At 39.2% G+C, this 72,089-nt stretch overlaps 2 non-coding genes across 2 annotated transcripts; both read right to left on the bottom strand.

Annotated features, from left to right (window-relative positions):
• Nucleotides 1–37,346: 37,346 nt before the first annotated feature.
• On the bottom strand, nt 37,347–37,450 carry LOC112774953 (small nucleolar RNA R71). Its single transcript, XR_003189406.1, has one exon. It is a non-coding gene; the product is annotated as a small nucleolar RNA R71 (small nucleolar RNA).
• A 10,800-nt stretch (nt 37,451–48,250) lies between these two features.
• LOC112774355 (small nucleolar RNA R71) lies at nt 48,251–48,358 on the bottom strand. The gene has a single exon (XR_003188848.1). It is a non-coding gene; the product is annotated as a small nucleolar RNA R71 (small nucleolar RNA).
• Between the last annotated feature and the right edge of the window lie 23,731 nt (nt 48,359–72,089).

The following is a 72,089-nucleotide window of genomic DNA, read 5'->3' as shown; positions in this document are numbered from 1 at the left end:
TGAAATCCTTATTTTTCTTTTTTCAATTAATTTTCGAAAAATCCAAAAAAAAAAATTTTTAAAAATCATAAAACCAAAAATAATTTTGTGTTTCTTGTTTGAGTCTAGTGTCAAGTCATAAGTTTGGTGTCAATTGCATGTTTCTATGTTTCTTGCATTTTTCGAAAATTCATGCATGTGTTCTTCATGATCTTCAAGTTGTTCTTGATGAATCCTCTTGTTTGATCTTCATATTTTCTTGTTGTGTGTTGCATCTTGTTTTTCATATGCATTTTTGCATTCATAGTGTCTAAAAATTAAAAATTTCTAAGTTTGGTGTCTTGCATGTTTTCTTTTCTTGAAAATTTTTCAAAAATAAGTTCTTGATGTTCATCTTGACATTCAAAGTGTTCTTGGTGTTTATCTTGACATTCATAGTGTTCTTGCATGCATCATGTGTTTTGATTCATAACTTTCATGCATTGAGTCTTTTTGATGTTCTTCTCTTTCTTCATTAAAAATTCAAAAGTAAAAAAAATCTTTCCCTTTTTCTTCTCATAAAATTCGAAAATTTGAGTTGACTTTTTCAAAAATTTTTAAAATCTAATTGTTTCTTATGAGTCAAATCAAATTTTCAATTTAAAAATTCTATCTTTTTCAAATCTTTTTCAAAAATCAAATCTTTTTCACTTTTCTTTCATAATTTTTGAAAATTTCAAATTAATTTTCAAAAATATTTTTCATAATTTCAAAATCTTTACTAACAATAAATGTGATTGATTCAAAAATTTTATAAGTTTGTTACTTGCCTATTAAGAAAGGTTCAATCTTTAAATTTTAAATCATATATTTTTGTTTCTTGTTAGTCAAGTAATCAAACTTTAATTTTCAAAATCAAATCTTTTTAAAAATTTCTTTTTCAAAATAAGTCTCAATCACATCTTTTTCAAAATCTTTTCTAATTCCTTTTCTAACTTCTTATCTTTTTAAAATTCGATTTTCAAATCTTTTTCAATTAACCACTTGACTTTTTGTTTGATTTTAAAAGTTTACTATATCAATCATATCTTTTTCAAAACTACCTAACTAATTCTCTCTCGAATTTTCGAAAATCACCTTCCTCTTTTCAAAATTCTTCTAATTAACTAATAGTTTCAAATTTTAATTTTAATTTATTTCTTCTTTTAATTTTCGAAAATCACTAACCTTTTTTTTTCAAAAATAATTTTTGAAAATTCTTCTCTCTCATCTCCTTCTATTTACTTATTTATTTACTAACACTCCTCTTCATCTAAGAATTCGAACCTACTCCTCACCCTTGTGTTTGGATTCTCCTTCTTCTATTCTTTTCTTCTTCTACTCACATAAGGAATCTCTATACTGTGACATAGAGGATTCTATATTTTCTTTTGTTCTCTTCTTTTTCATATGAGCAGGAACAAGGATAAGAACATTCTTGTTGAGGCTGATCCTGAACCTGAAAGGACTCTAAAGAGGAAGCTAAGGGAAGTTAAAGCACAACTCTCTGGAGAAAATCTGACAGAAATTGTCGAAAAAGAGGAAAACATGGCCGAAAATAATAACAATGCAAGGAAGATGCTTGGTGACTTTACTGCACCAAATTCCAATTTACATGGAAGAAGCATCTCAATCCCTGCCATTGGAGCAAACAATTTTGAGCTTAAACCTCAATTAGTTTCTCTGATGCAACAGAACTGCAAGTTTTATGGACTTCCATCTGAAGATCCTTTTCAGTTCTTAACTGAATTCTTGCAGATCTGTGATACTGTTAAGACCAATGGGGTTGATCCCAAGGTCTACAGGCTTATGCTTTTCCCATTTGCTGTAAGAGACAGAGCTAGAGTGTGGTTGGACTCTCAACCAAAAGATAGCCTGAACTCTTGGGATAAGCTGGTCACGGCTTTCTTAGCCAAGTTCTTTCCTCCTCAAAAGCTTAGTAAGCTTAGAGTGGATGTTCAAACCTTCAGACAAAAGGAAGGTGAATCCCTCTATGAAGCTTGGGAGAGATACAAGGAACTGACAGAAAGGTGTCTTTCTGACAAGCTTTCAGAATGGACCATCTTGGATATATTCTATGATGGTCTGTCTGAGCTATCAAAGATGTCACTGGACCATTCTGCAGGTGGATCCATTCACCTAAAGAAAACGCCTGCAGAAGCTCAAGAACTCATTGACATGGTTGCTAATAACCAGTTTATGTACACTTCTGAGAGGAATCCTGTAAGTAATGGGACGCCTTAGAGGAAGGGAGTTCTTGAAATTGATGCTCTAAATGCCATATTGGCTCAGAACAAAATATTGACTCAACAAGTTAATATGATCTCTCAGAGTCTAAATGGATTGAAGGAATCATCCAACAGTACTAAAGAGGCATCTTCTGAAGAAGAAGCTTATGATCCTGAGAACCCTGCAATAGCAGAGGTGAATTACATGGGTGAACCCTATGGAAACACCTATAATTCCTCATGGAGAAATCATCCAAATTTTTCATGGAAGGATCAACAAAAGCCTCAACAAGGCTTTAATAATGGTGGAAGAAGCAGGTTTAACAATAGCAAACCTTTTCCATCATCCACTCAGCAACAGACAGAGAATTCTGAGCAGAATTCATCTAGCTTAGCAAATATAGTCTCTGATCTATCTAAGGCCACTCTAAGTTTCATGAATGAAACAAGGTCCTCCATTAGAAATTTGGAGGCACAAGTGGGCCAGCTGAGTAAAAGGGTCACTGAAACTCCTCCTAGTACTCTCCCAAGCAATACAGAAGAAAATCCAAAGAGAGAGTGCAAGGCCATTGATTTAACCATCATGGCCGAACCTACAAGGGAGGGGGAGGACGTGAATCCTAGTGAGGAAGACCTCCTGGGACGTTCAGTGAACAATAAGGAGTTTTCCTTTGAGGAACCAAAGGAATCTGAGGCTCATCTAGAGACCATAGAGATTTCATTGAACCTCCTTATGCCCTTCATGAGCTCTGATGAGTATTCTTCTTGTGAAGAGAATGAGGATGTTACTGAAGAGCAAGTTGCCAAGTACCTTGGTGCAATTATGAAGCTGAATGCCAATTTATTTGGTAATGAGACTTGGGGAGATGAACCTCCCCTGTTCACCAATGAACTAAATGCATTGGATCAACTGAGATTGCCTCAGAAGAAACAGGATCCTGGAAAGTTCTTAATACCTTGTACCATAGGCACCATGACCTTTGAAAAGGCTCTGTGTGACCTTGGGTCAGGGATAAGCCTCATGCCACTCTCTGTAATAGAGAAATTGGGAATCTTTGAGGTGCAAGCTGCTAGAATCTCATTAGAGATGGCAGACAACTCAAGAAAACAGGCTTATGGACAAGTAGAGAACGTACTAGTAAAGGTTGAAGGCCTTTACATCCCTGCTGATTTCATAATCCTAGATACTGGGAAGGATGAGGATGAATCCATCATCCTTGGAAGACCCTTCCTAGCCACAGCAAGAGCTGTGATTGATGTGGACAGAGGAGAATTGATCCTTCAACTGAATGAGGACAACCTTGTGTTTAAAACTTAAGGATCTCCCTCTGTAACCATGGAGAGGAAGCATGAAAAGCTTCTCTCACTGCAGAGTCAACCAGAGCCCCTACAGTCAAACTCTAAATTTGGTTTTGGGAGGCCACAACCAAAGTCTAAGTTTGGTGTTGGGAGGTTCCAACAATGCTCTGAACATCTGTCAAAGCTCCATGAGAGCTCACTGTCAAGCTATTGACAATAAAGAAGCGCTTGTTGGGAGGCAACCCAATGTTATTTAATTTTATTTTTATTGTTATTTTGTGTTTTATTAGGTTGATGATCATGTGAAGTCTCAAAAAACTACTGAAAAATCAAAAACAGAATGAAAAATAGAATAAAAAACAGCACACCCTGGAGGAGAGACTTACTGGCGTTTAAACGCCAGTAAGGAGCATCTGGCTGGCGTTTAACGCCAGAACAGAGCATGAAACTGGCGTTAAATGCCAGAAACAAGCAGCAGTCTGGCGTTTAAACGCCAGGATTGCACCCAGAGGAAAGCTGGCGTTAAACATCAGAAACAAGCATAAAATTGGCGTTTAACGCCATAAACAAGCTACAATTGGGCGTTAAACACCCAAAACAAGCATGGAAGTGGCGTTTAACGCCAAAAAAATGCTGCAGTCTGGCGTTAAACACCAGGATTGCATAGCAAGGGCATTTTATACGCCTAATTGGAGCAGGGATGTTAAGTCCTTGACCTCACTTGATCTGTGGACCCCACAGGATCCCCACATTTTCTTCTCTCCTCTTCACACCTTTTCATGACTCTCTTCCCCAAATACCCTTCACCAATAACCTCAATCACTCTTTCCCATCACACCCTTACCACTCACATCCATCTTCTCTTTCCCATAAACCCCACATACCTCCAAATTCAAAATCACTTTCCCACCCAAACCCACCCTAAATGACCGAACCCTAACCCTTCCCCCTCCACTATATAAACCCCTCATTCCTTCTTCATTTTCACACAACACAACCCTCTCTTCTTCCCCTTGGCCGAAACCACCTCTCTCTCCCTCTCCTCCATTTCTCTCCTTCTTCTACTTCTTTCTTTCTTCTTTTGCTCGGGGACGGGAAAACATTTTAAGTTTGGTGTGGTAAAAGCATAGCTTTTTGTTTTTCCATAACCATTAATGGCACCTAAGGCCAGAGAAACCTCAAGAAAGAGGAAAGGGAAGGCAATTGCTTCCACCTCTGAGTCATGGGAGATGGAGAGATTCATCTCAAAGGTCCATCAAGACCACTTCTATGAAGTTGTGGCCAATAAGAAAGTGATCCCTGAGGTTCCTTTCAAGCTAAAAAAGAATGAGTATCCGGAGATCCGACTTGAGATCCAAAGAAGAGGTTGGGAAGTTCTCACCAACCCCATTCAACAAGTCGGGATCCTAATGGTTCAAGAGTTCTATACAAAAGCATGGATCACTAGGAACCATGATCAAAGTGTGAACCTGAATCCAAAGCATTGGCTTACCATGGTTTGGGGAAAATACTTAGATTTTAGTCCAGAAAATGTGAGGCTGGCGTTCAACTTGCCAATGATGGAAGAGAACGCATGCCCCTACACTAGAAGAGTCAATTTTGATCAAAGGTTGGACCAAGTCCTTATGGACATATGTGTGGAAGGAGCTCAATGGAAAATTGACTCAAGGGGCAAGCCGGTTTAACTAAGAAGGCTTGACCTCAAACCAGTGGTTAGGGGATGGCTAGAGTTCATCCAACGCTCAATCATTCCTACTAGCAACCGGTCTGAAGTTACTCTAGACCGGGCCATCATGATCCATAATATCATGATTGGAGAGGAGGTAGAAGTTCATGAGATTATACCTCAAGAACTCTACAAGGTGGCTGACAAGTCCTCCACTTTGGCAAGGTTAGCCTTTCCTCACCTCATTTGCCACCTTTGCAATTCGGCTGGGATTGACATAGAGGGAGACATCCTCATTGAAGAGGATAAGCCCATCACTAAGAAAAGGATGGACCTCAACATGAGCATGAGGAGATTCCTCACCATGAAATCCCTGAGATGCCTCAAGGGATGCATTTTCCTCCATGAAATTAGAGAAGATCAAAGAGCTATGAGGGAGGAGCAAGAAAGACAAGGAAGAGACATAGAGGAGCTCAAGAGCACCATTGGTTCTTCAAGAAGAGGAAGACGCCACCCTCACTAAGGTGGACTCATTCCTTAATCTCCTTGTCTATTTATTTTACTATTTTTCGATTTTTGGGCTTTATGTTATTTATATATGTGTCTTATTACATGATCATTAGTGTCTAAGTGTCTATGCCTTAAAGTTATGAATATGAATCCATCACCTCTCTTAAATGAAAAATGTTTTAATTACAAAAGAATAAGAAATACATGGTTTCGAATTCATCCTTGAAACTAGTTTAATTATTTTGATGTGGTGACAATACTTTTTGTTTTCTGAATGAATGCTTGAATAGTGCATATGTCTTTTGAAGTTGTTGTTTATGAATGTTAAATATGTTGGCTCTTGAAAGAATGATGAATAGGAGACATGTTATTTGATGATCTGAAAAATCATAAGAATGATTCTTGAAGCAAGAAAAAGCAGTGAATACAAAGCTTGCAGAAAAAAAAATGCGAAAAAAAAAGGAAAAAATGGCGAAAATAAAAGAAAAAGAAAGCAAGCAAAAAAAAAAAAAGCCAAAAGCTCTTTAAACCAAAAGGCAAGAGCAAAAAGCCAATAGCCCTAAAAACCAAAAGGCAAGGGTAATAGAAAGGATCCAAGGCTTTGAGCATCAGTGGATAGGAGGGCCTAAAGGAATAAAATCCTGGCCTAAGCGGCTAAACCAAGTTGTCCCTAACCATGTGCTTGTGGCGTGAAGGTGTCAAGCCAAAAGCTTAAGACTGAGCGGTTAAAGTCAAGGTCCAAAGCAAAAGAAGAGTGTGCTTAAGAACCCTGGACACCTCTAATTGGGGACTGTAGCAAAGCTGAGTCACAATCTGAAAAGGTTCACCCAGTTATGTGTCTGTGGCATTTATGTATCCGGTGGTAATACTAGAAAACAAAGTGCTTAGGGCCACGGCCAAGACTCATAAAGTAGCTGTGTTCAAGAATCAACATTCTGAACTAGGAGAATCAATAACACTATCTGAATTCTAAGTTCCTATAGATGCCAATCATTCTGAACTTCAATGGATAAAGTGAGATGCCAAAACTATTCAAGAGGCAAAAAGCTACAAGTTCCGCTCATCTGATTGGAGCTAAGTTTCATTGATAGTTTGGAATTTATAGTATATTCTCTTCTTTTTATCCTATTTGATTTCAGTTGCTTGGGGACAAGCAACAATTTAAGTTTGGTGTTGTGATGAGCGGATAATTTATACGCTTTTTGGCATTGTTTTTACATAGTTTTCAGTATAATTTAGTTAGTTTTTAGTATATTTTTATTAGTTTTTAATTAAAATTCACATTTCTGGACTTTACTATGAGTTTGTGTGTTTTTCTGTGATTTCAGGTATTTTCTGGCTGAAATTGAGGGACCTGAGCAAAAATCAGATTCAGAGGTTGAAGAAGGACTGCAGATGCTATTGGATTCTGACATCCCTGCACTCAAAGTAGATTTTCTGGAGCTACAGAACTTCAAATGGCGCGCTCTGAATTACGTTGGAAAGTAGACATCCAGGGCTTTCCAGAAATAGATAATACTCCATACTTTGCCCGAGTTTAGATCACGCAAACTGGCATTGAACGCCAATTCCATGCTGCATTCTGGAGTCAAACGCCAGAAACAAGTTGCAAAGTGGAGTTAAACGCCAGAAACACGTTACAAACTGGCGTTCAACTCCAAGAATGACCTCTCCACGTGAAAGCTTCATGTTCAGCCCAAGCACACACCAAGTGGGCCCCGGAAGTGGATTTCTGCATCATTTACTCATTTCTATAAACCCTAGTAACTAGTTTAGTATAAATAGAAATTTTTATCATTGTATTAGTAGTCTTGGTTACTCCGGTTCCCCTCTGGGGCCGAGACCAATGAACTCCATTATCACTTATGTATTTTCAACGGTAGAGTTTCTACACACCATAGATTAAGGTGTGGAGCTCTGTCGTTCCTCATGAATTAATACAAAGTACTACTGTTTTTCTATTCAATTCAAGCTTATTCCTTCTCTAAGATATCCATTCGCACCCAAGAACATGATGAATGTGATGATTATGTGACGCTCATCATCATTCTCACCTATGAACGCGTGCCTAACAAACACTTCCATTCTACATGCAAATAAGCTAGAATGAGTATCTCTTAGATATCTAATACAGAGGACCGAGTCCGAGATATTAGAATCTTCATCGTATAAGTTAGAACCCATGGATGGCCATTCCTGAGATCTGAAAAGTCTAAACCTTGTCTGTGGTATTCCGAGTAGGATCTGGGAAGGGATGGCTGTGACGAGCTTCAAATTCGCGAGTGCTGGGCGTAGTGACAGACGCAAAAGGATAGTAAATCCTATTCCAGTATGATCGAGAACCGACAGATGATTAGCCATGCATTGACAGCGCATTTGACCATTTTCACAGAGAGGATGGGATGTAGCCATTGACAACAGTGATGCCCTACATACAGCTTGCCATGGAAGGGAGTCAACGTACATCCTCCACTTCCCATTCTGCTTTTTAACCAGCACTACATTTGCCAGCCAGACCAGGTACTTGACTTCTCTGATGAACCCGGCTTCTAGCAGGGCTTGTACTTACTCTTCGACCGCTTGAGCTCGTTCTGGTCCGAGCTTCCCTCTCCTTTGTTGGACAGGTCGGGATCCTAGGTAAATAGCTAACATGTGCGACATAAGTTTGGGATCTATCCCAGGCATGTCGGAGGCTTTCCAAGCAAAGAGGTCAGAGTTTTTTCGTAGGAGTTTTACAAGTTTCTGTTTCTGATATTCTGATAGATTAGCTCCTATGTTGGCAGTTTTTCCGACCTCTTGTCCAATCTGGATTTCTTCCGTTTTTCCCCTGGTTGTGGTCGTGGTTCTTCTCTTACTCAAACTCTGCCGAGTTCAATTGTATTGACTTCCTTGCCTTTACCCCTTAGGTTTAGGCTCTCGTTGTAGCATTTTCTTGCCAGCTTCTAGTCTCCCCTAATGGTAGCAATCCCTTTCTGTGTTGGGAACTTCATGTAAAGGTGAAGGGTGGAAACGACTGCTCCCAGTCGATTTAACGTCGTCTGACCTATCAGGGCATTATAAGTGGAGGCTACATCGACAACAATGAAGTCAATGCTTAAAGTCTTAGACTTCAACCCCCTTTCCAAAAGTTGTGTGTAGGGAGATGAAGTCTAGATGTGTGATAGGAGCATCTCCTAACCCGAAGAGTGTATTCGGGTAGGCTTTTAGCTCCTTTTCATCTAGCCCCAGCTTATCAAATGCCGTCTTGAATAATATGTCGGCTGAGCTCTCTTGATCTACCAGGGTTTTGTGTAGATGAGCATTGGCGAGGATCATTGTAATTACTACCAGGTCATCATGCCCAGGTATGATTCCTTGTCCATCCTCTTTGGTGAGAGATTGTTGGGAGGTCGGGTCCATCACACCCAACTTGATAGACTTCTTTCAGATGTCTTTTCTAAGACGATTTGGTCAGCCTCCCTCCAGAAAATCCTCCTGAAATCATATGAATATGTCGTTCTGGAGTTTACAGGGGTAGACCTCTCCGATCATGGTCTTCCTCGTCTCTCTTCCTTTTTCCACGATTGTCCGATCTATCCATGAGATATCTATCTAACCGACCTTCCCTGGCCAGCTTTTCTATCACATTTTTTTAAGTCATAGCAGTCATTTTTAGAATGCCCATATATCTTGTGATATTTGCAGTATTCATTACGGCTTCCACCCTTTTTGGTTTTAATCGTACGTGGGGGAGGAAGCTTTTTGGTGTGACAGATTTCCCTGTAGACATTTACTAAGAATACTCGTAGAGGCGTATAGGTGTGGTACCTTCTAGGCTTCTCAGTTCTAATTTTTTCCATCCTCTTGGGTTCCTTCTCCTTTTCTTTTGGCTGGTGAGGGTGCCCTAGTCGCCAACTCGGTTCTGGTAACCTGGAGTTTTCTTCCATGTTGATGTACTTTTCAGCTCGTTCTTGTACATCGCTCAAAGAAGTCGGATGTCTCATTGAGATGGACTGGGAGAAGGGTCCTTCTCAGAGTCTGTTGACAAGTCCCATTATTACTGCTTCAGTAGGTAGGTCTTGGATCTCTAAGCATGCTTTGTTGAACCTCTTCATGTAGTCTCTCAGGGGCTCTCCGACCTCCTCTTTTACTCCAAGTAGACTTGGTACATGCTTAACCTTGTCTTTTTGAAATGAAAATCGCGTGAGAAACTTACGTGAGAGGTCGTCAAAGCTGGTAATCGACCTAGGGGGAAGCTATCAAACCACTTCATGGCCGCCTTTGTCAAGGTCGTAGGAAAAGTTTTGCAACGGGTAGTGTTCATACCCTGGACCGAGCTGTATTACCCTGGTTGGACGACGTCAAAGCGATCGACCTCTCGTAAAGGTTGGCTCGCAACCGGCCAAATCACCATAGAGGCCTAAGTAGGCCCAAATAAAAGGACACAGCCCACTCTAAAGGCGGCTGGCCTGAAAGATAAGGTGACTTCGCTCAAAGATAAGATAAGATAACTAACTTATCTCAAGAAAGGTCACTCTACACTAATATAAATTCACTGGAGCACCCAGGTATAACTCATACTCTGATTCTACACAAAAACCTGCCTAAAGCATGTGCTAACTTAAGCATCAGAGTCTCTTGCAGGTACCACCACCCTCCAGTGACGAAGGATCAACAGCATCTCTAGCTCTACTAGGTCGGACACAGCAGTGCCGACCAGCACAGAAGATGTCGTCCGAGATCGACCTTCAGTTTCAGGTAACCCTCGGAACATTGGCACCGTTGCCGGGGACCTGGAAGTCATCCTATCACCATGGCAAACGACCATGACAATGATCACAACTCTGGTTTGGTGGACAGAACGCCAAACAAGAAAACGGATGCCACCTCCAAAGACATACCTCAAAATTGGGGGGGGGGGAATAAGCAACCCCAAACACAGAAATTTTGGAAGTTATCCGTGAACAACAGAATCGCCTTAAACAGTTTGAACAAGAGGCTGAACATCAGCGGGAAGCCGAAAGAGACCTCCGGAGAGAAACAAGACGGCTTCGAGAGCTGGAGGACAAGCTCCTAAAGCTCGAGGCTGATCTCAAAACTAAAACCACTCATTCCAGTCACGAAAATAGTCCCCACAAAGACCAAGACCCATTCACTAAAGAGATCATGAAAGCTAAAGTCCCAAAGAACTTCAAAGCTCTTGATATGACCCCATACGACGGTACGTCTGATCCAAGCCATCATCTCAGCAATTTCAGAAGTCGGATGTATCTGACAGACGCCTCAGATGCAATCCGTTGTAAAGCTTTCCCGACCACTTTGTCTAAAATGGAAATAAAGTGGTTCGACAGTTTTCCGCCAAGATTAATCACAAGCTTTGACGACCTTGCCAAAAAGTTCCTCGCTAGGTTCTCCATCCAGAGGGATAAGGCCAAGCATGCTCCAAGCTTGCTGGGAGTCAAGCAAGGAGATCAGGAAAGCCTTCGCAGTTACATGGAGAGATTCAACAAAACATGTCTGGACATACAAAGTCTTCCAATAGAAGCGGCCATCATGGGGCTCATCAACGGCCTAAGAGAAGGACCTTTTAGCCACTCAATATCCAAGAAGCACCCTACATCTCTAAACGAGGTTCAAGAAAGGGCGGAAAAGTACATCAACATGGAGGAGAACTCCCAATTGGGAGATAACTCAAAAACCAGATTCTCCTACCCACCTCGGGACAAGGATAAAGAATCCCGGAAGAAAGAAGACCAACCTACTGAGAAACCTAAAAAGTACCACAACTACACCCCTCTTCGGGTGTCTCTTGTGGATGTCTACCGAGAGATATGCAACACTGAGAAGATCCCACCGCCTCGCCCGAGTAAACACAAAAGAGGAGGAAGTTGGACAGAGTATTGCGAATACCACCGAATCTACGGACATTCTACCAACAGCTGCTTCGACCTAAAAAATGTCATAGAAAAATTGGCATGAGAAGGGCGATTAGATCGGTTCTTAGCCAATAAAGCGGATGAACCGAGAAAGAGAAGAAGGGATGAAGAGCTCGGACGAGTTGAATGTCCACCTCACACCCCTGACAGACATGTTCATATGATAAATGGGGGATTCGCAGAAGGAGGGATCTCTAAATCATCTCGCAAAAGACACCTTAAAGAGGTATATCATGTCGGAGAAGGGGACCGGTCACCCGAGCTCCCCACTATTACTTTTACCCCAGAAGACGCCACAGGCGTCATCCCAGGGCATGATGATCCCATGATCATTACCATCATATTCGCCAATGCTAATCTCCACCGAAAATTGGTAGACCAAGGAAGTTCCGCAGACATCTTGTTCAAATCTGCCTTCGACAAGCTCGGCCTTTAGGATAAAGAGCTCAGAGCATATTCGAATAGCTTGTTCGGACTCAGAGACACCCCAATTCAACCACTAGGATACATCTTACTGCATACAACCTTTGGAAAAGAAACTTGATCAAGGACACTAAACATAGACTACATCGTAGTCAACATGAGCTCATCTTATAACGCCCTTATAGGTCAGACAATGCTGAACCAGCTCACCGTAGTAGTCTCCACTCCACATCTATGCGTGAAGTTCCCAACTCCAGAAGGGATCGCCATGATAAAAGGAGACCAAAAGCTTGCGCGGCGATGTTACAACGAAAGTCTGAACCTCAAAGGCAACCCCAGAGGAGAGGAAATCAACACCATCGAACTCGGGGGAGTTCGTGATCGCGAAAAAATTCGTCCACAACCTGAAGATGAGACCGAAGAAGTCCAGATCGGGGATGCCCAGGATAAAATAACAAATATAGGGGCAACCTTAAAGGGAGACTTAAAGGAGCCACTGATACAGTTCCTAAAGGATAATGCCGATTGATGAACGAACTTTTGTGTGGTCTAGAATTCCACTAATGAATTCTCGTTGTAAATTATAGTTTCTAAACCAAACAATAGTCCTTTCATGCAAAAATTTGGTTGTCACATGTACAAACCCCAAAGAAGAATTAACCGGAGTATTTTAGACTCCGGGTCGTCTCACAAGGAATTACAATGAAGTGTATGATTAATGGCTATGAAGTATATTTTGGGATTTTTGGGATAAGAGGCATAAAATGTAAATGGAAATGAAAAGTAAATCAAGCAAAAAACTAAAGAAAGCAATTAATAAAGAGAGACATTCAAGGTAAGAATTGAGATCATAGGTTTTCTATCCTAGTCATGCAATGATCAATTCATCTTATTTAGTCAACTCCAACACAAAAGGAGAAAGTCAAACAAGACTAATCAATCATACCACAATAATAACAAGAATTTATCTCATTACGTCATTTCCAACATTGGAAGAAGGTATCATATTATCTTCCATGAGAGAAAGTCTAATAAGACTAGCTAATCTCAATCCAAAAGTCCTAATCAACTCACTAATTTAATTAGCAAAAGATTAGCGTCAATGGAAACAATATTCCAAAAGTCCTAATCAACTCACTAATTAGATTAGCAAAAGATTAGCGTCAATGGAAACAATATTAGCTAACAACTCCAGATCACCAACATGAGTTGGGTTTTCATGACTCAAGATTGCCTAATTACTATTTCCAAGCCAAGAATGCTCAAAATCTACTCTAAGATCCAACCAAGCATTTTGTCAAATACTTGGTGGGTACTAAAGGAAAGCATGGTAAATGTGCAAGAATAATAAAATCTACCAACTACCAATTGCAAGAAAAGTAAATCAACAATTCAAATTAACAATAAAAGAACATCAAACATAAAATTGCATTAAAAAAAATCAAGATCCAACAATTGTTCATAAACATAAAAATGGCAAAATAAAGGGAATGACAAGTAAAACTAGAAGAATAGGGATGTAATAACAAGAAATTAAAAGGAAGAACTAAATCAAAACAAGAATTATAACTTGGATCCAAGAAAAATTAACTAAAACTACCCTAAAATATAGAGAGAGGAGAGAGCCTCTCTCTCTAGAATTCTACCCTAAAACATGATGAAAGCTAAACTATGACTACTTGGTTCATTCCCTCCTCAATCCTTGGGTTCAATAGCATTAGAAATGAGTTGGATTGGGCCCAAAATGAGCTACAAATCACTGGCTACGAGTTGCTCTTTAGTGACCCACGTGCTCTATCGGCGCGCGCGCGTACATGGCGCGTGCGCGCCCCTATGCGTCAGGCAACAGATGGCAAATTTTATATCATTTCGAAGCCCCGGATGTTAGATTTCCAACGCAACTAGAACCACCTCATTTGGACCTCTGTAGCTCAAGTTATGGTCTTTTGAGTACGAAGAGGTCAGGCTTGACAGCTTTACGGTTCCTTCATTTCTTCATGAGTTCTCCCACTTTGCATGCTTTTCTCCTCACTTCTTCCATTCAATACTTACCTTATGAACATGAAATCACTCAACAAACACATCAAGGCATCGAATGGAATTAAAGTGGATTAAATTTAGCTATTTTAAGGCCTAAAAAGCATGTTTTCACATTTAAGCACAAATCAAGGGAGAATTGCAAAACCATGCTATTTCATTGAATAAATGTGAGAAAAGTTGATAAAATCCCCCAAAATAAGCACAAGATAAACCACAAAATTGGGGTTTATCAAATCTCCCCACACATAAACCAAGCATGTCCTCATGCTAAGAATAAAGAAGGACAAGAAAAGGGTATGAACATTTATTCAATGCAAATAAACTATATAAACCTATCTATATGCATGCAACTAAATGCAAAATGATTCTACCTACTTGGTTATAAGCAAATTAATCTCCAAGAACATATATAAGCAAGTAGGGCAAAGGTCATATGACGACTCACAAACTCTACCAATTCAAATATCAAAATGAAGTACAAGTAGACTCGCAAGAAGAAAGCTCATGAAAGCCGGGAACAAGGAATTGAGCATCGAACCCTCACTGGAAGTGTTTACACTCTAGTCGCTCGAGTGTATAGGGTTGATCACTCAGTTCTCTTCTACTCATGCTTTCCAAGATTTGTTTTTCATCTAACAATCAACAATTATTCAATGCATGCATACATTCATCATGAGGACTTATTCATAGGTTGTAATGGGGCTAGGGTCAAGGTAGGGATGTATATGGTTAAGTGAGCTTAAAATTTGTATCTTTGATTAGCCTAAGCTCTCACTAAACACATATAACAACCTATATAATTCTAATACAATGCCTAGCTACCCATGATTCCCACTTTTTCACATACTCATGCATTCTCTTTAATTCACATTCCATATGCATTGATTTTTTTATTGAACTTTACTTTGGAGCATTTTTGTCCCCTTTTTATTTCTTTTTCTTTCTTTTTTTTCTTTTTCTTTCTTTTTTTTCTTTTATACATATATTTGTTCTTTTACTTTCTTTATCATTTTTTTCTAAAGTATATACAAACATATCAATGCATATGGTTTTACATATGGTGCATGAATATGTACCCAATTCCCAATATTTTTAACAAAAATAATAATTACACTTTTACTTCAACCAATGTTCCAAGTTTCCCATACCCAAATGATACACACTCTTACTAGCCTAAGCTAATCAAAGATCCAAATTAAGGACATTTATTGTTTTTCACTTAAGGGTAGTGATGTGCTAACATTAAGAACAAAAGGGATTAAATAGGCTCAAATTTGGCTAACAATGGTTGATGAAAGGTAGGCTATTTGGGTAAGTGAGCTATATGAAATGATGGCCTCAATCATATAAATGCATTCATACATGGAATAATGGACATAAAGAATCAAACAAATCAAAGATTACAATCATAGAAAGAGAATAATGCACACAAGAATGGAAATAAGTGGTTATAAGATGTAACCACACAATTAGGCTCAAAACTCACATGCTTGTGTTCTTAGCTCAAAAACCATGTTCCAAAATAAATTCTTCAAGCAAGTTTGTCACAAAAATTTTTTTTCAAATTGGTAGGGTGCCCTAAAAACAGTTTTCTTGGAAAAGAGATCATCACCCTAACCAAGTAGTCCTAACATAAAAAGAAATGGTGAAATATATACAAATTCTAACTAACATGCAACCTATCATGCAATGCAACAACTAACTAACAAAGACAAAAATTAAAAATTGGTGTTGAAAAAGGAAATTGTTACCCATGGAGATCGGTCGGACGACCTCCCCACACTTAGAAATTTGTACCGTCCTCGGTGCATGCAAAGAAGAGTAAAGTGGACGGGTTGCTACAATTGATGAGCTCCTTCAAAAGGTTGTGCGGGTGAACTTGTTTGTTGCCCCATTTAGAAGCTTTCTCATTCCTTTCCTTCTTGGTGGCCAACCTAAAAAGAAAGAAAAAGAAAGAAAATTATGCCTGCAACAAAGACATTAAAGCGATTAGAACATAGGCGGGGGCTAATGCGAAATAAGAGTAAGGTTCTCAAATACATGTTAGCTACACATGTAAGTGAGAGAGCAATATAGGCAAAGGGCATATCAATTAATACTTGATGCAAGAGTAAAGTTAAAGCATAGGTACATGAGATGAAAAGCATGTTGCATCAAGCTTAATCAACAATTGACACGAACAAGATTAGTGATAAGCATGAGAGCATTTGGTCCCATCCTAACTCAATGATAATAAGGTACAAAAACAAGGGATCATGAGTTAGGAAGGACTAAAGCACTAATCTTGTGTGTAGAGCAATTATTACAATTAATGTCAAACAAGTCACAAAGCACCAAGATTAACCAAGAAATTCTCAACAATTGAATATAAGAATCCAACACCATTATTAAAACAAGAACTTAGAAAAGAAAATAAGAACAAGTTATAAAAACAAAATTAAAATGCAATGGGTGATAATATGCAAATGCAACATATAGAAGAAAATGAAAATAAGAAAAATAAAAAAGTGAAATTTTGAAAAGAAAAGAAGAAGGGAAAGAAAGTAAGAAAGGAAGAAAGAAGAAGAAAGAAGAAGGAAGAAAGAAAGATAAAGAAAACAGAGCAGAAAACAGGGGAAGTGTAACGACCCAATTTTCAATATGTCTAGATCATACCGAATACTGAGCGCTACCAATTTGTCTTCCTAATTATTATCTATTATTTATCATATGAGCCTGATTCATTGTTAAAAGCGTAGTTAATTTGCGAGGTGCATTTTTTTTTTTGAAAACGTTTGGATTAATAGACAGAATCATTTATAATTAATTCACAAATAATAACAGATAAAACAGTTATAAACAACCACACATAAATACATCCCAAGTAGTTGACAACATTCGGTGATTCAGCCTTTATTAGAATATAGACTGTTAGTTAGAACACCCCTAGATATAGCTAAATAATATCTATATACATGTATATACATACAACATCCCAGGTCCTGACCTGTTCAAGAGGTCCCTAAGCTGGCACCCAGGCTAACCTAGACTCTATACTCACCTAGTCCCTCTAAACTACTAAAGTGAGGGAAAGTACGTTCTAGGTCTTCAAAACTCAAGTCAGGTGGATCGTCATCAAAAGGTGGAAGGTCGTCTACTAATTCTCTGCACGATCATATGTCATCAAAGAGCGTCTCTCAAGTACTTCATCGAGTGGCCATATAACAGCAACATCGTACGGAGGACTTAGGTTAAAGTTAGTAGATAAGCAGGGTGCAGACGTTGGCTGGCCTCACAGTATATACATATAAACAGGTAATGGAGTTCACTCTAGACTCAGAAGACTACCTAGAGCGGAATCTCTTTGCAGAACAGTCATCAGCAAATTACAGAAGGGTACTAATGCTTCCATCTGAAGGGGGGAAAGGGAGAGAGAAGGGGTAAGAACTGGGGAGTTCTTAGTAGGGCCGGGGTTATTAGTTAAGTTCATTAATTTGTGTCGCTTAGCAGATATATAGCAGAATACCGAGAAGCAGTAGACAGAAAAAATAGATAAATAGAGAAAATAGAGAAAACAAAAAAAAGCAAAACACAAACAAAAGAATACAAGAAAACAAAATAGAGACACAGAAAATAGAATGAAAACAAAGAAGGCATGCATTCAAACAACAATCATAACAGAGGAAATGCGCAACCAAATATGATGCATGTCTAGCCCTAGTGCAGGTAATGAGCTCATTTGTCGGTTACATACCTGCTCTCGACGTTACCCAGCAAACTCTGTCTGGATAAGGCTTTCCTGTTGGCAATGTCCACTGCAAGCAACCTTTGTCTTGCAGGGTATCCACTGCAAGCAACCTTTGTCTTGCAGGGCGGCACTTATTAGCCGATATACGCCCAACACACTCACTGTAAGCAACCTCTGTCTTACAGGAGCACAACACACTCACTGTAAGCAACCTTTGTCTTACAGGAGCAACAACACACTCACTGCAAACAACCTCTGTCTTACAGGAGCACACTAATCTCGATACCTCTGTAAGCAACCTCTGTCTTACAGCAAAGCATTATAGCAAGGTATCCTAGGAAAGCGTTCTCAGTAGTCGTACCACCATCTATCTGACTGCCTCTCTGCAGCAGATTCTTACATAATCATTCTCATTATCATCATTCATCATCATTCTCATTATTCATCATCATTTTCACATTCTTATGCAGTACCTCTTTCTTTCTCTGTTCAATCATGCTATACAAACTCTACAGCTTTTACTTTTACAACATCTTAACTCAAACTATTTCTCTTTATCACATTACTCTTTTCTCTTTCTCTTTTTACTTTGCTCTGATTACTCTTTTCTCTGTATCCCTTTATTTTGCTCTGTTTACTCTATTTTCTGTGTTTCTTTACTCTGCTCTGATTACTCTGTTTAACATATGTATTTAAAGCTTATGTAAATGTCGGTATGAATAGTTAGTCTGTTCCAAGTATAGGTTCATTAAGTCTATACTGAAACAGTTTAACTTTTCATATTATACCTAACCCTAGTCGAAACTCAAGAACTAACTATGTTGCCCTAGTTCGTTCACTAATCTCTGTCTGTTTTTCTGTCATTAAAACTTTACAGACTTTTTCTTCGACTTTTATCTTTTCTTCAACTTTTTATCTTTCTTTTATCTTTGCCTCACTAACATGTTATTACCACTCCCTAAGTGTTTTATGAAGGTAATTATGAGATTCTGCGCTTAAAGTTGTCTTTCTAAAGCTTTTACAGAAAACTGCCTTTTCCGCATTATTTTATTATTTTTATTAAAATATTATTTTTAATTAATTATTATTATTTAATATTTTATTATTATTTATTATTTTATCATTAAATTTTCGAAAATTACCTTGCCTTTACCTTTTCACTATCAAAATTCACTTTTTACCCCGGTAACTTTTAATATTTCTACTTTAACCACCCTAACTTTCAGAAATTACCAAATAACCCCTCAAACACCAAAATATTTACTTCCTTGCCCTTTCTAAGATCTAAAAGGTGTTCTTTAATGTTCTTCACCATACTCAAAGTGTTCTTCATGTTCTTCATAAATTCTTCAGATTCTTTCTCTGTTTTTACCCGTTTTTCAGTCTTTTCAGCAACCGATTTTTACTATAATTCATAATAAATTAGCAGCCACTAAAACCCCATCTTTTCTACATGATTTCAACAAAAATTGAACCTCAATTTAAGCTTAGGGTTTCGTTTTTCCAGCTGCCCTAAGAACATGAACTTTAAAGCTTGAATTTCATCAAATTTCATCAAAATTTCACCAAATTTTCACCAAGAATCAATCATATATGCAACCAATTTTTAGCACAGCCAATTTATACAACATTCACACAACTCAAACACAAATAATCAAGATTAATTTCGTGACACCCTACCTGGTTTTGCTGCTCCTAATTCGGTTAAACTTTCAGGTGGTCCTTTAGCACTTTTTCCTCCTGAATCACATCAAGAACAACTTTAAATCCAAAAACCCTCAACTAACCAAATCTCACTCAGCATGTTAGGAAGTGATTTCTAACCTTAGACTTGCTGGAAAGTCACGTTTTTTGGCCCTCAAGTCAAGTTAAGCATGATTCCTAAGGAAGAACATCAAGAAAACACATGTTTAAGCATGTTTCCTTGAAAACCGAATTGAAAAGGGAGGGAGACAGCCATCTCACCTTATTTCTAGCCTTGATATGTTACATGGTTATGTAGAGGAAGAAGAGAGGATCATTTTGGTGAAATCGGAGTTTTGATTTGAGTTTTAGTTCAGAAGAAATCAAGCTTTGAATAATAAGTGTTCATGAAAGTTTCTCTCTTTTCTCTCTTGTTATTTTCGGCCAAAATGATGAAATGAGACAGCCTTGGAGGTCTTGGGGTTGTAAGGTGAGTTGTGATTGGTTGGCTTGGAGGTGGATTAAAATAATATTAAAATATCTCTGGTGTACAACTACTAAAACTAGGTGTATCGGAACACTCGTAAAAACATCTCTAAAAATTATTTTCTGAGCTACTAGCATAAATGACACTGGTAACATATTTATTATGAGAATAAAACATGAATAATGAGTCCTTAGCATTGCTAAAGTCATCAGGGAGTGCTGGTGCTAAGCTGCACCAGTAAACTGTAAACCCGGTTAAACCGATTTTTTGTTTTTAACAAAAACAGACCAGCTAACCTTATAATATCATTCAAGCATGTTCTAATACTAATATAATGATAATATTATACTATTATCTCTCTCCTCTCATGAATCGAGTCTGGTTCGTCAAACCGAGACTATTTACGAAAATCAGAATCAAAATTGCCAACCGATACGGTTCAAAAACTAGGTTCTTCGTGACCGCATTATCGAGCTTGCCTCGGAAAGGGTTCTAGCTTAATGATGACATAATGATAATAAGGATTGAGATGCTTGATGATATAACAGAGGTGTTCCCTTTACTGATCTTCCGGAGAAATTCGTACTTTCAGAAAAGATCTCATGTACTCGAAAATCAGGGTTGTTACAGGAAGCAGGGCACAGAACCGACGCGTACACGCATAGCACGCATACGCGTGGATGTGAAGATGGCGACCGGCGCGGACGCGTCATGTACGCTTGCGCGTGGGTCGCGGCACAAAATAGGCACAACTTTGGCACAACTCTCTGGTTTTTGTACCAGGAGTGTGATATGCACCACCGGCGCGTGCGCGCGGATGCTCGTTTTTTTTTTTTTTCAAAAACAGGGCACTCTCCTAATCTACAAGCATTCTAAAACAATCAAAATTAAATTCAACAACAAATCTTTTTGGTTTTTGAAAAATTTTCAAATACACTAAAAACAAAACTTATACTACAAACAAAATGCAATCTAACAACAACTATTCTAATCAAAGCATGAATGCAACAAACAACCTATCAATAAAAGCAAAATGCATAAGTGTATAGAAAATAACAAAAACTACCTACAATGGCAACTCAAATCACTTATTAACCAAATCTAAAAGAGAGTGGAAAGAGTTTACCATGGTGGAGTGTCTCCCACCTAGCACTTTTAGTTTATGTCCTTAAGTTGGACATTTGGGAGGCTCCTTGTCATGGTGGCTTATGCTTGTATTCATCCTTGATCCTCCAAGAATGCTTGCTCCTCAATTGGTTGTCAGAATTTCCAACCAATTCCACCAAGCTTGGGTGAGATTCTTCCCAAGATATGAGCTCCCAAAATTGATCCTCATATATTTCTGGATCCCAAATCTTGTTTTTGCACCCATCTTCAAGTTGATCATCATAGCTCCAATTGGGTGGGAAGTGATCCGAATTCTCAAGCAAACACCAAAGCATCTTCCTAGACCCCTTTAGTTGAGAACTATACCAACCATTGCACTTAGACTTTAAGCCTCCAACCATAAGGAACCTTGATTGGCATTTCCACCCACTACTCAATTTCCTTTTGTTCTTAACCCCACAAAGAGCTCTAAGTTGCCCATCATTTTCAATCAAACCATATTCAAGTGGGAAAGTAAAGATTAGAAATAAGAATTTTACCCACTTGAATGTTATGTTGGATGGTGACTTAGGAAGGGACGTCTCCAATGGTCTTGTAAGTTCCATTCCCTTGTGATCTTCTTTGAATACCTCCACCTTTTGGCAAGCTTCTTCATGTCCAATTACTTCCTCACCAACCTCTTCTAGCTCTTCTCCTCCACTTGTTGCAAGATATACCCCATCTCCTTGTCCTCATGTTGAGATTCTAAAATCTCTTTCATGCTCTTTTCTTCGGTTGATTTCTCACATTCATCCGTGGAGATGCTTTTCTTGTTGCATGAGTCCCATGAGTCCAAGTTGGCTTTAATTTTGGCAAGGTTAGCCTCGATAACTTCATTCATCCTCCTTTGGGATTTCTCTTGCTCCTTTTGACGGATTATTGCTTGAAGCCGATCCATTACTTCATTGAGACAATCCATTGGCTCTTGTATGGATGGATATGGGTGTTCTTCCATAGAGGGTTATGGTGGAGAGGGGAATTCATTTTGTGGTTGAAAGTTATCATTTATGGAAGGTGATTCATCTTGGTAATAGTATGGAGGTGGTGGTTCTTGAGGGTATTGGTGGTGGAATTGGGATGGTTCTTCATATGGTTCATATGGTTCACAAGGTGGTTGGTATGGTGGATATGGGTTGGGGTCATATGGAGGTGGTTGGTGAAAAGGGGCTTGTGAGTAAGGTGGTTCAAAATTATGTTGAGGAGGTGGTTCATAGGCATATGGTGGTGGATGTTGACAATCATAATAAGGGTCACCATATCCATTAGATTGATATGCATTAGGATGAGAGTTATACCCATAAGAATCCGAAGGGGGTTGTTGCCAATAAGGTTGACCAATCCCTTGAGGCTCCTCCCATCCTTGATTGCTCCATTCTTGATGCATATTGTCATTATAATTCTCATTCCCTACAACATAATTTGAGCCAAACTCCTAGCCAAAGTGTTGAGAATTCATAGTAGCAAACAAAAACAAAAGCTAACAAATATAAGCAACAAAGTCCTAAAGCTAACAAAAACTAACAAACAAACAAAAGGCAAACATATTCACATATTCACAATAGCCAATAACATAACGCCATTGCAACTCCCTGGCAACGGCGCCATTTTGATTTAAGAAAATTGTCGTGGGTATAGAATTTCCTCAAATGAATGAATTTTCGTTGCAAGTATAGTTCTACACCAACAAACAATCCTCCCAATCAAAAATTTTGGTTGTCACAATTAACAATCTCCAATAAGAATTAACCGGAGTATTTTGGACTCCGGGTCGTCTCACAAGGAATTGAAATGAAGTGTATGATTAATGGCTATGAAGTATATTTTGGGGTTTTTGGGATAAGAGGCATAAAATGTAAATGGCAATGAAAAGTAAATCAAGCAAATAACTAAAGAAAGCAATTAATAAAGAGAGACATTCAAGGCAAGAATTGAGATCATAGGTTTTCTATCCTAGTCATGCAATGATCAATTCATCTTATTTAGTCAACTCCAACACAAAGGGAGAAAGTCAAACAAGACTAATCAATCATACCACAATAATAACAAGAATTTATCTCATTACGTCATCTCCAACATTGGAAGAAGGTATCATATTATCTTCCATGAGAGAAAGTCTAATAAGACTAGCTAATCTCAATCCAAAAGTCCTAATCAACTCACTAATTTAATTAGCAAAAGATTACCATCAATGGAAACAATATTCCAAAAGTCCTAATCAAATCACTAATTAGATTAGCAAAAGATTAGCGTCAATAGAAACAATATTAGCTAACAACTCTAGATCACCAACATGAGTTGGGTTTTCATGACTCAAGATTGCCTAATTACTCTTTCCAAGCCAAGAATGCTCAAAATCTACTCTAAGATCTAACCAAGCATTTTGTCAAACACTTGGTGGGTACTAAAGGAAAGCATGGTAAATGTGCAAGAATAATAAAATCTACCAACTACCAATTGCAAGAAAAGTAAATCAACAATTCAAATTAACAATAAAAGAACATCAAACATAAAATTGCATTAAAAGAAATCAAGATCCAACAATTGTTCATAAATATAAAAATGGCAAAATAAAGGGAATGACAAGTAAAACTAGAAGAATAGGGATGTAATAACAAGAAATTAAAAGGAAGAACTAAATCAAAACAAGAATTATAACTTGGATCCAAGAAGAATTAACTAAAACTACCCTAAAATCTAGAGAGAGGAGAGAGCCTCTCTCTCTAGAATTCTACCCTAAAACATGATGAAAACTAAACTATGACTACTTGGTTCATTCCCCCTTCAATCCTTGGGTTCAATAGCATCAAAAATGAGTTGGATTGGGCCCAAAATGAGCTACAAATCGCTGGCCACGAGTTGCTCTTTAGTGACCCATGTGCTCCATCGGCGCGCGCGCGTACATGGCGCGTGCGCGCCCCTATGCGTCAGGCAACAGATGGCAAATTTTATATCATTTCGAAGCCCCGGATGTTAGCTTTCCAACGCAGCTAGAATCGTCTCATTTGGATCTCTGTAGCTCAAGTTATGGTCGTTTGAGTGCGAAGAGGTCAAGCTTGACAGCTTTACAGTTCCTTCATTTCTTCATGAGTTCTCCCATTTTGCATGCTTTTCTCCTCACTTCTTCCATTCAATACTTACCTTATGAACATGAAATCACTCAACAAACACATCAAGGCATCGAATGGAATTAAAGTGGATTAAATTTAGCTATTTTAAGGCCTAAAAAGCATGTTTTCACATTTAAGCACAAATCAAGGGAGAATTGCAAAACCTTGCTATTTCATTGAATAAATGTGAGAAAAGTTGATAAAATCCCCCAAAATAAGCACAAGATAAACCACAAAATCGGGGTTTATCACCAATCTCTTTGCATGGAAGGCCGCAGACATGCCCGGCATAGATCCCAAGTTAATGTGCCATAAGCTGGCGGTATATCATAGATCTCGGCCAGTGCAACAGAAGCGCAGGAAGCTTGGCCCATAAAGGTCCCAAGCTGTGGAAGAGCAAGTACAAGCCTTACTGGAGGCAGGGTTCATAAGGGAAGTCGAGTACCCATTATGGCTAGCCAACGCCGTCTTGGTAAAGAAGTCAAATGGAAAGTGGCGAATGTGTACCGACTACACCGACCTCAATAAGGCCTACCCAAAAGACCCCTACCCGCTCCCAAATATAGGCACTCTAGTGGATGCCTCTTGCGGATACAAGTACCTCTCCTTCATGGATGCTTATTCGGGATACAACCAAATTCCAATGTATCCACCCAACCAAGAAAAGACCTCGTTCCTAACCCCAAAGGCAAATTACTGCTACATAGTCATGCCATTTGGACTCAAAAACGTAGGAGCTACGTACCAAAGATTGATGAACAAAGTCTTTGCCGACCATATCGGAAAGCTAATGGAGGTTTATGTAGACGACATGCTGGTAAAAACACAAAGTGAGGAATCGTTGTTATCGGACCTCACTAAAGTGTTCGACACCATAAGAAAGCATGGTATGCAACTTAACCCCACAAAGTGCACATTCGCGGTAGAAGCTGGCAAATTCTTGGGTTTCATGCTCACCCAAAGAGGAATCGAGGCGAAACCAGATAAATGCTAGGCTATACTCAACATGAAAAGTCCGACCTGCGTCAAAGAGGTACAACAGCTCAACGGAAGACTAGCAGCCCTAACCAGATTTCTAGCCAGATCAGCTATAAGATCTCTCCTCTTTTACGCAACATTAAGGAAGGGAAAGAGGTTTGAATGGACTCCAGAGTGCGAACAAGCCTTCCAAGATTTCAAGAAATTTCTGGGGCAACCACCCATCCTTACCCGACCACGGGAAGGTGAAGAACTCATAATATATCCTACTGTAGGAAGTCGGGCATTAGCATCGGCACTAGTCAGAGAAGATGAAAGTGGGCAACAACCTATTTACTTCATCAGTAAGGCTCTACAAGGGGCTGAACTAAACTATCAAAAGATAGAAAAGTTTGCCTACGCCCTCATACTCACTTCTCAATGACTCTGCCCCTACTTCTAGGCTCACACAATCAGAGTACGCACCAACCAGCCTATTAAAGGCATCTTACAAAAAATAGATCTGGCTGGAAGAATCCTACAATGGGCAGTCGAGTTATCCGAGTTTGACCTCAAATATGAAGCTCGGACAGCTATTAAATCACAGTACCTGGCCGACTTTATCGCAGAGTACACTGACACCCCGGGTATCCCCATAGAATGGAATCTATATGTAGATGGCTCCTCAAACAAAACCGGGAGTGGTGCAGGCGTAATTATAGAGAGTGACTAGGGGACTGATGAAATGGATTTTTGTGTGGTCTAGAATTTCACTAATGAAGTCTCGTTGTAAAGTATAGTTTCTAAACCAACAATAATCCTTTCATACAAAAATTTGTTTGTCATAAGTACAAACCCCTAAAATCTATAAACCGAAGTATTTAAACCTCGGGTCGTTCTCCCTAAGAATTGCAATAAAGTGTCTTGTTATTGGTTATGAGGTATGTTTTGGGGTTTTTGAGATAAAAGACATGAAATGTAAATGGCAAAGAAAATAAACTAATTGCTAAAAAGGTCTTGGCAAGGGTTGGTGGTCAAGGATCTCTATCCCTATCACTAACCACAACATGAGAATTGGCAAGGGTCAACCCCATTAAGTCATCCTCTAACTAATAAAGGAAAGTCAAATGAGCTATGTCAATCCAAGTCCATAAGTCCTAGTTCTACACCAAATCAATTAGTGAGATCTAGCATTAATGGCTCCCAATCATCAATCACTTGGATATTAGTAACTCAAGAGTTCCTAAGTTACCTTCCCAAGCCAAGAGCATAAAATTCTACTCTAAAATCCAACCAAGCATTTTATCAAACACTTGGAAGGCATAAAAGGAAAGCATAGTAAAATTGCAAGGAAAGTAAATCTACACTACTCAATTGCAAGGAATTAAACAACAACAAATCAAATCAACAATAAAGGAATCATGAATCATAAATTGCATTAAAGAGAAATAGAAGAAACAAAAGTGCATGAACATAAAAGTAAAGAATTACATGAATTAAATACAAAACTAGAGAGAAAAAAAGTAGAAGAAGAAGAATTACAAAATAAAAAGTAAATCAAAGCATGAAATTAACCTAGATCTAAGAAATTCTAATCTAGATCTAACCTACTCCTAATTCTAGAGAGAAGAGAGAGCTTCTCTCTCTAGAAACTAACTAAAGCATGATAAAACTCAAATAAAACTCATTAACTAACTAGATGCCTCATCCCTCTTCAGTCCTTGGGTTAAATAGCATTAAAAATAAGTGTGATTGGGCCCAAAATGCTTTAGAATTTGCTGGCCACGAGTTGCATTAAGTAAATCATGTGCAACAATCGCCACGTACGTGTACCATGCGCATGCGCGCCCCTATGCGCGATGCAACTATGGCAAATCTTATATCATTTCGAAGCCCCAGATGTTAGCTTTGCAAAGCAACTGGAATCGCATCATTTGGACCTCTGTAGCTCAAGTTATGGTCGATTAAGTGCGAAGAGGTAGGCTTGACAGCTTTTGCAATTCCTTCATTTCTTCATGAGTTCTCCATTTCTACATGCTTTTTCTTCATTCCCTCAATCCAATCTTTGCCTCCTAAATCTGAAATCACTTAAAAACATATCAAGGAATCTAATGGAATCAAGGTGAATTAAATTTAGCTATTCTAAGACCTAAAAAGCATGTTTTCACTCTTAAGCACAATTAAAGGAGAATTTACAAAACCATGCCATTTCATTGAATAAATATGGGAAAAGATGATAAAATCCTCTAAATTCAACACGAGATAAACCCTACAAATGGGGTTTATCAGGGACCCAAATTGAGCTCTCCTTAAAGTTTGAGTTCCCTGCCTCAAATAACCAAGCTGAATACGAGGCACTATTGGCTGGTTTAAGGCTGGCCAAGGAGATAGGCATTCAAAAGCTTACCGTCTTCAGTGATTCATAGGTAGTCACCTCACAAATAGAAGGGAGCTACCAAGCTGAGGATCCCACCTTGAAAAAATACCTGGACAAAATCAGAGAACAGCTCAGACAATTCCGGGGATATGAGGTCCGTCATATACCTCAGGAACAGAATGTCTGAGCTGATGCACTTTCAAAACTAGATAGCACCAAACCAGGGGGCAATAAAAGAAGCCTCATCCAAGAAATACTGTAAAGCCCGTCAATCTCGGAAGAAGAAAAGGTCCTAACCATATCAGGTCAGGATCAAGGATGGATGGTTCCCACAATAAACTACCTCAAGTCGGAAACGCTCCCCACAGATAAGAAGGAGGCAAAAAGGTTAGTACGAGAAGCACAGTAATACACCATAGTAGACAACATCCTATATAGGAGAGGAATCTCTACACCTCTCCTAAAATGCGTCCCGACCTCTGCAACAAGGGAATTTCTTGAGGAAGTTCACAGTGGTATGTGCGGTAATCACCTCGGGGTGCGAGCTCTTTACAATAAGGTACTCCGAGCCGGCTTTTACTGGCTGACCTTGCAAAAGGAAGCAACAGAGTTTGTCAAAAAATGCCCACCATGTTAGAAATACACCAACTTTCATGTGGCACCACCTGAAGAGCTCATCTGTGTTACATCACCCTGGCCATTCGCAAAGTGGGGGCTCGACCTCCTCGGACCCTTCCCCCAGGGTTCAGGGCATGTCAAGTTCCTCATTGTAGGCATAGACTACTTCACAAAGTAGATTGAAGCAGAGCCACTAGCTACTGTTACCGCCCAAAGAAGTTGAAAATTCCTATATAGAAACATTATCACAAGGTTTGGAGTTCCTTACTCCATTACCACGGATAATGGCACTCAGTTTACCGATACAGGTTTAAGGAACTTGGTAGCTGACCTAAAAATAAAGCATCAATTCACATCTGTAGAACACCTACAAGCCAACGGACAGGCAGAAGCCGCCAATAAAGTCATACTGGTTGGGTTAAAACGGAGGCTACAGGACGCAAAGGGAGCTTGGGCTGAAAAACTCCCACAAGTCCTATGGGCATATCGGACAACTCCACACTCAACCATAGGAGAATCACCCTTCCGACTTGCTTATGGAATGGAGGCAATGATTCCAGTGGAGATAGAAGAAGGATCCCCCCAAATGATCCTCTACAATGAAGAGACCAACTCCCAAATTCAAAGGGAGGAGCTCGACCTACTTCCAGAAGTCTGAGAAAAAGCTCGGATTAGAGAGGAAGCATTAAAGCGTCGAATGGCTTTGAGGTATAATCAGAAGGTAGTCCAGCGAAGCTTCGCCGCCAACGATCTCATCTTAATATGAAATGACATCGGAGCGGGTCGATCAGGAGAAGGGAAGCTAGCAGCTAACTGGAAAGGACCTTACCGAGTTGTAGAAGTACTGAGGAAAGGTAACTACAAGGTGTCCGACCTCGAGGGGCAAGAGCTACCAAGCTCATGGCATTCCTGTAACCTAAGAAGGTACTATATTTAAAAAATAGTAAAGATCTTAGGTCAAGGTTCACTCTTTTTCCTGAAAAGGTTTTTTAATGAGGCGCCAGGCCAAGATCTACAAAACTGCCTGACCTAGAAAAGTAAGCACTCGTATGTACATACTTTTATTTATGTTTTTATCTCATTATTATTTGAATAAAATTTATCAGTTCCCTAAAAAGTTTCCTACCAAGACGCATTACTCTAAGCTAATAAAACGCAAAATTCATCATCCGATTACAAAGAGGTCGGCAAGGTGAAGCGATAGGAGCAAGTTAATGCAAGAAGTTATAAAAAGTAGCCCATAAAAAGCAACCTGACGAGGTCTGACTATAAATGGATTACTAAAAATAACTTAAGAAGGCCCGACAGAGAAGTTGGACCAACGAAAGGATCACTAAAAATGGACAAAGACATCTCGCAAAGGCCAAAGAAAGGCCAGGAATGCTTTGTTAAAAGGTACGAAGTCTTGAAAAAAGACACTACTTAAAAAGCAAATGCACAAAGCGAAACGGAGCTAAAAGGTCATCCAAACAAACTACAAAGAAAAGGTTCCTTATTGGAACACTACCTAAAAAGTTGTTGGAATATGACTAAAAAGCCCGAACAAGTGAAGACAAACAGGTCGGCACCAATGAGGCGCTACCCAAAGGGACAGTCGCAATCTCCGCAAAGGGAACAAATAAAGGTCTGAAAGATCAAAAAATCTAAAGGTCAAAATGCTTAGCTAAAAAAGGTACAAAATCCTAAAAAGGATTCTACTTAAAGCTAGAAGCACGACCCAGAAACAGAGCTAGAAGGCCATCCCAACAAATGATCAAGAAAGGATCCTAACACTGCCTATAAAAGTCGTTAGGACCGGCTAAAAAGCTCGAAGAAGCAAAAACCAAAAGGTTGAAAAAAACAACTTAAGGCTCAACAGTGCTTGGCTAAAAAGGGATAAAAACCCCGCTAAAAAAAAAGAAGCACAATCTCGAAACAGGGCTACAAAAGTCGTGCGGAACAAAAAAGGTTCTATGTAAAGAAATGCTGAAAAGTTGTCGGACAAAAGCCCGGACACCTAGCTGCAAGGATAGTAAAGCAAAGAGTTGACAAAACCAACTCAAAGCAAGGCATAATCCACAAAGGCAAAGGTAGAAAACCCACATCACAACTCAAAAGAGGTCGGACTGAAAAGTACCAAATCTCTAAAAAATCCGCAAGGATCGCAAGGGTAACTTGGTGCGCAGAAATCGTGATTGTTCTTTCCTTTGTAACGGCGCTAAAAACTCAATACGCACGTTCATAATATTAGCTCTTTGTCACAACTTTGCACAACTAACCAGCAAGTGCACTGGATCGTCCAAGTAATAAACCTTACGTGAGTAAGGGTCGATCCCACGGAGATTGTTGGCTTGAAGCAAGCTATGGTCACCTTGTAGATCTCAGTCAGGCGGATTCAAATGGTTGTAGAGTTTTAATAACTAAAAGATAAATAAAACATAAAATAGGATAGAGATACTTATGTAATTCATTAGTGAGAATTTCAGATAAGCGTACAGAGAAGCTTTCGTTTCTCTAAACCTCTGTTTTCCTGTTGTCTTCATCCAATCATTCATACTCCTTTCCATGGCAAGCTTTATGTAGGGCATCACCGTTGTCAATGGCTACATCCCATCCTCTCTATGAAAATGGTCCAATGCGCTGTCACTGCATGGCTAATCATCTGTCGGTTCTCGATCATACTGGAATAGGATTTACTATCCTTTTGCGTCTGTCACTACGCCCAGCACTCGCGAGTTTGAAGCTCGTCACAGCCATCCCTTCCCAGATCCTACTCGAAATACCACAGACAAGGTTTAAACTTTTCGGATCTCAAGAATGGCCATCCATGGGTTCTAACTTATACCACGAAGATTCTAATATCTCAGACTTGGTCCTCTGTATTAGATATCTAAGAGATACTCATTCTAGCTTGTTTGCATGTAGAACGGAAGTGTTTGTCTGGCACGCGTTCATAAGTGAGAATGATGATGAGCGTCACATAATCATCACATTCATCATGTTCTTGGGTGCGAATGGATATCTTAGAATAGGAATAAGCTTGACTTGAATAGAAAAACAGTAGTACTTTGCATTAATTCATGAGGAACAACAGAGCTCCACACCTTAATCTATGGTGTGTAGAAAGTCTACCGTTGAAAATACATAAGAACAAGGTCCAGGCATGGCCGAGAGGCCAGCCCCCAAAACGTGATCAAAGGATCAAAAGATAATCCAAAGATGTAAATACAATAGTAAAAAGTCCTATTTATACTAAACTAGTTACTAGGGTTTACAGAGATAAGTAAATGATGATGAAATCCACTTCCGGGGCCCACTTGGTGTGTGCTTGGGCTGAGCATTGAGCTTTACACGTGTAGAGGCTTCTCTTGGAGTTGAACGCCAGTTTATAACCTGTTTCTGGCGTTTAACTCCACTTTGCAACCTGTTTTTGGCGTTTAACTCCAGAATGTAGCATGGAACTGGCGTTGAACGCCAGTTTGCGTCATCTAAACTTAGGCAAAGTAGGAACTATTATATATTGCTGGGAAGCCCTGGATGTCTACTTTCCAATGCAATTGAGAGCGCGCCATTTGGAGTTCTGTAGCTCCAGAAAATTCATTTCGAGTGCAGGGAGGTCAGAATCCAACAGCATCTGCATTCCTTTGTTAGCCTCTGAATCTGATTTTTGCTCAGGTCCCTCAATTTCAGCCAGAAAATACCTGAAATCATAGAAAAACACACAAACTGATAGTAAAGTCTAGAATTGTGATTTTTATTTAAAAACTAATAAAAATATATTAAAAACTAACTAAATCATACTAAAAACTATGTAAAAATAATGCCAAAAAGCGTATAAATTATCCGCTCATCAGTAACACATTTGACTGGCATATCAGCAAAACACATCCTTCAAATTAAAACATTAAAAGACTCAAAGGTTGCCTAAGGGGCAGCCTAAGAGTTTAAAAGTGTTTTTCACAATAAAAGTTGCTAAGAAGCAACTAAGTGTCAAAGAAATCATCCTCAGAGACTTACAAAACAACAAGTTCAATAAAAGTCCACAGGTCATACTGTACAAATACATAAGCATAATAAAGAGTCATCAAGGATCTGAAGTCGCTTCGACAGCTACATCTTTAGGAGAGGGGGGCCTGGTTGCGAGAGGGGTGGCATTGACAACTCCATCTGGGCCATTCAGTATTTCCACATCAGGATCGGACCCAGGGGGGAACCACCTCGGCAGAAGGAGTTGAAGAGGCTGAAGCTGCAGAAGCCTTGGCTGGTGGCACAAGAGGAGGACCCTCATCCTCGTCATCTGGGTCAGGCACGATCCTGCCATCCTCCACCACATTATCCAGACTAAATAAAGTAAGGTCGAGCTCAGGGGCAAGAACCCTGACCTGGCCTTCAGGTTTTCATACGCATCAGTCACACTATCCACCAAATGACCTTGGAGCTTGACATAGTCAGCATGGGTGGACTGAAGTCTCTCCCTAGTTTCCAGTAGCTTGCCATAGGTACGGGTGTAGCTTTCCTTGTACTTTTTCGCCGTCTCCTCAGCCAGGTTTGCAGAGCAGCAGTAGCTCGAGACTTCTCCTTCTTCACATCAAACTCCAACTTAGCCACCCTAGCATCTAGCTCATCCTTCAAACCCTTAATGCAATCAAATTCAGACTTGGCATCTTCCATAAAGGCCTTAGTCGCATGAAGTGGAGAATTCCGGACAACACGAGATAAGGTCGCACCTAGGTTGGCCATCCGAATACTATTACTAGTAATAAAATCCAGATGATGAAGGATGGAAACATCATCCAACGGAATTCTGCAATGAGGAGCTATCACCTCGGTAGCAAAACCCACGCCATCAAAGTCCTTATCATTCAGATCATAAATACCAACAGTTTTCTGCCGCTGTGGAGGAGGACCAGATGAAGTAGGGGAAGAAGTAGCACCCAAAGTCTCAACAGGCAGACCAAAAGAGACCGTCCGAACTCTGGGGGTCGGGATAACCTTCCTCGAACCTTGGGAGTCCAGCACTGGTACTTTCGGGGGCAACTAAGAATACCTTTGAGCGGATAATTTATACGCTTTTTGGCATTATTTTTAGTATGTTTTTAGTAGGATTTAGTTAGTTTTTAGGATATTTTTATTAGTTTTTAAATAAAAATCACATTTCTGGACTTTACTATGAGTTTGTGTGTTTTTCTATGATTTCAGGTATTTTCTGGCTGAAATTGAGGGACCTGAGCAAAGATCTGATTCAGAGGCTGACAAAGGACTGCTGATGCTGTTGGATTCTGACCTCCCTGCACTTAAAGTGGATTTTCTGGAGCTACAGAACTATAAATGGCACGATCTCAATTGCATTGAAAATTAGACATCCAGGGCTTTCCAGCAATATATAATAGTCCATACTTCGCCCGAGTTTAAACGACGCAAATAGTTGCTCCATGCTGCATTCTGGAGTTAAACGCCAGAAACAGGTTGCAAAGTGGAGTTAAACGCCAGAAACATGTTACAAACTGGCGTTCAACTCCAAGAATGACCTCTCCACGTGAAAGCTTCATGCTCAGCCCAAGCACACACCAAGTGAGCCCCGGAAGTGGATTTCATCATCATTTACTTATCTCTGTAAACCCTAGTAACTAGTTTAGTATAAATAGGAATTTTTACTAAGATCTTTAGTATCATCTTTGGATCATCTTTGGATTATCTTTTGATCCTTTGATCACGTTTGGGGGCTGGCCTCTCGGCCATGCCTAAACCTTGTTCTTATGTATTTTCAACGGTAGAGTTTCTACACTCCATGTGGAGCTCTGCTGTTCCTCATGAATTAATACAAAGTACTACTATTTTTCTATTCAATTCAAGCTTATTCCTATTCTAAGATATCCATTCGCACCCAAGAACATGATGAATGTGATGATTATGTGACGTTCATCATCATTCTCACTTATGAACGCGTGCCTGACAAACACTTCCGTTCTACATGCAAACAAGCTAGAATGAGTATCTCTTAGATATCTAATACAGGGGACCGAGTCCGAGATATGAGAATCTTCGTGGTATAAGTTAGAACCCATGGATGGTCATTCTTGAGATCCGAAAAGTCTAAACCTTGTCTGTGGTATTCCGAGTAGGATCTGGGAAGGGATGGCTGTGACGAGCTTCAAACTCACGAATGATGGGCGTAGTGACAGACGCAAAAGAAGGGTGAATCCTATTCCAGTATGATCGAGAACCTCCAGATGATTAGCCATGCAGTGACAGCGCATTGGACCATTTTCACAGAGAGGATGGGATGTAGCCATTGACAACGGTGATGCCCTACATAAAGCTTGCCATGGAAGGGAGTAGGAATGGTTGGATGAAGACAGCAGGAAAGCAGAGGTTTAGAGGAACAAAAGCATCTCTATACGCTTATCTGAAATTTCCACCAATGAACTACATAAGTACCTCTATCTTTATTTTATGTTTTATTTATCTTTTTATCTCCAAAACCAATTGAATCCGCCTGACTGAGATTTACAAGGTGACCATAGCTTGCTTCAAGCCGACAATCTCCGTGGGATCGACCCTTACTCACGTAAGGTTTATTACTTGGACGACCCAGTGCACTTGCTGGTTAGTTGTGTGAAGTTGTGACAAGGAGTTAATATTATGAACGTGCGTATTGAGTTTTCAGCGCCATTACCGAGGAAAGAACCGTCACGATTTCTGCGCTCCAAGTTTTTGGCGCCGTTGCCGGGGCGGGAACAACAATTTCACATTTGTTTTTGGCAACAACAGTGCCATGTTTTTGGTCCGGCAACAACACCAAGTTTTTGGCGCCATTGCCGGGGATTGTTCGAGTTTGGACAACTGACGGTTCATCTTGTTGCTCAAATTAGGTAATCTTCTTTTTTTTTATTTTAAAAAATTTTTCAAAAATATGAATAAACTAATGTTCTTCAGAATTTTTAAGAATGAATTCTAGAGTTTCATGAAGCATGTTGAAGCCTGGCTGGCTGTAAAGCCATGTCTAAATTCTTTTGGACTGAGGCTTCCAAACCATCAGCATAGAGGCAAGTTAATTTGATGACTTAGCTGTTGTATGTCTGATTTACATGCTGAAGCTTGGCTGGCCATTGGCCATGTCTAGTGTTTTGAACTGGAGCTTTCACTGAAAGCTTGGCTGGCTAGTGAGCCATGTCTAGTTCCTGGACTGAAGCTTTAGACTAAGAGTGCAAGATTCCTGGAATTCATATTAAAAATTTTGGAATCCTTTATTTTTCTTTTTCAAATTAATTTTCGAAAAATCCAAAAAAAAATTTAAAATCATAAAATCAAAAATATTTTTGTGTTTCTTGTTTGAGTCTGGAGTCAAGTCATAAGTTTGGTGTCAATTGCATATTTTTAAAAATTTGTGCATTTTTCAAAAAATTCATGCATGTGTTTTTCATGATCTTCAAGTTGTTCTTGATGAATTTCTTTGCTTGATCTTTGCATTTTCATGTTTTGCATCTTTTCTTGTTTTTCATATGCATTCTTGCATTCATAGTGTCTAAAAATTAAAAATCACCAAGTTTGGTGTCTTGCATGTTTTCTTTTCTTGAAAATTTTTCAAAAATAAGTTCTTGATGTTCATCTTGACATTCAAAGTGTTCTTGGTGTTCATCTTGACATTCATAGTGTTCTTGCATGCATCATGTGTTTTGATTCATAACTTTCATGCATTGAGTCTTTTTGATGTTTTACTCTTTCTTCATTAAAAATTCAAAAATAAAAAAAATATCTTTCCCTTTTTCTTCTCATAAAATTCGAAAATTTGAGTTGACTTTTTCAAAAAATTTTAAAATCTAGTTGTTTCTTATGAGTCAAATCAAATTTTCAATTTAAAAATTTTATCTTTTTCAAATCTTTTTCAAAAATCAAATCTTTTTCACTTATCTTTCATAATTTTCGAAAATTTCAAATTAATTTTCAAAAATCTTTTTCATAATTTCAAAATCTTTACTAACAATAAATGTGATTGATTCAAAAATTTTATAAGTTTGTTACTTGCCTATTAAGAAAGGTTCAATCTTTAAATTTTAAATCATATCTTTTTGTTTCTTGTTAGTCAAGTAATCAAACTTTAATTTTCAAAATCAAATCTTTTTAAAAGTTTCTTTTTCAAATCTTTTTCAAAATAAGTTTCAATCACATCTTTTTCAAAATCAATTTCAAAATCTTTTCTAACTTCTTTTCTAACTTCTTATCTTTTCAAAATTGATTTTCAAATCTTTTTCAATTAATCTCATCTTGTTTGATTCTTATCTTTTTCAAAACTACCTACCTAACATTCTCTCTATAATTTTTGAAAATACCTCCCTCTTTTTCAAAAAATTTTTTTCTTTAATTAATTAATTATTTTAAATTTAAATTTTAATTCTATTTCCCCTTTAATTTTCGAAAATCATCAACTCCTTTTCAAAAAATTATTTTCGAAAACTTCTCTCTCATCTTTTTCTATTTATTTAATTACCTACTGACACTTCTCTTCATCTCATATCTCTGCTCCTATCCTCACCCTTGTGTTTGGATTATCTATTCTTCTTCACTCTTATATTCTTTTCTTCTTCTACTCACATAAGGAATCTTTATACTGTGACATAGAGGATTCCATATTTTCTTTTGTTTTTTTCTTTTTCATATGAGCAGGAACAAGGATAAGAACATTCTTGTTGAGGATGATCCTGAACCTGAAAGAACTCTGAAGAGGAAGCTAAGGGAAGCCAAAGCACAACTCTCTGGAGAAAATTTGACAGAAATTTTCGAAAAAGAAGGAGACATGGCCGAAAATAATAACAATGCAAGGAAGATGCTTGGTAAGTTTACTGCACCAAATTCCAATTTACATGGAAGAAGCATCTCCATACCTACCATTGGAGCAAACAATTTTGAGCTTAAACCTCAATTAGTTTCTCTGATGCAACAGAACTGCAAGTTTCATGGACTTCCATCTGAAGATCCTTTTCAGTTCTTAACTGAATTCTTACAGATCTGTGATACTGTAAAGAACAATGGAGTTGATCCCGAGGTCTACAGGCTTATGCTTTTCCCGTTTGCTGTAAGAGACAGAGCTAGAGTATGGTTGGACTCTCAACCTTAAGATAGCCTGAACTCTTGGGATAAGCTGGTCACGGCTTTCTTAGCCAAGTTCTTTCCTCCTCAAAAGCTTAGTAAGTTTAGAGTGGATGTTCAAACCTTCAAACAAAAGGAAGGTGAATCCCTCTATGAAGCTTGGGAGAGATACAAAGAACTGACCAAAAGGTGTCCTTCTGACATGCTTTCAGAATGGACCATCCTGGATATATTCTATGACGATCTGTCTGAGCTATCAAAGATGTCACTGGACCATTCTGCAGGTGGATCCATTCACCTAAAGAAAACGCCTGTAGAAGCTCAAGAACTCATTGACATGGTTGCTAATAACCAGTTTATGTACACTTCTGAGAGGAATCCTGTAAGTAATGGGACGCCTCAGAGGAAGGGAGTTCTTAAAATTGATGCTCTGAATGCCATATTGGCTCAGAACAAGATATTGACTCAGCAAATCAATATGATCTCTCAGAGTCTGAATGGATTGAAGGAATCATCCAACAGTACTAAAAAGGCATCTTCTGAAGAAGAAGCTTATGATCCTGAGAACCCTGCAATAGCAGAGGTGAATTACATGGGTGAACCCTATGGAAACACCTATAATTCCTCATGGAAAAATCATCCAAATTTCTCATGGAAGGATCAACAAAAGCCTTAACAAGGCTTTAACAATGGTGGAAGAAACAGGTTTAACAATAGCAAATCTTTTCCATCATCCACTCAGCAACAGACAGAGACTTTTGAGCAGAATTCATCTAGCTTAGCAAATATAGTCTCTGATCTATCTAAGGCCACTCTAAGTTTCATGAGTGAAACAAGGTCCTCCATTAGAAATTTAGAGGCACAAGTGAGCCAGCTGAGTAAAAGGGTCACTGAAACTCCTCCTAGTACTCTCCCAAGCAATACAGAAGAGAATCCAAAGAGAGAGTGCAAGGCCATTGATTTGACCATCATGGCCGAACCTACAGGGGAGGGAGAGGACGAGAATCCCAGTGAGGAAGACCTCCTGGGACGTCCACTGATCAACAAGGAGTTTCCCTCTGAGGAACCAAAGGAATCTGAGGCTCATCTAGAGACCATAGAGATTCCATTGAACCTCCTTATGCCCTTCATGAGCTCTAATGAGTATTCTTCTTCTGAAGAGAATGAGGATGTTACTGAAGAGCAAGTTGCCAAGTACCTTGGTGCAATCATGAAGCTGAATGCCACTCTATTTGGTAATGAGACTTGGGGAGATGAACCTCCCCTATTCACCAATGAACTGAATGCATTGGATCAACTGAGATTGCCTCAGAAGAAATAGGATCCTGGAAAGTTCCTAATACCTTGTACCATAGGCACCATGACCTTTGAGAAGGCTCTGTGTGACCTTGGGTCAGGGATAAACCTCATGCCACTCTCTGTAATGGAGAAACTGGGAATCTTTGAGGTGCAAGCTGCCAGAATCTCATTAGAGATGGCAGACAACTCAAGAAAATAGGCTTATGAACAAGTAGAGGATGTACTAGTAAAGGTTGAAGGCCTTTACATCCCTGCTGATTTCATAATCCTGGATACTGGAAAGGATGAGGATGAATCCATCATCCTTGGAAGACCCTTCCTAGCCACAGCAAGAGCTGTGATTGATATGGACAGAGGAGAATTGATCCTTCAACTGAATGAGGACAACCTTGTGTTTAAAACTCAAGGATCTCTCTCTGTAACCATGGAGAGAAAGCATGAAAAGCTTCTTTCACTGCAGAGTCAACCAAAGCCCCCACAGTCAAACTCTAAGTTTGGTGTTGGGAAGTCTCAACAATGCTCTGAACATCTGTGAGGCTCCATGAGAGCTCACTGTCAAGCTATTGACATTAAAGAAGCGCTTGTTGGGAGGCAACCCAATGTTATTTAATTTTATTTTTATTGTTATTTTGTGTTTTATTAGGTTGATGATCTTGTGAAGTCACAAAAACTACTGAAAAATCAAAAACAGAATGAAAAACAGCACACCCTGGAGGAAAGACTTACTGGCATTTAAATGCCAGTAAGGAGCATCTGGCTGGCGTTTAACACCAGAACAGAGCATGAAACTGGCGTTAAACGCCAGAAACAAGCAGCAGTCTGGCGTTTAAACGCCAGGATTGCACCCAGAGGAAAGCTGGCGTTAAACGCCAGAAACAAGCATAGAGCTGGCGTTTAATGCCAGAAACAAGCTACAATTGGGCGTTGAACGCCCAAAACAAGCATGGAAGTGGCTTTTAACGCCAGAAACATGCTGCAGTCTGGCGTTAAACGCCAGGATTGCACAGCAAGGGCGTTTTACACGCCTAATTGAGGCAGGGATGTTAAGTCCTTGACCCTACAGGATCTGTGGACCCCACAGGATCCCCACATCTTCTTCTCTCCTCTTCACACCTTTTTCATAACACTTTTCCACCAATACCCTTCATCAATAACCTCCATTACTCATCCAAAACCATCATACAACCCACCTACACCCACCCACTCAAATGCAAACCATCTCCTCCATCTCTTCTCCTTCTCATCTTTCTTTCTTCTTTTGCTCGAGGACGAGCAAACATTTTAAGTTTGGTATGGAAAAAGCATCACTTTTTTGTTTTTTCCATAACCACTAATGCCTCAAGGGAGGCACTTTCCTCAACAAAACTATTGGGAGCAAATCAACACCTCCCTAGGAGAATTAAGTTCCAACATGGGACAACTAAGGGTGGAGCACTAAGAGCACTCCATCATCCTCCATGAAATTAGAGAAGATCAAAGAGCTATGAGGGAGGAGCAAGAAAGACAAGGAAGAGACATAGAGGAGCTCAAGAGCTCCATTGGTTCTTCAAGAAGAGGAAGACGCTACCCTCACTAAGGTGGACTCATTCCTTAATCTCCTTGTCTATTTATTTTACTGTTTTTCGATTTTTGGGCTTTATGTTATTTATATATGTGTCTTATTACATGATCATTAGTGTCTAAGTGTCTATGCCTTAAAGTTATGAATATGAATCCATCACCTCTCTTAAATGAAAAATGTTTTAATTACAAAAGAACAAGAAATACATGGTTTCGAATTCATCCTTGAAACTAGTTTAATTATTTTGATGTGGTGACAATACTTTTTGTTTTCTGAATGAATGCTTGAACAGTGCATATGTCTTTTGAAGTTGTTGTTTATGAATGTTAAATATGTTGGCTCTTGAAAGAATGATGAACAGGAGACATGTTATTTGATGATCTGAAAAATCATAAGAATGATTCTTGAAGCAAGAAAAAGCAGTGAATACAAAGCTTGTAGAAAAAAAAGGAAAAAAATGGCGAAAATAAAAGAAAAAGAAAGCAAGCAGAAAAAGCCAAAAGCTCTTTAAACCAAAAGGCAAGAGCAAAAAGCCAATAGCCCTTAAAACCAAAAGGCAAGGGTAATAGAAAGGATCCAAGGCTTTGAGCATCAGTGGATAGGAGGGCCTAAAGGAATAAAATCCTGGCCTAAGCGGCTAAACCAAGCTGTCCCTAACCATGTGCTTGTGGCGTGTAGGTGTCAAGTGAAAACTTGAGACTGAGCGGTTAAAGTCAAGGTCCAAAGCAAAAATAAGAGTGTGCTTAAGAACCCTGGACACCTCTAATTGGGGACTTTAGCAAAGCTGAGTCACAATCTGAAAAGGTTCACCCAATTATATGTCTGTGGCATTTATGTATCCGGTGGTAATACTGGAAAACAAAGTGCTTAGGGCCACGACCAAGACTCATAAAGTAGCTGTGTTCAAGAATCAACATACTGAACTAGGAGAATCAATAACACTATCTGAACTCTGAGTTCCTATAGATGCCAATCATTCTGAACCTCAATGGATAAAGTGAGATGCCAAAACTATTCAAGAGGCAAAAAGCTACAAGTCCCGCTCATCTGATTGGAGCTATGTTTCATTGATAGTTTGGAATTTATAGTATATTCTCTTCTTTTTATCCTATTTGATTTTCAATTGCTTAGGGACAAGCAACAATTTAAGTTTGGTGTTGTGATGAGCGGATAATTTATACGCTTTTTGGCATTGTTTTTAGTATGTTTTTAGTAGGATTTAGTTAGTTTTTAGGATATTTTTATTAGTTTTTAAATAAAAATCATATTTCTAGACTTTACCATGAGTTTGTGTGTTTTTCTGTGATTTCAGGTATTTTCTGGCTGAAATTGAGGGAGCTGAGCAAAGATCTGATTCAGAGGCTGACAAAGGACTGCTGATGCTGTTGGATTCTGACTTCCCTGCACTCAAAGTAGATTTTCTGGAGCTTCAGAACTTTAAATGGTGCGCTCTCAATTGCGTTGGAAAGTAGACATCCAGGGCTTTCCAGCAATATATAATAGTCTATACTTTGCCCAAGTTTAGACGACGCAAACTGGCGTTCAACGCCAGCTCCATGCTGCATTCTGGAGTTAAACGCCAGAAACAGGTTGCAAAGTGGAGTTAAACGCCAGAAACACGTTACAAACTGGCGTTCAACTCCAAGAATGACCTCTCCACGTGAAAGCTTCATGCTCAGCCCAAGCACACACCAGGTGGGCCTCGAAAGTGGATTTCATCATCATATACTTTTCTCTGTAAACCCTAGTAACTAGTTTAGTATAAATAGGACTTTTTACTAAGATCTTTAGTATCATCTTTAAATTATCTTTTGATCCTTTGATCACGTTTGGGGGCTGGCTTCTCGGCTATGCCTGAACCTTGTTCTTATGTATTTTCAACGGTAGAGTTTCTACACTCCATAGATTAAGGTGTGGAGCTCTGCTGTTCCTCATGAATTAATACAAAGTACTACTGTTTTTCTATTCAATTCAAGCTCATTCCTATTCTAAGATATCCATTCGCACCCAAGAACATGATGAATGTGATGATTATGTGACGCTCATCATCATTCTCACCTATGAACGCGTGCCTGACAAACACTTCCGTTCTACATGCAAACAAGCTAGAATGAGTATCTCTTAGATATCTAATACAGGGGACCAAGTCCGAGATATTAGAATCTTCGTGGTATAAGTTAGAACCCATGGATGGTCATTCTTGAGATCCGGAAAGTCTAAACCTTGTCTGTGGTATTCCGAGTAGGATCTGGGAAAGGATGGCTGTGACGAGCTTCAAACTCGCGAGTGCTGGGCGTAGTGACAAACGCAAAAGGAGGGTGAATCCTATTCCAGTATGATCGAGAACCTCCAAATGATTAGCCATGCAGTGATAGCGCATTGGACCATTTTCACAGAGAGGATGGGATGTAGCCATTAACAACGGTGATGCCCTACATAAAGCTTGCCATGGAAGGGAGTAGGAATGGTTAGATGAAGACAGCAGGAAAGCAGAGGTTTAAAGGAACAAAAGCATCTCTATACGCTTATCTGAAATTTCCACCAATGAACTACATAAGTACCTCTATCTTTATTTTACATTTTATTTATCTTTTTATCTCCATAACCAATTGAATCCGCCTGACTGAGATTTACAAGGTGACCATAGCTTGCTTCAAGCTGACAATCTCCGTGGGATCGACCCTTACTCACGTAAGGTTTATTACTTGGACGACCCAGTGCACTTGCTGGTTAGTTGTGCGAAGTTGTGACAAGGAGTTAATATTATGAACGTGCGTATTGAGTTTTCAGCGCCGTTACTGAGGAAAGAACCGTCACGATTTCTACACACCAGAACTCTAGGCCTCATGATATCCTCCGTGAACGGGTCTTCTCCCCCAATGGGGTGTCCTCCCTATCTGTGCGCGTGCTCTTTCCTCTGATGTCGGATTCCAGCTTAGAGAGCTTTTCTTCCAACTCTCTTTGCTGCTCGATTTCTCTTCACAAACTTCTCTCTGACTCACGTTGTCGCTCTAATTCTTGTTCTAGTTGTGCAAGTCAACCGTGGTGTCCATGCAACAGCCCCATGAAGTTAGTGGAATGGGGTTGTCCTTTTCCTTCAGGATATTGTACCTCGGAGGAGATCCTTTCTTGTTGGTTTTCACTTGAGGTGCCTTCTCCTCTTGGTTCCTCATTATTGGGGGAGGTACCAAGAGAGCTTGTTCATTGTTGACCGTGTCTTGGTATTCAGGGTCTGATTCAGACGTTGTGCGTCCGTCCTCAGGCTGGTCGTCCACCATTATGTGTTGAACTCCAAGTCCCCGGCAACGGTGCCAATGTTCCGAAGCTTACCTGGAACCAAATTTATTGGGCTTGAATATGAGGCCCAAATGATGAATGGAGGTGGTCTCCGACTTGCTCACGTCCGAGAGCCACCGTCTGGGTTGTTGGTGTGTGCTTGAGTGGGTGTTAGGTGGTACCTGCAAGACGCTCTGATGCCTAAGTCAGCAAGGAATTAAGCGGATTTTTATGTATTGGACCTTAAGTTTACCTAAGAGTATCAGTGTATTTATAGGGAAGGAACCAATAACCACCATTGAAGTAGTTCCACTTCTAATGGTAGATAATCGTCCCTTTATCTTAGGGTTTGTTGAGATCTCTCTTCTAGAAGTGGGAGAGAGATTTAAGGAGGTAGTTATTCCCTTGGATAAGGGTTGATTGCTTGCTTTCATCGAACCTGACCTCTTGGAGGAGGTCGGACAAGTGGTAGAGGTCAATCTTTCTAGATTGGGCCTTTTAGCAAGATTGGGCTTGGCTTATTATTTGGGCCAGGGTATGAACAATATGTATGTACTTTATTATTTTCTTAACTGATCATGCTAATTAAGATGTAAAGCAGAAGCCAAACTACATGCATTGCTCTCATAATGGTGCCAACACAAGGTATGGAGTCATGAGACTCAGATGCCACAATGGTGGAAAATAATTCATAAAAGTAGAAAATAGGTTCAATACAAGATACATGATTAGATATAATTATTGGAGCAATTTTCCATGGAGCAGGTTTTTCCCTTCATGTTATCCATTGATGCCTACAATAAATTGAAGGAGACAACAAACACAAAGAAAGCCATCACTTCAGCACCAAATTAAGTTCAAGGCCAAAATGGATAAACCATACCAATATATTACCATCTGCTTTAAACTAGAAGTCAACACAGCATAAGCAGGGTATCCAGTAGTGGTTTCACTGAGACTATGATCAAATTGGTTCAACAGTTATTATGAAATCATCTGCAATCATATATACACTAGCTTAGTTTGAACACACTAAGAACATTTTTTCACCTTAAATTTTAGGAGAAAAAACCATTTTCAAGAGCTATGTCTTAAATTTTTGTATTACAAGTTATTATTTCAAACACAAACTAATTTAATCAAGTAAACACTAAAAGAGATTCATATAATAAAAAGTGCACATGATACAATAGCAACACATATTGAAAAGGCAATTGCTTTATCAGTAATTGCTTCTTGATTAATACTATCTTCCATAACTGAAATTAATTAATCATTCACGAAATTAAAAACAGTAACAGTACAATGAGAAATCAAATAATCATCAACAGGACCATAGCTAAACTCAACAATAAGCATTTGCCATTCAACACTAATCACATTAAACCTTTCACTAAAGATTAACCAGTAACCAGCAATTACAAAACAGCAATTACACTAATAGTGGTACATTATGAAATAGAGCCAGTGATGAGCGGATAATTTATACCCTTTTTGGCATTGTTTTTACATGGTTTTTAGTATGTTTTAGTTACTTTTTATTATAATTTTATTAGTTTTTATTCAAAAATTATATTTCTGGACTTTACTATGAGTTTGTGTGTTTTTCTGTGATTTCAAGTATTTTCTGGCTGAAATTGAGGGACCTGAGCAAAAATCTGATTCAGAGGCTGAAAAGGGACTGCAGATGCTGTTGGATTCTGACCCTGCTGCACTCGAAATAGATATTCTGGAGCTATAGAAGCCCAATTGGCACGCTCTCAATTGCGTTGGAAAGTAAACATCCTGGGCTTTCCAGAAATATATAATAGTCCATACTTTTCCCGAGATTTGATGGCCCAAACTGGAGCTCAAAGCCAGCCTAAAACTTTCTAGCGTAAAACGCCCAAACTGGCACCAGAATTGGAGTTAAAGGATGACTGTGACGAGCTTCAAACCTGTGAATGTTGGGAGCAGTGATAGTGTGCAAAAGGATCAATGGATCCTATTTCGACGCTAGCGGGAACCGACAGATGATTAGCCATACGGTAGCTGTACTTGGTATTTTTCATCCGATACGAGAAATCCGACAGTTGATTAGCCGTGCAGAAACCGTAGAGGACCATTTTCACTGAGAGGATCCTACAGCTTGCCATGGAAGGGAGCACGCATGATTGGAAGAAGACAATAGGAAAGCAGAAGTTCAGAAGCTACAAAGCATCTCTAAATGCTTATCTGAAATTCCCACCAATGAATTACATAAGTATCTCTATCTTATTTTATGTTTATTTATCTTTAATTATCAAAACCTCATAACCATTTGAATCCACCTGACTGAGATTTAAAAGATGACCATAGCTTGCTTCAAGCCGACAATCTCCGTGGGATCGACCCTTACTCACGTAAGGTATTACTTGGACGACCCAGTGCACTTGCTGGTTAGTTGTGCGGAGTTGTGAAAAGTGTGAATCACGATTTTCCACACCAAGTTTTTGGCGCCGTTGCCGGGGATTGTTCGAGTTTGGACAACTGACAGTTTATCTTGTTGCTTAGATTAGGTAATTTTATCTTATGTTTAAGCTTTTTAATTTTATTTTCAAAAAAAAAAGAAAAAAATATATATTTAATTTTCGAAAAATTCATCAAAATTTTTAAGAATGAATTCCATCTTCGAGCTTCATGATGGTATGTTAAAGCTTGGCTGGCCATTTGGCCATGTCTAATTCTTTTGGATCGAAGCTTTAGAATAACATTGCATGAACCTTTGGATTCTCAATTATATTTCTATGCTAAAGCTTGGCTGGCCATTGGTCATGTCTAATTCTTTTGGACTCGAGCTTTAGACTAACATTACATGAATCCTGGAATTCTTATTAAAAATTTTGAATTTCTTTATTTTCTTTTTCCAAACATAATTTTCAAAAAATACAAAAAAAATTAATAAAATCATAAAAACCAAAATTTTTATGTTTCTTGTTTGAGTCTTGTGTGAAATTTTAAGTTTGGTGTCAATTGAATGCTTTAATTTTTCTTTAATTTTCGAAAATATATGCATTGTGTTCTTCATTGATCTTCAAGTTGTTCTTGACGATTTTCTTTAAATTTTCTTGTTTTGTGTCTTTTCTTGTTTTTCATATGTATTTTCAAATTCATAGTGTCTAAACATTAAAAATTTCTAACTTTGGTGTCTTGCATGTGTCTCTTTTCTTAAAAATTTTCAAAAAAATATGTTCTTGATGTTCATCATGATTTTCAAAGTGTTTTTGGTGTTCATCTTAACATTCAAAGTGTTCTTTCATGCATTATTTGTTTTAATCTTAAATTCTTAGGTGTTGTGTCATTTTGTTGTTTTTCTCTTCCTTCATTAATTCAAAAAAATCAAAAATAATATCTTTCCCTTATTTTACTAATAAATTTCAAAATTTTGGTTTGATTTGTTCAAAAATTTTTTAAAATTTAGTTGTTTCTTGTTAGTCAAGTCAAAATTTCAATTTGAAAATTTTATCTTTTCAAATCTTTTTCAAAAATCAAATCTTTTTCAATTTTCTTCTTAATATTTTCGAATTTTTCTAAAGTAATTTTCAAAATCTTTTTCTTATTTTTATTTCATATTTTCAAAATTGTTACTAACATTTAATGTTCTGAGTAAAAAATTTTCAAGTTGTTACTTGCCTATTAAGAAAGGATCAATCTTTAAATTCTAGAATCATATCTTTTAGTTTCTTGTTAGTCAAGTAATCAACTTTAATTTCAAAAATCAAATCTTTTTAATTTTGTTTTCAAATCTTTTTCAAAATAAATTTCAATCATATTTTTTTTAAAATTTAATTTCAAAATCTTTTTCTAACTTCTTATCTTTTCAAAAATTTATTTTCAAATCTTTTTCAATTAACTACTTGATTTTTTTGTTTGATTTTAAAAGTTTGGCTATTTCTTATCTTTTTCAAAACCACCTAACTACTTTTCTCTCTCTAATTTTCGAAAACCACTAACAACTTTTTCAAAAATCTTTTTAATTAATTAATTTATTTAGTTTTCATATTACTTTTATTTCTTTTCTTAAATTTCAAATTCTAACTATTAATTAAAATAAAAACAAAAATATTGTTCTTTTCTTTTAAATTAATATTCAAATTTCTTCTCTCTCTCATCTCTTTCTATTTATTTTATTTATTTACTAACACTTCTCTTCTTGTAATTCAAACCCTCTCCCTCTCTCTGTGTTCAAATTCTCCTTATTCTCTCTCCACCTCATTCTTCTATTCTTCCATTCTTCTACTCACATAAAGGAATCTCTATACTGTGACATAGAGGATTCCTCTTCTTTTCTTTGTTCTCTTCTTTTTCATATGAGCAGAAACAGGGATAAAGACATTCTTGTTGAAACTGATCCTGAACCTGAAAGGACTCTGAAGAGGAAGCTAAGAGAAGCTAAAGCACAACACTCTGGAGAGGACCTTACAGAAATTTTTGAAAAAGAAGAAGACATGGCCGAACCCAACAACAATAGTGGAGATGTAAGGAAGGTGCTTGGTGACTTTACTGCACCAACTTCGGACTTCTATGGAAGAAGCATCTTAATTCCTCCAATTGGAGCAAACAACTTTGAGCTTAAGTCTCAATTAGTTTCTCTAATGTAGCAGAATTGCAAGTTTCATGGACTTCCATTAGAAGATCCTCATCAGTTCTTAGCTGAATTCTTGCAAATCTGTGACACTGTTAAGACAAATGGGGTTAATCCTGAGGTCTACAGGCTTATGCTTTTCCCCTTTGCTGTAAGAGACAGAGCTAGGATATGGTTGGACTCACAACCTAAAGAAAGCCTGAACTCTTGGGAAAAGTTGGTCAATACTTTCTTGGCCAAATTCTTTTCACCTCAAAAGTTGAGCAAGCTTAGAGTGGAAGTCCAAACCTTCAGACAGAAGGAAGGTGAATCCCTCTATGAAGCTTGGGAAAGATATAAGCAATTGATCAGAAGGTGTCCTTCTGACATGCTTTCAGAATGGAGCATCTTATGTATATTCTATGATGGTCTGTCTGAATTGTCCAAGATGTCATTGGATCACTCTACTGGTGGATCTCTTCATCTGAAGAAGACACCTGCAGAAGCCCAGGAACTCATTGAAATGGTTACAAATAACCAGTTTATGTACACTTCTAAAAGAAATCCTGTGAATAATGGGATGACTCAGAAGAAAGGAGTTCTTGAGATTGATACTCTGAATGCCATATTGGCTCAGAATAAAATATTGACTCAGCAAGTCAATATGATTTCTCAGAATCTGACTGGGATGCAAGCTGCATCCGGCAGTGCTAAAGAAGCCTCCTCTAAAGGAGAAGCTTATGACCCTGAGAATCCTGCAATGGAAGAGGTGAATTACATGGGAGAATCCTATGGAAACACCTATAATCCTTCATGGAGGAATCATCCAAATTTCTCATGGAAGGATCAACAGAAGCCTCAACAAAGCTTTAATAATAATGGTGGGAGAAATAGGTTTGGCAATAGCAAGCCTTTTCCATCATCTTCTGAGCAACAGACAGATAATTCTAAGCAGCGCCTCCCTGACTTAGCAACCATAGTCTCTGATCTATCTAAGACCACTCTCAGTTTCATGACTGAAACAAGGTCCTCCATCAGAAATTCGGAGGCACAATTGGGTCAGCTTAGTAAAAGAGTTACTAAAATCCCTCTTAGTACTCTCCCAAGCAATACAGAAGAGAATCCAAAGAGAGAGTGCAAGGCCATCAATATGTCCAACATGGCCGAACCTTTAGAGGAGGAAAAGGCAGTGATTTCCAGTAAGGAAGACCTCAATGGATGTCCACTGGCCACTAAGGAGTTCCTTACTGAGGAACCAATGGAATCTGAGGCTCATACAGAGACCATAGAGACTCCACTGAACTTACTGTTGCCATTCATGAGCTCTGATGAGTACTCTTCCTCTGAAGAAGATGAAGATATTATTGAAGAGCAAGTTGCTCAGTATCTAGGAGCAATCATGAAGCTGAATGCCAAGTTATTTGGTAATGAGACTTGGGAGGATGAATCTCCATTGCTCATCAATGAACTGAATGCCTTGGTTCAATAGAAATTACCTCAGAAGAAACTGGATCCCGGAAAGTTCTTAATGCCTTGTACCTTAGGCACCATGACCTTTAAGAAGGCTCTGTGTGACCTGGGGTCAGGTATAAACCTCATGCCACTCTCTGTAATAGAGAAACTAGGGATCTTTGAGGTACAAGCTGCTAAATTCTCATTAGAATTGGCAGATAAATCAAGGAAATAGGCTTATGGACTTGTAGAGGATGTCTTAGTGAAGGTTGAAGGCTTTTACATCCCTACTGATTTCATAATCCTAGACACTGGGAAGGATAAAGATGAATCCATCATCCTTGGAAGACCCTTTCTAGCCACAACAAGAGCTGTGATTGATGTGGACAGAGGAGAGTTAGTCCTTCAATTGAATAAGGACTACCTTGTGTTTAAGGCTCAAGGATCTTCTTCTGTAACCATGGAGAGGAAGCATGAAAAGCTTCTCTCAATACAGAGTCAAACAGAGCCCCCACACTCAACTTCTAAGTTTGGTGTTGGGAGGCCACAACTAAGCTTTGAGTCTCTATGAAGCTCTCTAAGAGCTCATTGTCAAGCTATTGATATTAAAGAAGTGCTTATTGGGAGGCAACCCAATGTTATTTAATTATATTTATTTATATTCCATTGTCATTTTATGTTTTCTTTAGGTTGATGCTCATGTGAAGTCATAAAAACAGCTACAGAATTAAAGCAAAATGAAAAACAGCATCAAAAATAGCACACCCTGGAGGACAGGCTAACTGGCGTTTAAACGCCAGTAAGGATAGCAGAATGGGCGTTTAACGCCTAGCCTGGCAGCATTCTGGGTGTTAAACGCCAGAATGGGCAGCATTCTGGGCGTTTAACGCCAGAAAAGGGTGTCTGGCGTCTGGCTGGCGTTAAACGCCAGTAATGCCAGGCAGACTGTCGTTTAACGCTAGGAAATGTAGCAGAGCTGGTGTTTAACGCCAGAATTGGCACACAGAGGGCGTTTGAACGCCAGAATGGTGCAAGGAGTAGAATTCCTTGACACCTCAAGATCTATGGACCCCACAGGATCCCCACCTACCCCACCTCTTCTTCTCTCCTCTTCACACCTTTCCATAACACTCTTCCCCAAATACCCTTGACGAATCACTTCAATACCTCTTTCCAATATCCTCTTCACCACTCACATCCATCCATCATAAACCCCACCTACCTCACCATTCAAATTCAAACCATTTCCCTCCCTAACCCACCCCTTCATAACCGAATTCCCTCTCTCTCTTACCCTATAAATACCCCTCCTTACAACCTTCAATTTCACACCTCATACACACTTAACCCCCTTTGGCCGAATTCACTACTCCCCTCCATCTCCTTCATTTCTTCTTCTTCTACTCATTTCTTTCTCTTTTGCTCGAGGACGAGCAAAACTTCTATGTTTGGTATGGGAAAAGCTCTGCTTTTTTCTTTTCCCGTAAGCATTAATGGCACCTAAGACCAGAGAAACCTCTAGAAAGAGGAAAGGAAAGGCAATTGCTTCCACCTCCGAGTCATGGAAGATGGAGAGATTCATCTCAAAGGTCCATCAAGACCACTTCTATGAAGTTGTGGCCAAGAAAAAGGTGATCTTCGAGGTCCCCTTCATGCTCAAAAAGAGTGAATATCCGGAGATCCGATGTGAGATTCGAAGAAGAGGTTGGGAAGCTCTCACCAACCCAATCCAACAAGTTGGAATCTTAATGATTCAAGAGTTCTATGCCAATGCATGGATCACTAAGAACCATGATCAAAGTATGAACCCGAACCCAAAGAATTGGCTCACAATGGTTCGGGGGAATTACTTGGATTTCAGTCTGGAAAATGTGAGGTTGGCGTTTAACTTGCCAATGATGAGAGGAGATCCTCATCCTTTCACTAGAAGGGTCAACTTTGATCAAAGGTTGGACCAAGTCCTTAGGGACATTTGCGTGGAAGGAGCTCAATGGAAGAAAGAATCAAGAGGCAAGCCGGTTCAACAAAGAAGGCTTGACCTCAAACCCATGGCTAGGGAATGGTTGGAGTTCATCCAACGCTCTATCATTCCTACTAGCAACCGGTCTGAAGTTACAATAGACCGGGCTATCATGATCCATAGTATCATGATTGGAGAGGAAGTAGAAGTTCATGAGATCATACCTCTAGAACTCTACAAGGTGGCGGACAAGCCCTCTACTTTGGCAAGGTTAGCCTTCCCTCATCTCATCTGTAACCTATGCAATTCAGTTGGAATTGTCATAGAGGAAGACATCCTCATTGAAGGAGACAAGCCCATCACTAAGAAAAGGATGGAGCAAACAAGAGAGCCCACTCATGGACCTCAACAAGAGCATGAGGAAATTCTTCATCAAGAAATCCCTGAGATACCTCAAGGGATGCACTTTCCTCCACACAATTATTGGGAGCAAATTAACACCTCCTTAGGAGAATTGAGTTCCAACATGGGGCAACTAAGGATGGAGCACCAAGAGCATTCCATCATCCTCCATGAAATTAGAGAGGACCAAAGAGCCATGAGAGAGGAGTAACAAAGGCAAGGAAGAGTCATAGAGGAGCTCAAGCACTCCATAAGATCTTCAAGAGGAAGAACTAGCCGCCATCACTAAGGTGGACCCGTTCTTTAATTTCCTTGTTCCTATTTTCCTGTTTTTCGAATTATATGCTTTATGTTTTGTCTATATTTGTGTCTTTATTACATGATCATTAGTGTCTAGTGTCTATGTCTTAAAGCTATGAATGTCCTATGAATCTTTCACCTTTCTTAAATGAAAAATGCTTTTATTTGAAAAGAACAAGAAGTGCATGATTTCAAATTCTATCTTGAAATTAGTTTAATTATTTTGATGTGGTGGCAATACTTTTTGTTTTCTGAATGAATGCTTGAACAATGCATATTTTTGAATTTGTTGTTTATGAATGTTAAAATTGTTGGCTCTTGAAAGAATAATGAAAAAGGAGAAATGTTATTGATAATTTGAAAAATCATAAAATTGATTCTTGAGGCAAGAAAAAACAGTGAACACAAAGCTTGCGAAAAAAAATAAAAAAAAGAAAGAAAAAGAAAAAGCAAGCAGAAAAAGCCAATAGCCCTTTAAACTAAAAGGCATGGGTAAAAAGGATCCAAGGCTTTGAGCATTAATGGATAGGAGGGCCCAAAGAAATAAAACCCTGGCCTAAGCGGCTAAATCAAGCTGTCCCTAACCATGTGCTTGTGGCGTGGAGGTGTCAAGTGAAAAGCTTGAGACTGAGAGGTTAAAGTCATGGTCCAAAGCAAAAAGAGTGTGCTTAAGAGTTCTGGGCACCTCTAACTGGGGAATTCTAGCAAAGCTGAGTCACAATCTGAAAAGGTTCACCCAGTTATGTGTCTGTGGCATTTATGTATCCAGTGGTAATATTGGAAAACAAAATGCTTAGGGTCACGGCCAAGACTCATAAAGTAGCTGTGTTCAAGAATTAACATACTGAACAAAGAGAATCAATAACACTGTCTGAATTCTAAGTTCCTATGGATGTCAATCATTCTAAACTTCAAGGGATAAAGTGAGATGCCAAAACTGTTCAGAAGCAAAAAGGCTACTAGCCCCGCTCATCTAATTGGAACTAAGTTCATTGATAAGTTTGGAATTTATTGTATTTTCTCTTCTTTTTATCCTATTTTATTTTTAGTTGCTTGGGGACAAGCAACAATTTAAGTTTGGTGTTGTGATGAGCGGATAATTTATACCCTTTTTGGCATTATTTTTACATGGTTTTTAGTATGTTTTAGTTACTTTTTATTATAATTTTATTAGTTTTTATTCAAAAATCACATTTCTGGACTTTACTATGAGTTTGTGTATTTTTCTGTGATTTCAGGTATTTTTTGGCTGAAATTGAGGGACCTGAGCAAAAATCTGATTCAGAAAGGACTGCAGATGTTGTTCGAAATGGATTTTCAGGGGTTACAAAAGCCCAATTGGCGCGCTCCCAATTGCGTTGGAAAGTAGACATCCTGGGCTTTCCAGCAATATATAATAATTCATACTTTGCCCGAGATTTGATGGCCCAAACTGGCGCTCAAAGCCAGCCTAAAACTTTCTGGCGTAAAACGCCCAAACTGGCACCAGAATTGTTGTTAAACGCCCAAACTGGCACCAAAGCTGGCGTTTAACTCCAAGAACAGCCTATGCACGAAAAAGCTTCAATGCTCAGCCCAAGCACACACCATGTAGGCCCCGGAAGTGGATTTCTGTACTATCTGCACTTAGTTACTCATTTTCTGTAACCCTAGGTTACCAGTTTAGTATAAAAACTACTTTTAGAGATTTATTTTATATCTTTTAATCACTTTATATCTTTTGATCACTTTTGATCTTTTGATCATAATTTGGAGGCTGGCCATCCGGCCATGCCTAGACCTCTTTTCACTTATGTATTTTTTACGGTGGAGTTTCTACACCCCATAGATTAAGGTGTGGAGCTCTGCTGTTCTTCATGAATTAATGCAAGTACTATTGTTTTTCTTTCAATTCACGCAAACTTCTTCTCCAAGATATACTCTCATACTTAATTCAGTTAAGTCAGAATGAAGAGGTGACCAGTGACAATCACCCAATCTTCGTTACTCGCTTAGCCAAGATCCGCGTGCCTGACAACCACAAAGTGGTCTACATGATGTTCAACGTAGTCATTAGACGACATCTGGAGTATATTCTCTTGGATATCTAATACACGGACCGAGTCCGTGAGATTAGTATCTTCGTGGTATAGGCTAGAACACTTGGCAGCATTCTTGGGATCCGAAAAGTCTAAACCTTGTCTGTGGTATTCCGAGTAAGATCTAGGAATGGATGACTGTGACGAGCTTCAAACCTGCGAATGTTGGGCGTAGTGACAGTGTGCAAAAGGATCAATGGATCCTATTCCGACGCTAGCGAGAACCGACAGATGATTAGCCATGCGGTAGCTGTACCTGGTATTTTTCATCCGGGACGAGAAATCCGACAGGTGATTAGCCGTGCAGAAACCGTAGAGGACCATTTTCACTGAGAGGATCCTACAGCTTGCCATGGAAGGGAGCACGCATGATTGGAGGAACACAATAGAAAAGCAGAAGTTCAGAAGCTACAAAGCATCTCCAAACGCTTATCTGAAATTCCCACCAATGAATTACATAAGTATCTCTATCTTATTTTATGTTTATTTATCTTTTAATTATCAAAACCTCATAACCATTTGAATCCGCCTGACTGAGATTTACAAGATGACCATAGCTTGCTTCAAGTCGACAATCTCCGTGGGATCGACCCTTACTCACGTAAGGTATTACTTGGACGACCTAGTGCACTTGCTGGTTAGTTGTGCGGAGTTGTGAAAAGTGTGAATCACGATTTCCTACACCAAGTTTTTGGCGCCGTTGCCAGGGATTGTTCGAGTTTGGACAACTGACGGTTCATCTTGTTGCTTAGATTAGGTAATTTTATTTTATGTTTAAGCCTTTTAATTTTATTTTCAAAAAAAAAAAAGAAAAAAAATATATTTAATTTTTGAAAAATTCATCAAAATTTTTAAGAATGAATTCCATCTTCGAGCTTCATGATGGTATGTTAAAGCTTGCCTGGCCATTTGGCCATGTCTAATTCTTTTGGACCGAAGCTTTAGAATAACATTGCATGAACCTTTGGATTCTCAATTATATTTCTATGCTAAAGCTTGGCTGGCCATTGGCCATATCTAATTCTTTTGGACTGGAGCTTTAAACTAACATTACATGAATCCTGGAATTCTTATTAAAAATTTTGAATTTCTTTATTTTCTTTTTCCAAACATAATTTTCGAAAAATACAAAAAAATTAATAAAATCATAAAAACAAAAAAATTTATGTTTCTTGTTTGAGTCTTGTGTCAAATTTTAAGTTTGGTGTCAATCGCATGCTTTAATTTTTCTTTAATTTTCGAAAATATATGCATTGTGTTCTTCATTGATCTTCAAGTTGTTCTTGATGATTTTCCTTGTTTGATCTTTAAATTTTCTTGTTTTGTGTCTTTTCTTGTTTTTCATATGTATTTTCAAATTCATAGTGTCTAAACATTAAAAATTTCTAAGTTTGGTGTCTTGCATGTGTCTCTTTTCTTAAAAATTTTCAAAAAAATATGTTCTTGATGTTCATCATGATCTTCAAAGTGTTCTTGGTGTTCATCTTGACATTCAAAGTGTTCTTGCATGCATTATTTGTTTTAATCTTAAATTCTTAGGTGTTGTGTCATTTTGTTGTTTTTCTCTTCCTTCATTAATTCAAAAAAATCAAAAATAATATCTTTCCCTTATTTTACTAATAAATTTCGAAATTTTGGTTTGATTTGTTCAAAAATTTTTTAAAATTTAGTTGTTTCTTGTTAGTCAAGTCAAAATTTCAATTTGAAAATTTTATCTTTTCAAATCTTTTCAAAAATCAAATCTTTTTCAATTTTCTTCTTAATATTTTCGAATTTTTCTAAGGTAATTTTCAAAATCTTTTTCTTATTTTTATTTCATATTTTCGAAATTGTTACTAACATTTAATGTTTGGAGTAAAAAATTTTCAAGTTGTTACTTGCCTATTAAGAAAGGATCAATCTTTAAATTCTAGAATCATATCTTTTAGTTTCTTGTTAGTCAAGTAATCAACTTTAATTTCAAAAATCAAATCTTTTTAATTTCCTTTTCAAATCTTTTTCAAAATAAATTTCAGTCATATCTTTTTCAAAATTTAATTTCAAAATATTTTTCTAACTTCTTATCTTTTCAAAAATTTATTTTCAAATCTTTTTCAATTAACTACTTGATTTTTTTGTTTGATTTTAAAAGTTTGTCTATTTCTTATCTTTTTCAAAACCACCTAACTACTTTTCTCTCTCTAATTTTCGAAAACCACTAACAACTTTTTCAAAAATCTTTTTAATTAATTAATTTATTTAGTTTTTGTTCCGAGGGTTACCTGAAACTGTAGGTCGATCTCGGATGAGATCTTCTGTGCTGGTCGGAGGTGACGTGTCTGGCTGGTGGATGGTGACTGGAGCTGTCGCGCCCGACTCGTTGGACTGGCTGTGCTGCTGATCCTTTGTCACCGGAGGGTGGGGGGTACCTGCAAGGGACTCCAATGCTTAACTTAGCAAGGGTATTAAGGAGGTTTTTAGTAGAATCAGAGTATGAGTTATACGCGGGTGCTCCAGTGTATTTATAATGGTATAGAGTGACCTTCTTAGATAAGATAAGTTAGTTATCTTATCTTATCTTATCTTATCTTTGAGTGAGGTCATCTTATCTTCAAGGGAACCGTCCTTATCTCTATAGGCTTGGGCAGCCTTTGGATTTGGGTCGTGTTCCTCTATCTGGGCCCTTTATTGGGCTTTCCTAGCAATTTGGCCGAGCTCTTTGAGAAGAGGTCGGATAGTCTGACCTGAAGAGGTCGGTCGCCTTGTCGCTAAAACATCTCGGGTCGGACAGCTCGACCCAGGGTATGAACAGTGCCCCTGCTCGAGATCAGTCCTTTTTGAGGTCGAGTCTTAGTTTTAGGACTTCGATCCTTCTCTGGTGAGGCCGAACTCAAGCATTTTGTCGACTTCTTCTTTGTAGAGTCTTCTTCTTTTTTGAATGTGGAACGTTTTTCCTTTTTGTTTTCTTTGAAAGCGCACGCTTCTGCGTTAGCGCTCTAGCCTTGGGAATGTGTGAGGGTTTAATACCCTCATTAATTGATTTTTAATGCTCCGTTTCTCTTGGCCTTTTTATTTTTGAATTTTACTCAAAAAATGGTTTTTCCTTTTCTCTCCTTTTTTCTCTCTGTCTTCTTGTTTCGCGTTTCCTTTGCGATGCTGTTGGTGCTTTCTTTGCTCCAAAACGCGATTCCAGATTCCATCTTCCGTCTTCAACTTCTTTGAAGCTTTCTCTTTTTTCCAGGTTGGTTCTACTTTCTACTTCTTTACTTCTTTCGTCGCTTTGCCTTCGGTTTTTTGGTAAAGCTTTGATTTTTCGTCTGAATGCATGCTGGAAAGTTTGAATTTTTTCGTGTTGTTATGCTCAATTGTTTGCTGTGATGCATGTTTCTGGCATTTCTCCTGATGATTTAGGGCTTTGCATGTTTCTGCCCTTTTGTTTGGTTTTGTAGCTTTCTGGAGTAATGGTTTCCTTTGATTCTTGAAAACAAAAAGGTTGCGTCTTTGATGTCCTCCATTTGACGTGTTTTGTTGTTTGCTTTCTGATTGAACTGCTATTTTTGTTGCTCTTTTGATGACTTTGTTTTGACTTTATCTCTTTCTTCTCGGGATGTTGCCTTTTGGAAAAGGGCTTTTCTTTGATGAGAGTTTTGTTGAGATGTTAGTCTTGTAGATTTTTTCTGAGTCCTTACCTTGTCTTGGGGTTTTCCTTTTACTTATTTGTATGCTTGAGTCATGCTCTGCTATGAGTTGATTTTGACTTTGCCCGAGATATTTTGGTTGGTAATCTATTTTCTTCTTTCTTGCTATAGGACTAGTTGACCTCATGTCTTCTCGCAAAAATATTGTTGAGACATCTTCCCAAGTCCCTGAGGGCATGGCTGATTGGGTGGATTCTATGGTTCTTCTGTATGTTTCGTTGGTTGACTCCGAGTTTTGTCAGCAGCTTAGGCAATTTCATAGGATTTGTAGTAATGGTAGTGATGAAAAGAATTATGAGCTTGTGTCTCCCAATTCTGAAGAAAGGGTTTGTTTTTCTACCCGAATTGTTGGAGAACGCCCCTTTTTCTATGCATACGACTTCTTTTTTAGTCAAATGAATATTACTCTTCCTTTTACCCCCTTTGAGACCAACCTATTATGGTCTTGTAACGTAGCTCCATCCTAGCTTCACCCCAACTCCTGGGGTTTTATAAAAATCTTTCAGTTGCTGTGTCACGAACTAGGTATCCCTGCTTCGCAATCCCTCTTCTTTTATCTCTTTGTTTTGACAAAGCCTGGGGTGGTTAAGAAGAAGGCCGCCTGGGTTTCTTTCCGAGCAACCCAGGGGAAGAAGGTTTTTTCCATGTTTGATGAATCTTTTCGTGACTTTAAGAATTACTTTTTTAGGGTCCGAGCTGTTGAAGGAGCTCGGCCCTTTTTTTTGGATGAGAATGACGAGCCTGCTTTCCTTTAGAATGGCAAAAGAATGTAATGGTGTCTAAATATACGTGGGAGATGTTAGATGAGGCTGAGCAAGCCTTTGTGACTGTGTTGGAAGAAAACTGGGGGCAGCCTCCCCATCTTGATACAAAGAAATTTCTAGGAAATTCCTCTCTTCTTCGAGCTGACCTGGGTAGTGGTCGATTTCTCTTTGTGTTTTTGCTTATTTTGTCGAATCTATTTCTTTTCTTTTCTTGATTCATAACTTGATTTTTCGCTGTGATGTTTGTTTGCAGAGATGATTAAAAATAAAGAATCTATGAAGGCCTTTAAGAAGGCGAGGAAAGCTACTGCAGTTCAGAACATCTCGGCCAAGATGGCCGGGAAGGGGTTTTCTTAGGTTCAGTTGAAGCCATCCGTACCGATCTTTCCTGGACCGAGGAGGATGATTCCTACTCCTCGGGTTCATTTGGTTGATCCTTCACAGGCTTCTGTCATTACCTCTGACGCTCCTCCACCGAAAAAGCAGAAAACCGCTGAGCCCTTTAACCTTAATTTTCCTAATTTTGATGCTGTCGAGTTTGTGGACTAGCAAATTAGTCCTTACGACACCATCCCTACTGACGATGTTTCTCTCCTTCACCATTTGGACTTTATTACTCGGAGCAGCGTCAAAATGGCACGCGTGGGGGCGGCTTTATATCGGACTGCTCAGGATCTTCCCATTCATGCTACAAAGGCTTTTATGGAGGAGGCTAAGTTGGAGTTCGACCGGATGAAGGGTTTGAAGGAGGAGCTCGAGGTGAAGGTGACCAAGCTAGAGAAAGAGTTGGAGGGTGAGAAGGCTAGTTCTGTTGCCTTGGCGGCTTCTATGAAGTTGGCTGAAGACACGGTGTTGAGGCACAAGGAGAGTTATGTCACGACCTATAGGGAAATCATGCGTCTCAGGGATGATCTGGAGTCTGCCTGAGCTGATTATATCGAGCTCCAGGGTCACTGATAAACCATTATTTTATGGTTTACATTGTGTTTAATTGTGTGGTTTTATCAAATCTTTACCCACTTATTCATTAAATAAGCATGCATTTATAATTCCTTCCTAAAAATACTTTATGGTTGAAAACTTGCTTCCTAGAGACTTTTAATTCTGTATTTTAATTCTCTTTTATTCCATTCGATGCCGTGATCTGTGTGTTGAGTGTTTCAGGCTTTATAGGGCATGAACGACTTGGAGATTAGAAAGGAAGCTTGCAAAAAATGGAAGGAACACAAGAAATTAAGGAGATGACCAGCGAGAAGTGACGCGGACGCATGGCTCACGCGACCGCGTGACATAGAGGAAATTGCAATGACGCGGACGCATGGCTCACGCGACCGCGCGGATTAGAAACTGCACAAGTGACGCGAAGGCGTAGACGACGCGCACGCGTGGAAAGGCAAAATGCTGGATGACGCGAACGCCTGGATGACGCGATCGCGTGACATGCGCAATCTGCAGAATTCGCTGGGGGTGATTTTGGGCCTTGTTTTGACCCAGTTTTCGGCCTAGAAACGCAGATTAGAGCCAGGGAACATGCAGAGACCAAAGACAACATTCATTCCACATAATTTTAGTTTTAGATCTGATTTTACTCCTCTTCTAGGTTTTCTCTCTACACATTCATGGTTCTTAGGATTTTGATATTATTTCTTTTTGGATTGGGATATTGAGAAGAGTTATTACCTTCGTCAGAACTTCATTATTCTATTTTGTTTCCTTACTTGTCTCTTACTCTTCCATGTCCTCAATTTATTCAAAATTATTATTGGATTATTTTTAGAATTTATTAATACAAGAACTACTTTTATTTTTAATTGATCTTTTTAATTATTATTTATCATGTCTTTCTTTATTTCCCTTTCTTATGTTGTGAAATTTAGATTCATAATGAGTGAGTAGTTCCATAACTTGATTGGGAGTTGATTGGAAGGAGGACCTTGAGTTGGAATGCTCAAGAGAAAAATTGTAATTGGGTTTATTGTTGGATTGTCCTCTAGTCACTGACACTAATCCTTTCCAAGGGAGAGGATTGGAACTTGTGAATAGAAATAACTTTCCAACTTGCTTGACTTTTCTCTACCTAGTAAGGGATAACTAAGCAGAACAACCTTCAATTATCAATTAATCTTGAGAGTATTCCAATAAGAATAGGGCTTCCAACTAATCTACTCCCAGTCAAGGTTTTTATTAAAATTACATAATTTCTCTGATTTAATTTCCTGTTTATCAACTCAAACCATTTTAGAAAACATCTGATTAATAAAATAGCACACCTTTCTGCAACTCATTGGGAGATGACCTGGGATTTATACTCCCAGTATTTAAATTTTAATTTTGTGACAACCCTTCTAAATTGATAAGTGGATTTTTGGTTGGTTAAGAACTGTACTGGCAACGTATCTCTTATAACAATTTCTTAACTCGCCAATTTTCGCCACGTCAATTTTTGGCCCCGTTGCCGGGGAGTTGCAATAGAGTGCTACGTTATTGATTGGAATTTATTTATTTGCATTTTATTTTATTTTTTTCTACTATGAGCTACATGTTTCTTTCGTTAAATGACGCGTTCACTTCCTGATCCAAGCTTGCCAATATTTGATCCTGAGATTGAAAGAGCTATCTCACGAATAAGGCAAGCTCGGCGTCGGTTAGTCCTCTCCGAGGGCGAATTGAAACGTCACTTGAGGAAGAAACAAGCTCCCTTTCTGCTGATTCGGTTGATTTACGTGCAGGTGACATGGCAGCACCTAGAAGAATTACTATCCAGGAGGCTGGAGCCCCTGATTTCACAATGCAACCATTTCAAGCGCATCACCCAGCAGTGGCTACAGACTTTAAAATAAAGACTGCACTGCTCAACTTGATGCCTAAGTTTCATGGCTTACCTGCTCAAGAGCCTATCGAGCACCTTAGAGATTTCCAACTAGCCTGTTCTACTGTTAGGCGTGATGGTGCAGATGAAACTTCAATTTTTTTAAAAGCCTTCCCATTCTTTCTTGAGGGAAAGGTGAGAGAGTGGTACTACACTCAACCTGCAACAACTGTTTCTGACTGGGCTACACTTAGAAGAGAATTCTTGGAAAAATTCTTTCCAGCTGAAGTTACTGATAAACTGAGGAAAAATATTTCCATGATTGTTCAGGACGAATCCGAGACTCTCTATGAATATTGGGAGCGCTTCAACAACCTTCTGGAAGCATGTCCCCACCATATGATTGACAAGATAGTGTTGCTCGGCTACGTCACACAGGGCATGAGGCCCCAAGATAAGACCACATTGGAAAGTGCTAGCAATGGGTCTATGAAAAAGTACAAGACCACTGATGAGGCTTGGCAATTGATCAGTGACTTAGCTAAATCTACTCGGAATCACAGGCAAAAACAAGGCCATTCAAAAGTTGTTACAGAAGAGAGACTGCTGCTCTGACTCAGAGTATATGTGAGATGACTAACTTACTGAAGCAGATGCAATTGAATCAACAACAAGCTCAGCAAGCTCAACCTTCTCCACCACAGCAAAGCCAACAGTTAGTCCCACAGAGGGTGTGCGGGATCTGTGCTGATTATAGCCATTATACTGATGAATGTCCGCAGCTTTAGCAGGAAGACAACACTGTGGCAGCCACCCATAACTTCTATGACCGTCCCAATCAAGGATACAATCAAGGTGGTAACTACAACCAGGGATGGCAAGACAATTCGAACCAAGGTTGGAGAGATAATTCTAACCAGGGCTGGAGGGACAACAATAATAGAGGAGGCAGAGACAATCAGGGAAATCAGAGGTGGAATAATAACAACAACAGGCAGCAGAACCAGAACCAGCCTTATAGAGCACCTCACCTGAGGCAATTCCAAGGATCACAGCACAACGAACAGCAAACCTCTCAGATCACTTGTCCTTCTTCATCTTCTAATGATGAGTTACTACACTCTATTGATCAGAGACAACAGGCCATGGAAAACAACCTTACTTCTACTCTAAATGGTCTGAACTCTACCTTGCAAGCTCTTGTCTCACAGATTGGATCACTGAATAACTCCAATAACCAGCCTTTGAGCTCCAGTCGAATCCCCTCTCAACCATTACCCAATCCAAAGGGTGGCATTAATGCCATCACCCTAAGGTCCGGAACCACATTGCAAGAGAGGAATCAGGAAGAGCCAAGCCCACCAGAACATACCTCAGCTGAAGAGGTAGTGGAAATAGAAGATGTTGAGGAGGAAGAGGATATACAGGACATGGCTGAAGAAGAAGAAGCTCAATCACAGGAAGAAGCACCAAAGGGCGCAGACACTGTAGAAAACGCCATTCCTATTTCATTTCCACAACTTGCAAGGAAGCCCAGGAAGCAGTTGGAACCTGATCCCAAAATGGTAGAAATATTCAAAAAGGTTGAGGTAACTGTTCCCCTTTTTGATGTTATTCAGTAGGTACCTAAATACGCAAAGTTTCTAAAATATTTATGCATACATAAAGACAAAATTAATGAATTAGAAACTATTCCTTTAGGTAGTTCCATATATGCTTTAATGGGAGGTATACCTGAAAAGTGTAGTGATCTAGGTCCATGTATGGTTAATTGTACTATTGGTGGTGTGGTATTTTTTGACTGCATGTGTGATTTAGGAGCATGTGTTAGTATAATGCCTTTTTCTATATATGATATTTTGAGGCTCCCTCCCTTAAAAAGGTCGGCAGCTCGTTTTGTGTTAGCAGATAAAAGCATTATTACAGTGGTTGGAGTTGCTGAAGATGTATTAGTGGGCAACAAGGGGCTCACATTCCCCATTGATTTTTATATCCTGGAGATGCCCTAAAATGACTTAGAGAAGCCATCATCAATCCTACTCGGAAGGCCATTCATGAAGACCTCGAAGTTCAAATTGGATGCTTTTTCAGGAACATACTCTTTTGAAATAGACAGCCGAGTAGTAAGCTTCAATCTGAATGGAGTTATGAAGCACCCTCCAGAAGATCATTCTATCCTCCAATGTGACATCATAGATGAAACCGTGGCTGAAATTCACCAAGAGGAGTTTGAAGAGAAGTACATGGGACAAGGTCCGAGTGTGGGGACATTTTCTGAGGACAATGAGAGTACTTTACCATTGTCACCAGCTCCAGACAATCCAGAGCCTGGCCATGAGCAGAAGTTAGAATTAAAACCCCTCCCTCCACACCTCAAGTACGCTTACCTTGAGGACAAGCAGAAGTTTCCAGTTATCATTGCACGGGAACTCACTTCTCAACAAGAAGAGCAGTTACTTAGTGTGCTGAGGAGGCACAAGAAGGCAATTGGGTGGAGTTTGGTAGATATAGTAGGCATCAGCACTCAAGTTTGTGAGCATAGAATATTCCTAGAAGAGGGAGAAAAGCCCATCTGTCAACCTCAGAGAAGACTGAATCCTACCATCTTAGAAGTTGTCAAGAAAGAAGTGACCAGGCTACTTGATAGCGAATGGGTCATCCCAGTGCAAGTGGTGCCCAAGAAGTCTGGAATCACAACAATAAGAAATGAGCATGGAGAGCTTCTGACAACTAGAGTGCAAAATTCGTGGAGAGTTTGCATTGACTATAGGCGTCTCAACCAAGCCACTCGTAAGGATCACTACCCCCTTCCATTCATTGATCAAATGCTGGATCGCCTGTCAGGTAAATCACATTATTGCTTTTTAGATGGTTACACAGGTTATTTCCAGATTCATATAGCTCCTGAAGATCAGGAAAAGACCACTTTTACATGTCCTTTTGGGACTTATGCTTATAAGAGAATGCCCTTTGGCTTGTGCAATGCACCAGCTACTTTCCAAAGGTGTATGATGAGTCTTTTTTCTGACCTTACTGAGGACTGTATGGAGGTTTTTATGGATGATTTTAGCGTTTATGGTGATTCTTTTAGCCTTTGCTTAGATAGTTTATCTAGAGTATTGGATAGATGTGTCAATACAAACCTTGTATTGAATTTTGAAAAATGTCACTTTATGGATAAACAAGGGATTGTACTAGGACATGTTGTGTCTAATACTGGAATTTCTGTAGATCCAGCAAAGGTGGATGTTATTTCTAGTTTTTCTTACCCATCCTCTATGAGGGAAGTCCGTTCGTTCCTTGGCCATGCAGGTTTTTACCGGAGATTCATTAAGGACTTTAGTAAGGTAGCACTTCCCTTATCCAGATTACTGCAGAAAGATATTGAGTTCGAGTTCAGTGAGGATTGCAAACATGCATTTGATAAGCTGAAGACTGCACTGACTCAAGCTCCAATTGTGAGGGGCCCAGACTAGAGCCATCCATTTGAAATTATGTGCGATGCTTCCAACTATGCAGTAGGAGCAGCGCTGGCTCAGCGTGAAGGTAAGGATCCTTTTGTCATTGCTTATGCGTCTAAGACTTTAGACACTACTCAATCTAACTACACTACTTCTGAGAAAGAGCTTCTTGCTATTGTTTTCGCTCTGGATAAATTTCGGGCCTATTTACTTGGTACTAAAGTAGTAGTGTACTCGGACCACGCAACTCTAAAGTATTTATTAGCCAAAAAGGAATCCAAACCAAGGCTTATACGTTAGATACTGCTACTACAAGAATTTGATTTAGAAATAAAGGATAGGAGTGGTAACCAGAATCTAGTGGCTGACCACTTGAGTCTCCTTGAGCACATTAAAGATACCTCCACTCCTATAAATGATAATTTCCCATTTGATAACCTGCAAGCAGTATCTGAAGTAGTCCCTTGGTATGCACCTGTAGCTAATTATCTAGTTAGCCGCACCTTTCCTCCAAACTTTACTAAGCATCAAAGAGACAAGCTAAAAAGCGAGTCTAAATATTATATATGGGATGACCCATATTTATGGAGCTGTGGTGCTGACTAGGTAATTAGAAGGTGTGTGCCTCAATCAGAATTCCAGTCCATTTTAGAGGCCTGTCACTCATCTGAGAGTGGAGGACATTTTGGCCCTCAAAGAACAACTAGAAAAATCTTAGACTGTGGATTCTGGTGGCCTACTCTTTTTAAAGACGCTGTTGAATTTTGTAAATCCTGTTTCCCATGCCAAAAATTTTGTATTATATCCAAGAGGGATGAGATGTCTCAACAGATTATGCTTTTCTGTGAAATTTTTTATGTTTGGGGCATCGACTTCATGGGTCCATTTCCAAATTCTAATGGTTATTTTTATATATTGTTAGTTGTAGATTACGTTTCTAAATGGGTGGAAGCAATTCCTACCCGCACTGATGATGCTAACACTGTTGTTTCCTTTGTTAGAAACCACATTATTTGTCACTTTGGATCACCACGAGCAACCGTGAGCGATCAAGGCACCCATTTTTGTAACAGGAGACTAACAGGATTACTGAAGAAGCACGGGATAATTCATAAAGTAGCAATAGCCTACCACCCTCAGACTAATGGGCAAGCTGAGGTGTCAAACGGAGAGATAAAGCGCATATTACAGAAGATAGTCAAACCTTATAGAAGAGACTGGAGCACCAGGCTATAAGATGCACTTTGGGCATACAGAACAGCATACAAGACACCCATTGGGATGAGTCCCTTTCGCTTAGTTTATGGAAAAGCCTATCACCTCCCAGTTGAAGTAGAGCACAAAGGCTTTTGGGCAGTAAAGGAGTGCAACATGGGATTTGAGAAAGCCAGAGCTGAACGGAAGTTGCAACTGCAAGAATTGGAAAGCCTTCGCCTGGAAGCCTATGAGAACTCAAGACTGTACAAAGAAAAGATGAATGCTGTACATGATCAGCACATCAAGAGGAAAGAGTTCCAACCTGGGGACTTAGTCCTCCTTTACAAATCTAGACTGAGGCTCATGCCAGGTAAGTTGAGATCAAAATGGGAAGGTCCATATAGAGTAGAGAAGGCTGAGCCGTACGGAGTTTTTCACCTAAGTCACCCTTCAAGCTCTGAACTCATCAAAGTTAATGGACATCGTTTGAAGCTATATCATGGTGAGAAGGTGATGAAAAACAAAGAGTTAGATATCTTCCTCTTGGAGGATCCACTCACAGTAGAAGACTGAGCTAATGGAGCGTCCAACTTACGGACGTTAAAGCAAAGTGCTAGGTGGGAGACAACCCACCATGGTATGATCATTCCTTTCTTTATTCTTTGTTTTCTTTTTCCATAACTCTTCTCATTATTAGCACATTTAGTTTGCATATGCATTTGCATATTTTTAGTTTTTTAAAAAAAATTTCAAATATTCGCACGCGACGCGACCGCATCGCCGACGCGTCCGCGTCGCAGGTGGATCAGAAAGAATAAGAAATCAAACAGAAAGTCACGCGAGAGTGTGGCTGGAGGCGTGCCTTTGGCACAAATCACCCCACGCGACCGCGTCGCTGACGCGTCCGCGTCATTTGGGAATAATGTCTCCCACGCGTCCGCGTCACTCACGCGGACGCGTGACCTGAAAATCGACGTAAGAAAGGGTGCACGACCGAAAGTTGTGCTAGAGTGGTGCTGGACTGGTGCTGAACGCACAAGCCTTACCACGCGGACGCATGACTCACGCGTCCGCGTCATATCCCAATGATGGCCACTCATGCGATCGCGTCAACCACGCGACTGCGTCACCCTGGATTTTGGCAATAATAAGTCTTGAACAGAGTTGTGCGAGCGCGAGGCTGCCGTCGCGCCAGTAGCACAAAACGAGTCACGCGTCCGCGTGACCGACGCGACCGCGTCAATTCATTTAAGCGCCATCCGCGCGAACGCATACCCCACGCGTCCGCGTCGCTTGCGTTGCACAGCTTCTCCTAATTTTCCAACTATTTTATCTTTCTCTTCCCCAAATCCTACTTTTTCTTTTCCCTCCTTATTTCTTTCTTTCCCTTTCTTCCTTCTTTCTCACTTTCTACTTTCTCTCTCTCACCATCAAATCAAGGTTTTTCTTTTCTTCATCCCTCTTTACTTTTCTATTCTTCTTTTTATCTTTATGTTTTCTTCTCCTTTTCTTTTTCTTTTTACTTGCATTATCCATGTTTTCTTTTTCTTTCTTTTTCTTTTAATTGGTGTTAAAAATTTATTTGAGTCATTGTTTCTTATTATATACTTGTGGATTGTTGCACAAAATTGTTTGGCAATTATATATTAATTTTTAAGGGTTGCTTGCTGGTGCACGAAATTGTGATGTCCAGGCTCGAACTATTCCTGGCATGTGAGCAACTTGGTACGCGTAATCATGATTACACATTCATAATTTGTCACAACTTCGATACAACTAACCAGCAAGTGCACTGGGTCGTCCAAGTAATACCTTACGTGAGTAAGGGTCGAATCCCACGGAGATTGTTGGTATGAAGCAAGCTATGGTCACCTTGTAAATCTCAGTCAGGCAGATGTAAAGTGATAATGGTGTTTTTGAATATTATATAATAAAATAGGGATAGAGATACTTATGTAATTCATTGGTAGGAATTTCAGATAAGCGAATGGAGATGCTTTTCGTTCCTCTGAACCTCTGCTTTCCTGCTATCTTCATCCAATCAGTCTTACTCCTTTCCATGGCTGGCTTTATGTGATACATCACCACTGTCAATGGCTACTTTCGATCATCTCTCGGGAAAATGATCCAATACCTTGTCACGGCACGGCTAATCGTCTGGAGGCATCACCCTTGCCAATGGCTTCATCTTATCCTCTCAGTGAATAATATGCTCACGCACCCTGTCACGGCACGGCTATTCATCTGTCGGTTCTCGATCATGCTGGAATAGGATTTACTATCCTTTTGCGTCTGTCACTAACGCCCTGCAATCGCAAGTTAGGAGCTTGTCACAGTCATTCAATCATTGAATCCTACTCGGAATACCACAGACAAGGTTTAGACCTTTCGGATTCTCTTGAATGCCGCCATCATTCTAGCTTACGCCACGAAGATTCTGGTTAGGAGATCTAAGAGATACTCATTCTAGCTTATTTCATGTAGAACAGAAGTGTTTGTCAGGCACGCGTTCATAAGAGAGAAGGATGATGAGCGTCACACATAATCATCACCTTCATCACGTTCTTGGGTGCGAGTGGACATCTTAGAAGCGAAATAAGAAGAATTGAATAGAAAACAGTAGTACTTTGCATTAATCTTTGAGGAACAGCATAGCTCCACACCTTAATCTATGGAGTGTAGAAACTCTACCGTTGAAAATACATAAGTGAAGGTCCAGGCATGGCCGAGATGGCCAGCCCCCAAAACGTGATCAAAGGATCATAAGGTAATCCAAAGATGCCTAATACAATAGTAAAAGGTCCTATTTATAATAAACTAGCTACTAGGGTTTACATGAGTAAGTAATTGATGTATAAATCTACTTCCTGGGCCCACTTGGTGTGTTTGGGCTGAGCCTGAGTGTTGCACGTGTAGAGGTCCTTCTTGGAGTTGAACGCCAGCTTTTGTGCCAGTTTGGGCGTTCAACTCTGGTTTTGGCTCCTTTTCTGGCGCTGGACGCCAGATTTGGGTAGAAAGCTGGCGTTGAACGCCCGTTTACATCATTTATTCTTAGCCAAAGTATGGACTATTATATATTTCTGGAAATCCCTGGATGTCTACTTTCCAACGCAATTGGAAGCGCGCCATTTCAAGTTTTGTAGCTCCAGAAAATCCACTTTGAGTGCAGGGAGGTCAGAATCCAACAGCATCAGCAGTCCTTCTTCAACCTCTGAATCTGATTTCTGCTCAAGTCCCTCAATTTCAGTCAGAAAATACCTGAAATCACAGAAAAACACACAAACTCATAGTAAAGCCCAGAAATGTGAATTTAACATAAAAACTAATGAAAACATCCCTAAAAGTAACTAGATCCTACTAAAAACATACTAAAAACAATGTCAAAAAGCGTATAAATTATCCGCTCATCACAACACCAAACTTAAATTGTTGCTTGTCCCCAAGCAACTGAAAATCAAATAGGATAAAAAGAAGAGAATATACTATAAATTCTAAACTATCAATGAAACAGAGCTTCAATCATATGAGCGGGACTTATAGCTTTTTGCCTCTTGAATAGTTTTGGCATCTCACTTTATCCATTGAGGTTCAGAATGATTGGCATCTATAGGAACTTCAGATTTCGAATAGTGTTATTGACTCTCCTAGTTCAGTATGATGATTCTTGAACACAGCTTCTTTATGAGTCTTGGCCGTGGCCCTAAGCACTTTGTTTTCCAGTATTACCACCGGATACATAAATGCCACAGACACATAATTGGGTGAACCTTTTCAGATTGTGACTCAGCTTTGCTAAAGTCCCCAATTAGAGGTGTCCAGGGTTCTTAAGCACACTCTTTGTTTTTGCTTTGGACCTTGACTTTAACCGCTCAGTCTCAAGTTTTCACTTGACACCTACACGCCACAAGCACATGGTTAGGGACAGCTTGGTTTAGCCGCTTAGACTAGGATTTTATTCCTTTAGGCCCTCCTATCCACTGATGCTCAAAGCCTTGGGATCCTTTTTATTTGCCCTTGCCTTTTGGTTTTAAGGGTTATTGGCTTTTTGCTTACTTTTTCTTTTTCTTTCTTTTTTTTTTTGCCTATTATTTTTTTTTCTGCAAGCTTTGTTCTTTGTTGCTTTTTCTTGCTTCAAGAATCATTTTTATGATTTTTCAGATTATCAAATAACATGTCTCCTAGTCATCATTCTTTCAAGAGCCAACATATTTAACATTCTTAAACAACAACTTCAAAAGACATATGCACTGTTCAAGCATTCATTCAGAAAACAAGAAGCATTGTCACCACATCAATATAATTAAGCTAAGTTCAAGGATAAATTCAAAACTCATGTACTTCTTGTTCTTTTGAATTAAAACATTTTTCATTTAAGAGAGGTGATGGATTCATAGGACATTCATAACTTTAAGACAAAGTTACTAACTACTAATGATCATGTAATGAAGACACAAACATAGATAAGCACATAACATAGAAAACGAAAAAAAACAGAGAAAGTAAGAACAAGGAATGAGTCCACCTTAGTGATGTCCTTGAGCTCTTCTATGTCTCTTCCTTGTCTTTGTTGCTCCTCCTTCATTGCTTTTTGATCTTCTCTGATTTCATGAAGGATGATGGAGTGCTCTTGATATTCCACCCTTAGTTGCTTCCAATAATTGTGTGGAAGAAAATGTATCCCCTGAGGTATCTCAGGGATCTCTTGATTTGCAGTCAAATGTTCTACCACTGAGCTATAGACCCTTGATGGAAGCTTTTGTCTTCCCTTTCCTCTTTCTAGAGGTTTCTCTGGCCTTAGGTGCCATCAATGGTTATGGAAAAAAAACAAAAAAGCTATGCTTTTACCACACCAAACTTAGAATGTTGCTCGCCCTCGAGCAAAAGAAGAAAGAATAGAAGAATAAGAAGATATGGAGGAGATGGATAGGAGTGTGTATTCGGCCATATGGGTGGGATTGGGTGGGAGAGAGATGTTGAATTTTGAAGGTAGTGGGTGTATGGATGTGAGTGGTAAATGGAAAACAGAAGGGATGATCATGAATGGAAAGAGAGATGATGAGGTAGGTGGGGATCCTGTGGTGTCCACAGATCCTGAGATGATCCTGTGGGGTTCACAGATCCTGAGGTGTCAAGGCATTTACATCCCTGCACCAATTTAGGCATGTAAAATGCCCTTGCACACAACTCTGGGCGTTCAGCGCCAGGTTGGTGCCCATTTTAGGCGTTCAACGCCCCTTTGCTGCCATTTCTGGCGTTGAACGCCAGAACCATGTTTGTTCTGGGCGTTCAGTGCCAGGATGCTGCCCATTCTGGGCGTTCAGCACCAGAACCATGCTCTGTTCTGGCGTTTGAACGCCAGACAGATGCTCCTCCAGGGTGTGATTTTTCTTCTGCTATTTTTTTATTCCGTTTTTGATTTTTTTTTTGTTTATTTTGTGACTCCACATGATCAGGAACCTATAAAGACATATAACTAAGAAAAATATAGTTAGATAAATAAAAATTGGGTTGCCTCCCAACAAGCGCTTCTTTAATGTCAATAGCTTGACAGTGGGCTCTCATGGAGCCTCACAGATGTGCAGAGCTTTGTTGAGACTCTCCAACACCAAACTAAGAGTTTGGATATGGGAGTTCAACACCAAACTTAGAGTTTGACTGTGGGGGCTCTGGTTGACTCTGCTTTGAGAGAAGCTTTTCATGCTTCCTCTCCATGGTTGCAGAGGGAGATCCTTGAGTTTTAAACACAAGGGAGTCCTCATTCCATTGAAGGACTAGTTCACCTCTGTCAACATCAATCACAGCTCTTGCTGTGGCCAGGAAAGGTCTTCCTAGGATGATGGATTCATCCTTTTCCTTTCCAGTATCCAGGACTATGAAATCAGCAGGGATGTAAAGGCCTTCAACCTTTACTAATACATCTTCTACTTGTCCATAAGCCTATTTTCTTGAGCTGTCTGCCATCTCTAGTGAGATTTTAGCAGCTTGCATCCCATAGATTCCCAGTTTCTCTATTACAGAGAGGGGC

This window comes from Arachis hypogaea, chromosome 18 (genome assembly GCF_003086295.3).
Source record: "Arachis hypogaea cultivar Tifrunner chromosome 18, arahy.Tifrunner.gnm2.J5K5, whole genome shotgun sequence".
In the NCBI taxonomy this organism is placed as follows: domain Eukaryota; kingdom Viridiplantae; phylum Streptophyta; class Magnoliopsida; order Fabales; family Fabaceae; genus Arachis; species Arachis hypogaea.
The sequence above is the reverse complement of the archived record's forward strand: the minus strand, read 5'-3'. Positions and strand labels throughout refer to the sequence as shown.